We start from the raw sequence: 70,839 nt of genomic DNA, 5'->3' as shown, positions 1-70,839 counted from the left end.
CGGTTCCGCCTCCAGCAAAGACATTAGAGAATCACAGCAGGCCCTTCTGCAGAAGATCAGCAAGAACGTCCAGCCAAGACCAATGGGCAGAGGACATGAACAGACATTTCTGCAAAGAAGACACCCAAATGGCCAACAGACACATGAAAAAAAGTGCTCAGCATCCCTTGGCATCAGGGAAATACAAATCAAAACCACAGTGAGATCCCACCTCACACCAGTCAGAATGGCTAAAATTAACAAGTCAGGAAACAACAGGTGTTGGCGAGGATGCGGAGAAAGGGGAACCCTCCTACACTGTTGGTGAGAACGCAAGCTGGGGCAGCCACTCAGCATGGAGGTTCCTCAAAAAGTTGAAAATAGAGCTACCCATGACCCAGCAATCGCACTACTGGGTATTTACCCTAAAGATACAAACGCAGTGATCCAAAGGGGCACGTGCACCCGAATGCTTATAGCAGCAACGTCCACAGTAGCCGAACTATGGAAAGAGCCTAGATGTCCATCCATAGATGAGTGGATAAAGAAGACGTGGTGTATATACACAATGGGATACTATGCAGCCATCAACAGAAATGAAATCTTGCCATTTGCAACAACCTGGATGGAACTAGAGGTTATTATGCTGAGCAAAAAAGTCAACCAGAAAAAGACAACTATCATATGATCTCCCTGATATGAGGAATTTGAGAAACAAGACAGAGGATCATAGGGGAAGGAAAAGAAAAATGAAACAAGACGAAACCAGGGAGAGAGACCATAAGAGACTCTTAATCTCAGGAAACAAACTGAGGGTTGATGGGGGATGGGAGGGATGGGGTGGCTGGGTGAGGGACATTGGGGAGGGTGTGTGCTGTTGGGAGTGCTGTGAATTGTGTAAGACTGATGATTCACAGACCTGTACCCCTGAAACGAATTAGATATTTTATGTTAATTTTTTTAAATGTCCCAAAACCTTAACAGACACTTCACTAAGAATATATTCTTCACTAAGAATATATACAGGTATATATATACATATATATACACACACACACACACACACAAGTATAGGGGCACCTGGGTGGCTCAGTCGGTTAAGCATCTGCCTTCAGCTCAGGTCATGATCCCAGGGTCCGGGATTGAGACCCGCTTTGGACTCCCTGCTCAGTGAAGAGGTGCTTCTCCCTCTGCTGTTCCCCTTGCTTGTGAGCTCGCTCGCTCTGTCAAATAAATAAAATCTTTAAAATCAATCAATCAATCAATAAAAATTCTAGAAAAAGAATATATACAGGTGCAGATAAATATATGAAAAGACACCCCATGTCATATGTCTTCAAAAAAATGCAGATTAAAATAACAAGGAGCCACCACTGCACATCTGTTAGAACAGCCAAAATCATGAGTGGCAGCTGCTGGCAGCAAGAACTTTCACACGTTGCTGCTGGGGCGTGAGATGGTACAGCCGCTCTGGAAGACAATCTGGTATTCCTCATAAGAGTGTGGACACCCTTTCATAATGCAGTAAACACTTCCCTTGGTATTTACCCAAAGGCATCAAAAACTCATATTCACACAGAAACCAGCCTCTTTGTTCATAATCACCAAAACCTGGACACAACTGAGACGTCCTTCATCAGTGAACGGATTAATAAACTGGTCCATCCAGACAATGGAACATTACTCAATGATAAAAAGAAATGAGCTATCAAGCCATGGAAAGGCACAGAGGAACCTTAAATACCACTACTAAGTAAAAGAAACCAATCTGGAAAGGCTACATATTGTATAATTGCAATTATATGACGTTCTGGAAAGGGCAAAATGACAGAGAGAGTAAAAAAACCAATGGTTTCCACGGGCTCGGGAAAAAGAAGGATAAATCCGTAGAACTCAGAAATGTTTAAGGCAGTGAAAATACTCTGTATGATATTGCGATGATGGCTACATGTCATTTTTGCTTGTCCAAACCCACAGAATGTGCCGATACCAAGGGCGAACCCTAACGCAAACTGTGGACTTGGGGCGATTATGATGTGTCGGTATGATTCCATTAGTTACCCTCAACACACTACTCTGGCGGGGACACTGATAATGGGGGAGACCGTGCACGTGTGCGGACAGGGGGTAAATGGGAAATCTCTGTTCCTTCCGCTCACGTTGACTGTGAACCTAAAACTGTCTAAAAAACTGTCTGTAAGAAAAGTCATGCTGTGGGCGGCTCAGTGGGTTGAGCGACTGCCTTCGGCTCAGGTCAAGATCCTGGAGGCCCGGCCGAGTCCCACATCGGGCTCCCTGCTGGGCAGGGTTCTGCTTCTCCCGCTGACCTCTCCCCGCCCCTCTCATGTTCTCTCTCATTCTCTCTCTCAAATAAATAATAACATCTTAAAAAAAAGTGATGCAGTAACATCAAATGTTGCCCGATTCACACGTGTAGGCAAATGAACACTTGAGCACCCCTGGTCGAGGGCCACGGGCGTCAGCAACAGCAGGAGGAAGGTGGGAACGTCCCGCCCGAGGACAGACCTGGTGCGTCGAGCCTCGCGTCCGCGTCCCCCTGCACGACTCGCTCGTTCCGGTCCCCAGAGGCAACGCGCCCCTGATCTCCCCGGACACCCGTCCTCCCTCCCTGACCTCAACCTTCCGGGGCTCCCGCCCGCGGACCTCACGGCCGCGGGACCCACACTCCCGTATCCCAACCGCGAGGAAGGGGCGATGCGGCTTCTCTCCGGACAGGCGGCCGCGTCCTTCCCGCGCTGGTGCGCACCGCGGCGCCGTCGGAGCGGGTCCGCGCGGGGCTCCGGCCGGGGCAGGCACAGCCCGGGGCGCGCTGCAGCGGACAGGCCCAGCGGCTCCGCCTCCGACGCTCCTGGAACCCGCGGCTTCGGGCCCCGTGTCCGCCCCGGCCGTCCCGGCGACCGAGGCGAGCAGGGACACGGCGGAGCGCGCTTCCTCCCGCCTTGGCCGCAGCCCAGGTCCGCCCCGGCCGCCCCCGGCCTTAGCCTCCGCCTCGCGGACAGCGTCCATCCCCCTCGCCCGCTTCCAGTCTACAGGGTTTACGGGGTGGGGGTGCGGGTAGGACCGCGGAGATTCGAAGACCTAACAGCAACTAGAAGCGTTTTACCGGCGCTCGGTGTGTCCCACGGTCTCTCCGCTCAGCTTCCAGAGTCCCGGTGTCCAAGACAGGAGGGTCCCGGGTGGCTCAGCGGCCACCATTCAACCCTTCGGCTTCATCAGGGCTTTTTTCTAGACTCTCTTCGGAAAGGAAAGGATCCCTGGGACGCCGGGGGGCTCAGTCGTTGGGCGTCTGCCTTCGGCGCGGGTCATGATCCCCAGCGGCCTGGGATCCGGTCCCACATGGGGCTCCCTGCTCAGCGGGGAGCCTGCTTCTCCCTCTGCCCACTGCTCCCCTTACTTGGGCTCTCTCTCTGCCAGATAAATGAATAAAGTCTTAAAAAAAAAAAAAAGGGCGCAGAGAAGGTCTTTTGGAGATTATCATTTCCAGTTTCCATGTAAGACACCTGATGGCGTGAAATACTGACCTTCCTCCCCAGGAGACAAAGCTGAACACAGACCTGACCCCCTCCCAGGCTGGAGCTGGCCAGTCAGACACTCCCAGATAGTCCGATGGCCTCAGCTCTCCTGCCTTCCACAGCTAGTGCGGCCCTTGGTCTTCTGCTGAAGGATCCCGGTCCCAGGGACCCTCACCTTCCTTGGGCCAGTTGCCTGAAGGGTCCTCCGCCCGTCTACCCTGCCTCAACCTGCCTCGCCCTGCCTGCCCCTCCACTCTGCAAGTTCGAAGTAACAAGCCTTCCCTGAGCACCTACTATGGGCCAGGCCCAGGGCAGTCGGACATGGCCATGTAGGACTGGATCCAAAGGTCTTCCTCCCAAATCAGGACTCTCTTTTTCGGTGACCCACCAGAATCACCTGGATCTTTGGGTCAACAGTGAAAGTAGTAACAGTAATGCCTAAAAGTCAGACAGAATCCAGGACGCGTAAGGTGCTCGTCTGAGCATTTGCCAGACTAACTGGTCCCATCCCCCTAACACCCCTACGAGGTATTGCTCGTATCTAACAAATGGCAAATGGAGGCAGAGTGGTGACCTCATCAGTAAGGCTACCGGCCAGGAAGTGGCAGAGGAGGCATACACAGGCAGCCTGGCTCCCGGGGCAGGATCGAAAGCTGTTGGGAGCAGTGGAAAGGGAAGCAACATCTAATACGTATTCACTTGACACTCACTAAGTGCTCAGACCAGGGAGCCTGAGAGAAGGAACCTCCTTCCCCCACCTCCTTGCAAAGGCAAGGCCAGCGGTGCAAACCCACCTCTAGCACAGATGGTACCCTAGCAGACGGGGCCTCCTGCCTCAAAATCCACTCACCCGTTGTGTCTACCCTCCCTTCTCCCTCTCTGCCTGCCTGACACTCATCACCCTGACCCCCGCATCCTGAATGCCAGGTCACCCGAAGCCCCCTTATTCCCGTGACCCTTCAGTTCTGTGTCTCTAACTCTACTTCTCACTCCTCTGTGACCCGATTCTGACTGTCGCCCTCGAGCCTTCTCAGTCCCTGACCCATCCCCCACCTAACCTGTACTTCTGCCCACCCTGAGCCGCCTTGAGATGCCGGCCTGGACTCGTACCGACCGACACCATGGGCGTGCTTGCGCTGGGAAAGCTTTCACTCAGTGTCACTCGCTTGCTCCCTCAGCAAATGACGGCCGCATACCATATGCCTGAAAACGTACAAAATGCTTTACTGGCATGCGTTATTCCTTGATATCCCCTGAGACCAGCATGGGCTTTTTACTACCTCCATTCTGCATAAGGGGAAGCTGAGTTCTCAGCACTTTTATCAAGTTCTTGGGAAATCATTTGCTAGGCTGGAAGCTCCTGGAAGCTCCCTTTCCCTTTGCTGCCCCAGCCCTCCAAGAGGCACTCAGCAAACCGTTGTTAAATCGCATTAAATTAACAAGCCAGCTGGGTGTTCCGGGCAGCTTGACTCCTGACGATACCCGGCATAGACCTCGCAGTCCCAAAAGCTGTCTCTCACTCACGTTCACACAATAAAAATGGACCTGAAGTCCCCCTGCTTTCCCAGCAGCCACCAGACACGACCAGAGCTTTGCAAATGAGCTGTGGTTAGGAATCTCGCTCTCACCACATCTCCCAGGGAACAGAACCCAAAGCAATCATCTGGGGGGAAGAGTGGAACCCCGCCAGCCCGGTCTCCTCCTGGGGAGGCGAGCGCTTGGTCTGGGCACCTGGAAATACGACACACACAATGTCTGCTCCTTGTTGCCCTGGGAACCTTGACAGATGTCAGCTATTCTGACAGGGGCTGAAGTAACGAGCCCACAGTTCCTCTTCAGGGTCTTGCTCAGTCATCAGATCCCCGGCGGATGCCATCTGCTGTGGGGAGCAGGCCCAGAGCTTCTGATCCCCGGGCGGCAGCCTGGGAATCATGCCAGGCACAGAGGCCTGACCCCATACTGCAGGGTTGAGAATTCAGAGCCAACGGACCAAGTGTCCCCAAGGAGAAAAGCAAACAATTTTCTGCAGACAGTGGGACCAGTTGTTGCCTCTTAGGAACCCATTAATAAAATGATAATAAAACTAAAGTGTCATTAAAAGCACATATTTAGATCAATTGTTCCCTTCAGCAGGTCATAATTCCTGTAACTCTCAGGGAACAGCTTTGAGCTCTGCAGAGCAGCTCCCACGCAAGACACAATCTGTCTGTCGCAGAGGGAATGAGTCAGCCTACAGCAGGGAGGGGCAAGGGCGCCTGCCACCCTCCCCACAGCAGCTCAGCAGCTGGGTTTTCTTGCAAGATGAGCTTTCCACCTGCAAAACGGGTCACTTCTCTCTGTTTTAAAAGGAAAAGTAGCTGGGAGGCTTCTAACTTACGAGGGAGGTGGCCCACCTGGGAAGGAAGGGTCCTCCTTCAGAGCAGGCGTGGCGCCCGCCCAACTCCTCCCCAGCCAGGGTTTTCGAAATGCAAAGCTCTACAGACACCTTGAACCCCTCATCTCTGTCTGTCCCTCCCGTCTTCAATACCCCCCCACCCCCGCCATCAAACGACTTCATGCAACGTCCTGGTGGGCGCGGCCGGCATTCACTCACTCATTCACTCATTCATTCATTCATTCACTGATGCTTCCTGAGCACAATTCTATGCCACCTGCTGTATCGGGGGTCAGGGAAGTTACCGAAGCCTCCTGGTGCCCGGTGCTCGGCCCTTTCTCTTACCCTCTCTTCCCACAGCAGCAACAAGGGAGGCAGGTGAAAAGCCAAGCTCGACCCTGACCTGTCTTCCTCAGTTCCAGTGACTCCTGCCTGCTCCCAGCCCACTGCCTGCCGCTGCCCTCCCGAGAGTCGCGGCCCCAGAAGCCAGGCCGAGCGAGGAGCCAGGCCCCGAGCTGTGTGCAGCCGGAGTGCAGAGCTGAGCTGGGCAGAGCAGGCCTGCTCCCCCCACCACACCGCTGCACCCACAGCCTGGGCTCCCGGCTGCCCTGGCCACGGTGGGATCCTGCTGTCCGACTGGGAACTGTGCCTCCGACCCCCTCCCCTGCAGTCCGCAGTTTGTCCGGGGAGGGTGTGCGGACAGTCGGCCCGCCTTCCTTCTCTGCACCCCCACCCTGCTTTCTACCCACCGGGCTCCTTCCCACACTTTCCACAGAAGCCTTCAGACACCTGACCCTGACTTTCACCGTCCTATCTCTGCTTTCGCCTCTGTCACCTCTGTCACTAAACAGTGAGCGGCAGCAGAGGACGGCACCCCACGGTGTGCCACTGTGACAAGTGGGTATTCGGAGCTGAAGGCGATCAGGACCCCACAGACTCCGGAAAGGTTCTTTTCGTTTGTCTACCTCTCCCCTCACCGCCCGCAAGAGCTGGATGGGGGCTTGCACCGGGAAGAGCGCTAACACCCAAGATAACGTTTATATCAGAAAGACTTACGTGGTGACGTGACAGGCATCTGCTCTCCCATCTTCCTGTGACTTGTCTCCCCCACCAACGGCCCAGGCCCCGCCCCCCTCCTTACCTCAGTTGCCTGAATGGCTCAGAGCCTCTCATGTCTGTGGGGCTCCCGTATGTCTGAGATTAAATTCGTTTTTATCTTGTTAATCTGTCTGATGTCCATTTAATTATCAGACCAACCGGAGAACCTCCAAGGGAAGGGAACAGTGGACCAGCCCCACCAGCCCCACACACGGGCATCGACTCCAGCACCTGAAAAGGTCACCATGGGGAGCACTGTTCAGGGAGCTTCTGTGACCTCCGGATTCGGTCGGGGCTGGCCCCTTCCGGCTGCGGATGACAAACACCCTCCTCCCCTCCAGCCATTCACAAACACAGCTCCTAGCAGCACACGCCATTCCCCGCCCCGCACGTCCCTCACTGCGGCCAGAGCAGCCTTTCAGAAACTTCTATCTGGCCATGCCACTTCTCTGCCTAAAACGCTTACAGGAGGCCACACAGCACCATGGCTGAGACCACGAATGCTAGAGCTGGACTGTCTGGTTTCAAACCCTGACTATCCCATTATGACCTAGGTGACCTTGAGCAAGTGACTTAACTTCCCTGGGCCTTTGTTTCCTCATCTGCAAAGCGGGGATCCTAATAGTGTCTGTCTTTTAAGAGGTGCTTGAATGACTGAAGTCAGTGTTGGACTTAAAACAGTATCTGGCACAGAGCGAGTGATCTCTCCATCCTTAATGAATAAAGAATGACTCCCTACTGCCTCACAGTTAAAGTCCAGGCCCTAAATGGTCTACAAGTGTGGTCGCCATCTGTTCCACCCAATTTTCCGGTCTCACCCGGCACCCCAGCATCAGCAGGCAGCCCTCCAGACCCAGAGCCAAGTGCAGATCCTACCTGTACCTCTACCCCCATCTCCATCTCTCTCCCCGCCCCCCACCTTCCCTTGGACTTTCTTCTGTCTGGAAGGTTCTTTCCCACTAGTTCCCAGTGTCCCTGGCCATCCTTCTGCTCAGCCGCTGGCCGCACTGGGTTCAGTAGCCTCTCCCTGTTTTCCAGCTCCCTCAAGGCACCTCCTAAACTATGTTCTCATCACTTGCTTCCCGCTAGCCTAAAAAACCCAGCCATCTTCTCAGCATGTCACACCACGCTTATTGCCTAGTAGGGCTCAATAAATATTTGATGAAAGAACAAATGTCCGAGCTGAATGATAAATTAGTCATCAGCCATATTTCCAACTCCCCAGTCATTCCAGATACAATCACTGTTTGGACTCTGCTGTCAGTGCCAGGAAGAAGGTTCTCTTCCAAGGTTATCCAAATCCCAGACAGACAAGGGGGGAGGGCCTCCGGCAGGGAAGGGGTACAAGCTGAGCCTCATTCCCCCAAAAGTGGTAACTGTAATGTTCCAGAGAGCATGGGACCCTGAAGCATTGAGAAGGGTTCCTGGACACGGGGTCTGATCAGAGACCTGACTGCCCCCCTGACTCAGCAAATAGCCTTCTCACCTCTCTGGGCCTCAGTTCCCCACCTTGAAAATAAGGAGCTTAACTTTGTGCTGGGGATTCCTCCAACTCTAAAAATAGTTGAGTCTATCCAAATAGCGAATACGACTTGACTCAAGCCAGGTCATGTCCTCCATACCAAACACCTTCAGTGGCTCCCCGGAGCCCTTAGAATCAAGACCCAGTGTGGTCTATGTGGTCTGTGTGGTCTCAGTCTGGCTTGCTCCTGTCCCACTCCCCACTTTCCTTCAGGTGAAACTCCTCCTTGGCCTATGAAACAGGTCCCTTCCCTGTCCCTCCTGAATCTCTCTTCTCTCCTCTCTGCCAATCTGACATCCCCCTTTTCTAGAACCAAGTCAGACCACATCTCTTCATGCAGCTGTCCCCAGCCGCCCAACCCACGGGGCCTTGACCTTCCTTGTCTACAGGTCGGGTCTGCATAAACGTGTCAGGTTGCATGATCTGCTGCCTCAGGTCTCACCTTCATTGATTCCTACACACACGCATTTTCTCCTCATTACGAGTGGGGGCTTCTCAAGGAAGAGGCCTTGTCTTCTTTCTTGTCACCCTTGCTGCCCTCCGGCCTCAACCATCTGTGAGCCAGAGCAGAGTAAGCGACCTGCCGGCCGGATCCTCCATCTCCCGCGATCCACAGGTGCTCAGAGGAAAGGGCTGGGTGCCAGCGACGACACAAGGGACCCCTGGTTTATCCACCACAAAGACAATTTCCAAAAACAAGCTGCCCCCATGTACGACAACGTCTCGTCGGTAACCAGCCAGTCTCCTCCCTCGTGTACCTGAGGCTCCTTCCATGAAGAGACGCGCACATCCCTACCGTAGGCTTCCTAGGGTCTCATCGGGCCGCCCTACACCCTTGGCCCCATCCCCGCTGGTCCCAGGAAGAGCAGAGGTGAAAGGTGCTCCTCCTCCCCATGGGCCTCCTGCCCAACGTCAGTCTGTCAGTCCGTTCCAGCCTCGTGGACCCAGTCTCCTTTTCGCGACTCATTTTTACCTAAAATGGACTCTCCTGACTGCTTATGTCCTTTTCTCCACCAAGAATACCAGGAGCCCTCGCCCAGCGCCATCTGTTCTGAAGGATCCGGGCTGCTGCTCCTTTCGGAGTCTCCCAAACATAGAAGAATCTGGCGCTCACCTTCTCGCTCCCCTCCCTTCTGTGCTCGCGCCCCGTGCTGTGCCCCAAATCCTCCCCAGCGGGCTCACCAGGGTCGGCAAAGCCCCTCACAGCCCCCATCGCCCTCCGGCGGCAAAGTGGGCTTGCCAGGAGCCCTGCCCCTGAGCGCTCCACAGCTCCCCATTCCCAGACCTCCACCTGCTGTCCAGGGACGGAGGGCCCCGCCGTGGGAAGGGACAGTGTCCAGACAGAGCAGCAGGAAAGGGGCCAGGGGAGAGCCGTGACAGAGGACAGGTGCAGGAAGATCAAAGTGAACCAGCCAGCGGGGATAAGAAGACCCACTTAGAAACCTCTGTCTGCTTCTCCGGGTTTCATTTCCAGCTCAGGGTTTTCTCGGTGTCACGATAAGGTGGAGTTGGGGAATGAACACTGAAGGTGGCACTTCCTTCCCGTCATCAGACGGTGCCAGATGCAGATTTCTCACGGCCCCAGCAGTCTGCCGATTTAGAGCTGGGCTGGAGCGCTGGGGGGGGGTCACCCCCACCCCCCCACCATGCAAAGGGACTGTGCTCTATTTGTGCCTAAATCAGCTTTACCAAAAAGACATTTCCCTAGAGAATTATTCTTATAAAGCGTGGCTAGGTTCCAAAACCACCTGCCAAAAAAAAAAAAAAACTATTTCCACTCAAAATGCAGCTGAAATAGTACACGCTTACAAAAAGAAAAACCATTCCATGGAGGAGGTGGTGGATGAGTGTGAACTACGGAGAGAACAGGAAGAAATGATTTTCAATAATGAGTAAAATTGGGTTGAGAATTCCTTGAGGGCATGAGCTTTTCTTAGTGAATCATCCGTCTGTCTCCCAGGTCATGGCTCACAACCCATCCCTGGGTGTCGTCACTCCCTGAATTCCAGTGCCCCAGAGTGAAGCCCGTTTCGGGAGAGGTGGACCCGGAGAGACCTGAAAGCTTGAGTGGATCTTCCGGAACGACTCCCGGGACTTCAGACCTGACTGCCCCAGTCATCTCTTATCCCCTCAGATCTAGAATTTTCCCTTCCTCTACACAGATACATTGGTAGCAATATCCACGTATTTACTAATAATACCAAGAATTTGGGGGGCGGTTTCCAAAAATGAGCTACATAAATTAAAAGGGAAAACAGGAAGTAAGTGAAGGAGGGAGTGTTTCCCAAGGTATCTGGGGAACAGTGTGGAAAGAAAAGAAACACTTGTAAGCTAGAAGCAGCCTCAAAAAGAGAAGAGGATGGAGGACGAGGGAAACGGAGGGAAACGGAGGCGAGCGAGGAAAGGGAGCCAGGAAGGTGCCAAACATTTACTGGCCTCAGGTAACCCACTCACAGACGGAAATCTGCCTTCCTCCGGGATGTGAGGTGAAAAGAACGAGTCTAGCAGACGGTCAGGCGCGGGGCTGGGCACCCGGTGTGTCGTCAAACACGGCAGCCGCCATTTTTGTTGCTACTCCGGGACTCTCAAGAGTGTTCCAAGACCAATAAGGTTGCAATGAGGACCGTGTCACCTCGTGCCAGCCCTCAAGTGTGGCCCACGGAGAGAAAGTGCACATCACCCACCGGGACGACAGGGAGAGGAAGAAACAGCAAAGGCAGAGGCTGCTGGCTGGGGACAGAGCGCAAACTCACGGCGTGAGCCAGGCCTGCAGGACGAGGCTGTTCTCTTGGCGCCTGGAGCTCCCTGGGAGGAGGTCGTTCAGCAGTGAGGGGCCACGGACTTCTGCCACATGGTGCAGTTCCCCAGCACCCAGCCTGCTCCCTGTTCGAGGGCGTTTCCTGTTTTGTGAGTCTCTATAGGAGAAAGGCCCTATATATATAGTGAGAAATGTCCCTTTCACACTAGAAGGACAGTGAACCCTCTCGGCCCCAACGATAACTAAGGCACCTTGGGCTTCTGGCCTCATGACCCCCAGAGCCCACCTGGTGCCCACCTGCTTGCCAAGTCGGCTTCTCCAGCTCCCAGAGCTGCTTCTTCATGGGTACCCAAGGGCATCCCACCTGGCACCCAACTCAGGGGATCTGCGCCTCCTGCCCAGTGATGGCCTTTGTCACCTCATCAGGTCACTTCCTGACTCAGGAGTGGCAAAGCACCTTGAAGACCCACCATTCTAGCCTAAGCAGAGACGCTCTGCACCCCACACCCTAACCAGGGGCCAGCAGCCCCTCTTCCAGCATCTCCAGGGCCCCGAGCTCCTACCTCCCCAACCCCACAATGGCCCTTCCATTCTTGAAGAGCTCTGATCTGGGGCAAGTTCCCACATAACATTTAATGCTCACAACCTCCCCGTGAGGAGGTACAATTATCACACATACACACACACACACATGCACAACATATACACACATACACACAGAGAGACACACATATACACACACATACATACACATATACACACTAATACACAAACACATACACACGCGTGCACACACACATGTGCACACAAGCATACACACATGCATATCCACACGCACACACACAGACACACACATACACCATGTTATACATGAGGGGATGGAGTCCAGAGAGGTTGCCGAACATGCCTGAGGTTACACACCGGGAAAGAAACAGGCCCAGAGGGTGAACCTGCAGGCCAAGGCCACAGCCCAGCCCCCTCTGCGGAGTCCCACTGAGACACAGAGACAGCGCAGAGACAGGGACGTCGCTGTTCGGCCGCTGACCCGTGCTCTGAGGAGAAGAGCAGCACAGTGTGGGGAGGGGAACGAAGGGACAAGGGTGGTGGCTGCCGTTCACGGGCTCAGGGGAGGCCTGCTGGAGCAGAGGGTGCAGGCCGGGGAGGCGAGGGGGCGGGGAACCCTTCTGGTCCCTGGTGCCACCTGCTGCTCGTCAGTCCTGCCTCTGTATGAACAACTCCCTTGTCCCCCTGGCCCTTCTCTGCCCCTCCTTTCTGTGTTTTGTTTGCTCTGGAGCCCGCTGACCTCCTGGAGGGCTGCTCTGCCCACCCTGTGGCTCACCACGCCCTCCCCCACGGTAGGGGTGCAGGCAGGCGGCGAGGTCCTCTGCCTTCATTTCCCCACGTCCCCTCGCTCTGCCCAGGCCCCCTGCTCATCTCTGAATTCTCTGATCTCTTCAGCCGCTGTATCGGTTACTCCCAGATCTTTTCCCAGAAACAGTTCACGTTCTATATCTGAATCATTGCTTTTCTTAAATCTGTGAAGTTCTAACTTCATCCTGCTGGTTTCAGGCCTGCTATTCCAGGCCACGGAAACTATTCTCCAGCCTCTGTCCTGCCATCACTGCCACGAGGATCCACGGAGCTTTGTCTCATCTGCTGGATTATAAAATGTCTCCTTCTTCAACTGAGGCATAACTAAGATTTTTGAACAGGACAAAGCCAAGGTCAAGGACAAAGTCTTCTGCGTCAACCAGAGACCATCCCTGGGCTCAGAAAGGGCGTGTTTCTTCCAGCAAGGCTAGAAGTCCTGACAACAGCATCCACTCAGAGATGACACACTCTTCTGCCTTGAGAGAACACAGAACACACTTTCCTAACTCCAGCAGAAATGGCAACACTGTATCCCAGCTCTCCTTAAACTCGCAAATTAATTGCCCTGCTTCTAAAACTAGCCTGATGTTCATTTCTTATATTTTTGTCCCATAGGAACTTACCTCTGTGTCCATTTCAAAATACTCAACATCCTTTAAGAAATGGATTTTGAGGGGCATCTGGGTGGCTCACTCAGTTAAGCATCTGATTCTCGGTTTGGGCTCAGGTCACGGTCTCGGGGTTGCGAGACCAAGCCCCATGCAGGGCTCTGCACTTAGCACAGGGTCTCCTTGGGGTTCCCTCCCCACCATCATTCTCTCTCAAACGAGTAAATAAAACCTACTTTTAAGAAATGGATTTTGAACGTGGCCGGTGTCAAGAGCTTGCCTCCCTGCCTGCAGCTCTCTGATTTCTCAGTGTTAGCTAGTGAGAGCTCCGCAGCCCTGTCTACACGCTTCTTCGGGAAAGCTCACCGCCACCTTGTCCCAGGGGAGAGGGGCCTGGCTCTTTGTAATTGTCCATTCTCTCTTCTGGAGAAAAGCCAACTTGCACCAGACCCTTTTGAAACACATAGAGAGATAAACAAGCACGAGTAAATGCAGTAAGACAATCAGAGGAGACGGTTAATTTTTTAATATTGAATCAACTCCTCCATAGGGTGAGAATTTCTGGATCCAAGCAAGATTTCAGAAGCCTTTTCTCTTCTTTTCTTTTCTTTTAATTATTTTTATTAACATACAATATATTAGTTGCCCCCAGGGTACAGGTCTGTGAATCGTCAGGCTTACACATTTCAAATGCAACTACAGCAACTTGTAGAAGTCCGCCCTGCTTAGGCCCCTTCCTACGGGCTTTTCCCTCGGTTGTGTGTGTAAGACTCTCCCCCTTTCTTTCACGCTTCCTCCTGCAGGCAGCACCATGAGTGGGAGAGCCGGCGCAGAAGCCCGCACCCCACGGTACTAGACCTGGTTCCTCCCTGGCACGGTGCTGGTCTGCTTTGAGTCACGGCCCAAGTTCACACCATCACCCCAAACCCACCACCCCTCCCTCTGTACGGTTGTCTTCAAGGAAATAGTTGGAGGTGTCAAAGCAGAGGGATGATATGAATCTAAGCCAATGGCTGAACACGTCCCTCGACTCAAGGTGGGAAAAAAAAAAGAGGACACAGCACAGTGAAGAAAACAAAAACAGACACCTGATTGAGATCTCAGTGCCACCCAGGACCTGAGCCCCGCCGACTTCAAGACAGCACACCCTGCTTTCTTCCAGCCATTCTAGACCTGTGTAGGAAGTGAAATGATGCTTTGGGGGGGAAAAAAAAAAAAAAACAGTAAAAAAATGATCATTGTTAATGCCAATGGGCATATCAAAAGCAGTGTCCTTATTTACTGCCTGTCCAAGCTAACCTGGCTCAGTCATTCTGCATTGTTAATGCAAAGCATGGATCAATAGGAAATTCACACTCCAAGGAAGTCACCCTGAAGAAACAAAGAGAAGACAAGGATATTCAGGTCCAACGCGGTGTGAGGTAGCACAAGTACGTCAGCCGCATAGTCCCAGTTAGATACTAGGTACTCAGAGATATTTTTTGAAAAGCTAAATAAGTAAACCTTTCAAGAAAAAAAAAGAGAACTGTTTTTTGCAGAAAGAAAAACGCACCGCCTGTGACAGCAAGAGACTGTATCTTGTATCTCTAGAATCTTTGGGATTCTACTGAAACGGTCACTTTAAAAGTCATTTTGTCTGACACTTGGAGGGTTGGAGTGCCTGTGCAAGGGGGGGAGACCGTGAGCCTCCCTTAGACGGATTCCCTGTTCTTGGAACTTAGTTACTCAGTTTACTCTCAATAAAATGGAGGTTGAACATCTACGTTGCCCCTGGACTTTCACACCCTTTCTGAAAATGTGATCGCTCTCTTTTCCTAACCTTCCGGGGCTAGTTTTGAAAGTGTCTCTCAGGACTCTTCCTTTCCAAAAGGTCCAGAAAAGGAGTGGCCCGAATTCAGCACACCACCAAGACAAGCCGTTTGCAGGGCAGGGGCGCTGAGAGCAGCCATCCCTTGGGATTGGGCAGCTCCGTGAAGCCCCTGAGGCTCTCCGGTGCTGCTGCTTCTCCCCAGAACACAGAAATTTTTTTTTTAATTTTTATTTCTTTTCAGCATAACAGTATTCATTGTTTTTGCACCACACTCAGGGCTCCATGCAATCTGTGCCCTCTCCAATACTCACCACCTGGCTCCCCCAACCTCCCACCCCCCGCCCCTCCAAAAGACCATATTCTAAACAGGCAACAACCAGGCTTTGTTAAACATGGAGGTGCCCGTGTCCAGAGGGAAAAATAAGTACGCATCTTGCAGCCCAGGAAGAGTGTGCAAGAGAGAAGGGAATTCTTCCCAGCTCAGCCTTCGTGCTGCTAAGAGGGCAGGTGATGAGTTGACTGCGCAGAGGTGACCAGCGGGTGGAGGACACGCACCTCCCGCCCAAACACAAGGAGCTCACAGGAGGGCGGGAATTCTTCCGCTAGGTCACAGGGCCGGGCCGCCGTATAGCATCTAGCAACTCTGATCAGTTGGGACATCGGGTCCTTCCTATGGAGCTTCTCTACCTGCAAAGTGCCAGGTGTTGGACAGTTGTCACCTCCCTTGGATCTTGCAACAGCCCCACAAATTAGGTATTACCATCCCCCGCTCTACAGAGACAGAAGCACAGACCCAGAAAGCTTTAAGAAGGACGTCAACTCACTCATCCCAGCAACAGAGAGCCAGACTTTCAAGCCAGGTCTGCCGAGCCCCCAGCATGGGGGCGGCTTTCACACTCCCCAACCCCATTTTACCACACGACCGAGGAGGAGAACCTGGAGTGGAAGGAGAATCTGGTCCATATCAGTGTCCCGCAGTTTGCTCAGAGCCGGAGAAACGAAAGACCTGCTCCCCCTCCAGTCTCCCCATCACTGTCACTGGGTCCCTTGAATTTGGAGAGCGTTCGTATGGCTTTTCATAAATAAGATTCCTCTTGTTCTACAATAAGCTTGCTAAGTTTGATATTCAGGGAAAAAAGATCAGTAAAACCACATTTAAAATTCAGAAAACAGAGGAGACAGTGGAGGAAACATTATGACGAAGTAACCAAGATACAATTTTCCGCTTGGTTCTAACCTGTCTTGACACAGTTCACATCTCCACCCGCAGTCATTACGAACGGGAACCCAGGACCTAATGATGCCACATCTGGAACGGTTCACGCCGCCCAAGCAAGGCTCGGACGTCATGGACCAAGGAATTGGACTGAAGCAGACGCTCTGATCCCGCCGAGAGCGCACACCTGCGACCTCACCTTTGCGGACCAGGCACCTGCCCTGGTCTGGGTTTCTCCCTCCTGAGCGGGCGCAACGCATGCGCACAACGGTGCCCCACCCCCGCCACCCTGGGAACTCCAGGGACCCTCCAGACCGATGCAGCTCCTGCTCGTACACAACCACCTCCTGAGCCTTGTGCGCCCAGCACCCCGCGCCCAAAGTCATTGCGAGGCCGCAGCTTTAAACGGGGTGACAGTCACCGTTTGCCCTGGCTGCGTGCTGCGTGCGACCCGCAGCTTACAGTCATCAGGGCTCGGGAGTCCCCTTGCAAAAGGTGCCCGCGCAGCCTGCCGGGCAGCGCAGACTCCTCCAGCTCTCCATGCGGGGCGAGCGCACGCGCTGGGGCCAGAGCGCAGAGCGAGGTGGATGCGGGGGGACCTCGGCGGCCGGCCTCCCCGGAGAGCCGCTCTCTTCTGCGTCCGCCGGTCCCCGGACCTGCGCCCCGGCTCGCACCTGCGCAGCACGCACCCCCTTGACTGCCCAGAACTGCCGGGGCGCCCCAGGTCCGTGCGCGCGGGCTGGCCCCGCACCACCTGCAGAGGCTCCTGAGTGGGAGGAGGCCCTCGGTCCTCCACACGCATCTCTGAGGCGACGGCTGCCCTTTCGCACTTGATGCATGGTGGGACCTGGAGCTTCTGCAGCCGCTAGAGCTGCCCTGAGCCACAGGAAGATTCTCAGCCCCTCCCTCCCAGCAGTAGAGTCCCTCCAGCTCTGCCATCAGGGTGAACGTGCGTCACTCGCCGGGTTGAGGCTTGGAATTATGCGGTGCCTTGTTCACCGAGAGGCCCGTCCTGCAAGCCGTCTCTCCTCGCCGGCCCGCGTCCCAGTCGCTGTCTTCCCGGAGCTGCCGCACACATGCCCGCGCCCGCCCGCTTCAGCAGGTTATGCCTTGCGGCTCAGGGTAGACCTCGACCTTGGACAGATGAGTGTCCTGTACCAATGCCCTACTCTGTCTTTCCAAGCCTCAGTTTCCCAGTTAAAACATGTGGTCTCTGCAAAGGTCAAGTTCGATAGAAGGACCTGGCATCACTGTGTAAGTCATAAAGCACAGAGGCCGTGTTTTTGCTATATTTTATACGTGGATTTCCATGACGTTCTTCTTGTCAGCCTCCTTGCTCGCACGCTGAGATGCAGCAGAGTGATTCTGGGGACACTGGAAAAATGCAAATTATGAGCAAACCCAGCATCCATCCTCAAATTTATCAGGAAATGCTTTACATTGTAAGCAAAGAATTGATTCTGGGGAGGTAATATGTGAAAATAGAAAAGTAGAACTTGCATGTGTGGGATTCCAGCTCTCATTCATTAAGCCAAGAAGGCTTTCTGGAGAAGGAGGGATTTCAGGCTACTTACAACTATCAGAAGGTGAACCTAAATGCACTTCTGTGGGTGAAGCGGTCCACTGACCCCCAACAGTGCACGGATTTATCTCAGCAATCAGCCGGCTCTTAGGAGAACACATGGAGTACACGGGCCATGTTCTCCGTCTCACTGAAGTCACAGGGAGACCTTGCCAGATGAGAAAGTCAACATGGCCACAGAGATGGCAACATCAGGCTTCTCCGCCTCTGTAAACCTACAGCTCTCCACTGCCTTTGGAACGGATGTGCACTTAGATGATGAAGACTCAGGAGGAGAGGCTCTCCCGCTCGCTCCCGTTCTGGCTTCCTCTCCGCTGCCTTTTGTAGCCTCCCACCATCTCTGAGGGACATAAATAGCTTTCAAGTGAGCTGAAAAACCCGTCCTCAGCAAGAAAATCATTTTTACAAGTGCGACAAGCTCAGCTGAGACATGCTGGCTCGTTGGGGCGCGGCGCGGCTCAGTCGGATGGCAGTGGACGCCTGGTTTCAGCTTGGGTCATGGGGTGGCGGGATCGAGCCCCACATCTGGCTGCAGGCTCGGCACAGAGTCTGCTCGGGTTTCCTTCCCTCTCCCTCCCCTCTGCACTCTTGCACCCTCTGTCTCTCTCCCTCTCTCAAATAAATAAAACCTTTTAAAAAGAAAAAAAAAAAGGAAATAGAACGGCTCCTGACAGCCCTCTAAAAAAAATCCTGCTGAAGTAGTAGCACGTGTGGGAGTGGGGAGCAGGGGTGAGGGGTGGGCTCGTTAAATTCTAAGAACCGTATGGCCTTCGGGAGACAGGACTTGGGAGCTCTGGGCCCCAGCAGAGCACGTGTTTGCACACATGCCGCCGCCTGCCCCCAGGCATCCTTTTCCTTCCTCCGGGATGCAGCCTGACGCAATGGGGTCGGCCATCGGCTCTCTGAAGGCTCTGCCTCAGAAGTAGACGGAGTCTTTCTCCCGGGCCAACCCTTGTCGGTCAGGAAGCCCATCCTGACACCCGTCTGGGGCCACATACTACCTCCAGGGTGCTCGCGAGTACTGCAGGGCCCGCGGGCGTGGGTCAGAAGCGACCTCACTCAGGCGCGTGGAACGACCTCCTCCACGGCCAACAAATTTTCATGAAATGTTCACGTTTAACGGCCAGGCTGCCGGGAGAAGGGGCGTCAGAGAAGCACTAGCTCTGCGTGCTCGCACACCGCCAGCATCCGGTGTCAGCTCCGGACACCAGGGCCACACTGTGTGGACCGTCCCCAGGCGTGTTTCATGACGAAACATCACGAAAGGCAGCTTTCGTCCCGGCGACGGCTCAGCTACCCCGACTGCTGTCTTTACAGCTGCTCATCTGGCCCTATCGGTCCCTCTGAACGGAAAATCTGCCACGACACCTTTCCTGACCCGCTGGCGGGCGCTGGTGAGCCGGGGCTTTGCTGCCACCTGGTGTCCAGCGTCGAGGTTGCGGAGGGAGAGAGGCAGGGGCGGCGGGAGAGAGGCAGGGGCGGCGGGAGGCGGGCCCTGCAGGCTCTCCCAGTCCCTGCTGGTGGTTCCAGGTGGAGACTGGCCCCCGGCCCAGTGCTGCGTGGAGACGGGTGCAAGGGACGGTGCAGAGTTCTGGGTCACGGCTGACTTCAGGAGGTCGACCGCACAGACCCAGAGACAGAAAACCCAAACTGGCCCCTAAGTCCTCACCAGGGCGAAGTCGGGGTGGCCCCCACTCGCCCACTCCCCGCAGACCTTTCCCCTTTTTTTCATTACTGTGATTTTTTTTAAGATTGTATTTTATGTATTTGTCAGAGTGCACACAAGCAGGGAGGCAGCAGCAGAGGGAGAGGGGGAAGCAGGCTCCCCGCTGAGCAGCAAGCCCGACGCTGGGCTCGATCCAGACCCCTGGCATCACGACCCGAGCCCAAGGCAGACGCTCAAGTGACGGAGCCACCCAGGCGCCCACAGAACTTTCCAAATGGCCTCGGTGATTTTTTTCCACCTGAATCCCACACCCCCCAGCCAAAGGCTCCCCTAGTGAATGGATGAAGGGCGGAGGAGGGAAACCAAGTGTGTGATCCCCTCGGGGCTCCTCAAGCCCCTACACAGAGTTCTGAGTGGGATCGTAGTTCAATCCGTGCCCAGAAATCTCCAGGAGACACGGGCCATCCCGGGGATGCGCATGGTTCCTTAGGACGGGCTGGACAGGACCCGCAACCCAGCCACACACAAACACACAAGGGAAAACACTAAAGCTCATTTAACCAAACATATGTCTGACAGTTGTTTGCAGTCCATCCGCCTGCGAGTCCAAAGCCCCAGGAGCACCTGGTGTGTATTCCGTATGGAAACAAAATGGGGAACGCTCGCACCAGACTTCCTCGAACCTTTAGTAATAATGCTCTGAACTTGACTTCACCAGAAGGATCGGGGTCAGGAAGGTGTAATTCCATTCTCTAGTCAACTGAGAGTTAAGACAGAAATTGTCTCTTATCCTGGAAGATGGTTTCTGGTGGTTACAAAGCTCACAGTCTGTGTCCTGTGAATATTTCTGTTAACACCTGGGAAGAAGGCTGAGACGTGCTGACCAAATTTCACACAGCAGAGGCTGGGGAAGATGGATCATGCGTTTGGTGGCAGGACTGCATTCAAAAATCATCCAACAGGGAAAATTCAGACTTCTCAGAGATGAGACGAGAGCCCGCTAGCAGTTTTTAAGTTGGTTGCACAAAGAAAGGGTGTGCAAACGTGGCTCAAAGCAGCAGATGTGGGCTGCTGCGCACAGCTGACCTGGCACCGCTGGCAAAAATGCCAGAACAGTCTTGGTGGCACCCACAGAGACAAGTGGCAAAGGTGAACAGAAGCAGACACTACCTGACATGGCCAGAATGGACTGAACTAGGAGGGAAGAGTCCGGCACGAGCTGAACTGTCCTTTGACTTGTGCAGAAGTTACTGGGTGTCTGAGGGAATGGCGGGGAGGGTGAGCAGGGCCCAGGAGAGTCGGGAAGTGAAAAGTGATGGACGGCTGGGGTGGTGTTGGTCCATGGGACGCCCACCTAGGTTTGCTAACTGGCACCACCTGAAGTCGGGCTCCCACCTCTCGGAGGCCGGGAGACGGGGTATTGCTGGAGAAACAGGAAATTCTTTGGATGCCTTGGGTTTCCCAGCACTCCTTCTCCTACCTCATCTTCTCTCCGTCCCTCTGCTCCTCTCCCAGCTGCCTGGATTTCTCTGCCTCCCTGTACGCGTGGGGGAGAGAGTGACACGGAGGACCCCAGGGCAGATGGCCACCCTCCTCGGCCACAGGGTCACCGCTCTTCAGGTGAAAGACCTGAAGTTGAACCGGACCCTGAAGACTGAATTCCAGACGCGTGGGAAAGAGGACACAGGGCCCAGCTTGTGTCCCGAGGGTCCGTGGGGGTGGGGAGGCAAGGGGGACCATACGACGTTTCTGCCGAGGTTCTCAGCTCCACCAGGAGCGATGGAGTCCCGCGCGGTGTGATTCACCCACACGGAGTGAAGGGCGTGAGTTCAGCGATTTTCCCAGCAAGGGGTGGGGGGTGGCAGCTGCCAGGCCCTTTGCCAGCCTCCTGCCAGGAGGTCAGGACCGAGGACCCCTTTGGACACCATCTGAGGGAGAAGAGTTCACTGGCTCACATGCTAGTGGGGTTCAAATTTCCCAGAACTTATGTGGGGGGTGTAAACTCCTCCTCAGAGTTTCAGGGCGGGGTGAGGGCCAGTGGGCAGTTCTGGGGAACCTCAGAGACCCCCGCCACGCCTCTCTTCTCCCCACACATTTATTCCACCTGAGAACACGAGTCTGCTCTGATCCTGCGTCCTCACCGGCCTTTCCTGTCCACAGCTTGTTCTACGGTCTTCCAGGTCAAATACCGTTTTCTCTCAAAAACACGAACTACTACAAGTTATGGATCAGCAAAGCCGATGCGTGTGAGCGTGTGGGACAGGGCGCGGTGATGCGTACCGACGGGGAAGGTTCGGGGAGCGAGTTCAGGGCTTGTGGAGACTCTGGTTTGTTCTGCTTCATGCTGGACATCATCCAGAGATAAGGGGCCGTGGCCTGTATACCGAGGGCCCTTTCCTCAGAGACCAGAGATACAGGAATCCCAAAGACTTCTTTAAAGGGGGAGTGGGCCGCAGAGGGGAAGAAAATAGGCGGCATGACCATAGCCAACTTCCGGTGCTCCCAGAGGGCACGGCAGAACACGACGCGATTCGACACTGGGGCTGCGGGGACGGTGACTCTGCCCCCTCTCACAGGCTCAGAACGAAAGGTGCGAAATACAGGTGGGCCCAATGTCAACTCATGTCACCCCGGAGTCACAGTCTTTTCCTCTCATTACCCAACCACCTGCTCCGGTTACGCTCCCCCCACGATCTTTGCCCGTCCCGTCTCTGGACCCGTGTGTAGACCCCTGCCTGGCTTCGGACTTGAATTTGCCTATGGAGACCCCACTTGGGAGCGGCGACCAGGCGGTTTTTCCTCTGGGACACTGGGGAGCCACCTACTGGGTTGCCCCTTCGCCCTGTGCTAAGAGGCATCTGTCCTGGACCATGGAAAAGCCTCCGCCAAATGTCGCCCACGCCTGGCCGCTGAGGAGCGCTGGGACCACGACACCCCAGAGCCCCATGGCGCTGGGGCTCAAGCTGCTGCGCATGGAGCGGGGCTCACAGGCCAGCAGCAAAGCTGGGGAGCACGTGCGGCCCTGCAGCAGAGCGTCCTCCGACAGGGAGAGCCCTCCCGGCGGGCCTGGAGGCCCCACGTGCTGAATCTGTATAGAGACATGATCCCGATCCACCAGGAGATTCAGTCCCAGGGACAGGTGTGCTCGCTGGGAGATGACAGCAAGCCAGGGTCGTACATAGAACGACGGGAGAAGCGTCTGCCGGCTGCGGATCACTTTGCGGAGACCCCCCGACCGCCCTCTTGCTGCAGGAGGCCTTGAGGGATCACTCGGGGACAGCGCTGGCCCCAATCCCAATCCCTTTCTAACTGCTTGACTCCTGCCAGTGGGAGCACTGGTCACTTCTCGGGGATTCCTGGGAAAGTCCAGTCCGGCCTCGGCTTTGCTCTGGGGGACGCACTCCATCTCCTCCGGGTTTCACAGCGTGTGGCTGACGTGAGGGTTGACAGCCAGGCTACGACGTCCATCCGGTGGCTGGAGAACTAGGGACAGATCTCACCGTCACACAGAGTCAGCCCCGCCTGGTGAAGGCTTCCGGCTCTGCCCCCGAAGTCCACGCCGTGGCCTCAGCGCCCACCGCATCGTGCAGGCACCGCCGCAGCGTCAGCCCCGCCTGTCTCCCTCCGGTGAGCGGACTCGCTGTCCCCTCTGGTGAGTGGACTCGCTGTCCCCACACCGAACCTGGCAGGGCCTGTGCCCGTGAGCGTCCAGCGCACACGTTCATGAGTGTCACCGGCCTTTCCTTCTAGTTTGCATCTACTCTGGAATCCAGGGCGGCTTCCCTGAAGAGGGGTCTCTGTTGACCAGATCCACTGCTCTGTCCCCGTGCCCTCAGGCGCCCCCGACTTGGCCTGGAGCCCACATCCCATGTCCCCTGGCAGACTGGCCCGCCTGCCCCGCATTGGGAGAGGACCAAGACCTACGACTGTCCACACTCCGTGACTCTGGGATGTTCCTGCCCAAGAGGATGAAGTTACATCCCCGCTTGCTCCAGACGCGCCCTCGGGCGCCTGCGGGACGCGCGGCTCAGATGCGGGGCGTCTGCCTTCGGCTCAGGTCATGGTGCTGGGGTCGAGGGATCGAGCCCCGCGTCGGGCGCCCTGCTCGGCGGGGAGCCTGCTTCTGCCTCTCTCTGCCGCCCCCCTGCCGGCGCTCTCTCCCCCTCTCCCCCTCTCGCTCTCTCGCTCTCTCGCTCTGTGTCAAATGAATAAATAAAATCTTTTGTTAAGAAACAGAAATGGCCTAAAAACCCAAGCACCTGAGGAATAGGCCCGCGAGTCCGCGTCTGGGGCAACGGCGCCGCAGCTGCTCCCTAAACAGCTTCCTCGGAAGACGCGGTCCCGCCGCTCTGACCCGGTCTCCTCGCGGGCCTCGTCCGCTCCCGGGCAGACGCCGTCGCGCACCGGCCGCTCCTCCGCGCACCCCGAGTCCCGCGCACGGGCCGCTCCTCCGCGCACCCCGAGTCCCGCGCACCCCGAGTCCCGCGCACCCCGAGTCCCGCGCACGGGCCGCTCCTCCGCGCACCCCGAGTCCCGCGCACCCCGAGTCCCGCGCACCCCGAGTCCCGCGCACCGGCCGCTCCTCCGCGCACCCCGAGTCCCGCGCACGGGCCGCTCCTCCGCGCACCCCGAGTCCCGCGCACCCCGAGTCCCGCGCACGGGCCGCTCCTCCGCGCACCCCGAGTCCCGCGCACCCCGCGCTTGGGGAGGCCGCGCTCGCGGCTCGTGTCCGCCCCGTCCGCGGGTCCCCGGGTTTCGTCCAGCGGAGCCCGGCCCGGCCCGACGCCCCCGCGGTTCACGGTCGCACACCAGGTCGTCCGCCGGGGTCGCGGGTGGAGGCCGCGCGGAGGGAACGGGCTTCCTGCGGCGCCGCAGCCGGGAGCGCCCCGGGGTCCGGTGACCGCGGCTGGGCCGTCCGTGGGTCCCGGTCGCTGCGAGGGCGAGGCCGGCGCTGCCCGGAGCCCGTCGCGGCCGTCACTTGGGCGCGAGGGTGTCGCGGCCCGCTCAGCCCGAGGACGCAGACGGGGCCGCGCGGCTTCGGCGGTCGCAGGGCCTCGGAGCCCCGGAACCGCCGCCGCGGGAGTCCCGCCCCTCGTCGTCCCGGGACGTCACCCGTCGTCAGCCCCGTCGTCAGCCCCGAGCCCGCGGCGGGGACGCGAGTGTCCAGCGCACGCCGCTGCCGTCGGGGTCCGCTCTGGAGGCGACGGGCCCGGGAGGGACCGCGACGGTCTCGGGCAGCGCCGGACACTCGGGCTGAACCGGCGTCGGGTCCGCTGCCCCGCGGGGTCCCCGCGTTCGCGCCGGGACAGGGACGGCGCCGGCGCGGACGCTCAGGCGGGAAAGGCTGCGCGTCGCCGGAGACCCGAGGACGGAGGTCGCGGCGGCGGCTCCGGCGGGAGGACAGGGACCGAGAGCGTCCCCGGCGAGGACAGCGGGGTGACGGCGAGCACGGCGGGACGTCCGGCCGGCGGGAGCCCCGGGGCGGCGGGCGCATCCGCGATCCTAGACCGACGGTGCTTACTCTTTCCACTTTCCTACGGAGGCTCCGCGCCCGTCATGGGGCCCAACCCGGGGCTTGAACTCGCGGCCCTGAGACCTGGGCCTGAGCTGAGATCAGGAGTCGGAGGCTCCACCGACGGAGCCACCGCGGCGCCCCTGAAACCTTATTTTCAATCCACTCTGCCCGCGGCCCGCTCCTCCTCACTGCCTTTATCCCCTCTTCACGGGTTAGAGGCACAAACTGCATCAGAAAGACACGACCCCACAGCTTCGCGGACAGACAACACGCAGTGCCCAGCCAGGACGGAGGGGAACAGCCCCAGAGCCCCAAGCCCAGCACACCGCCGGAGGCCACAGCTTTTCAAAGGGTTCTCAATGCCCACACGGGGAGCACTGGAGGGAGGAGATATGGGTAGAGCAGGACAGGAAGTGTCGCCCCAAAGGGTCACAGAACCAGGGACATGCTTCTCTACCTGCTACCTTGTGCCTTGCACTGAAATACTGGTGTTTGCTGCTTTGCAAATACACAGAATCATATAAATGCTAAACTCATTACTAATTTATTGGATAGCTACAGGCCTTTCTCGCAGGGAATGTCAGGGAGTCTTTAAACAACAAATAACTTTTAAAAAAAAAATCCAAGATAAAATAATGCCGTCAGCAAGAATGAATGGATACTTAATAAAGGACAAAAGCATGAGGTCAAAATGGAAGAAAGGAGTTCACTTCCTTTTAAAAACCCTCAGTGAGCCTCTACCTTGAACGGTGTCCGTGTTTGTTGTTAGAAATACAAGGATGGATTCAGCCGCTGTTCTGGGGGAATCTTCTTTCAGTGCGGCAGAAAGATGCCTAAAAAGATAAAACAGGCAGTTATAGGAACCCTGACCTTCAAAACATGACATTGGCCATGAAAGACGGAACTTGGGAAAGCCCGCCAGTGGACACAGGAAGAATTACATGGAAGATGATCCACCTTTTCTAGTCTCCAATTGGGAGAAAAGTTCTCCCTTCATAGTTTAAACCTTTGAACTGAGATGTTGGATTTAGGGTCAGTCAGTCTAAAACCTTGCACCTGAGACTCTGGACTTAGCACTGGTTCAACACTTGGGAACAAGCAAACCCCAAGGGGCAAAAGTGACGTTCAATCAAGACTGGAGGGGACACGGGGGCCCAGTCATGGGGCGTCTGCCTTCGGCTCGGGTCATGATCTCAGGGTCCTGGGATCGAGCCCCGCATGGGGTTCTGCTTGGCGGGGAGCCTGCTTCCCCCTCTCCCACTCTCCCTGCTTGTGTTCCCTCTCTCTGTCAAATAAATAAATAAAATCTTTTAAAAATAAATAATAAAACAATAAAATAAAAACAAGACTGGGCTACTGTGGCAGGTGGGTCTTCTTCAATAATGGCCACGTGTCACGTTCTCTTCTCCAGCATGGCTTTGGCACGCCTACTCTCCAAAGGGAGTGGCCACATTCCCTCCCCCTTAAATCTGGATTGGCCGGAACTAGAACTAGGACAGAAGGGACGCTATGACTTCCAAGGTCAGCTCATGAAAGGCAAGATGGCAATTTTTTAGACTTTTTATTTTTGAGAGAGAGAGAGAGAGAAAATGCTCACACAACCAGGGGAGGTGGGTGAAGAGTGGGAAGGGGGCAGGGGCCCGGCCTCCCCCAGCGCCTGGAGGGCCTCCCGTCTGGCCCGCCATGGTTGCTCATGGTCAGCCGCTGCCCTGAGCTGAAGCAGCGACTCGCAGAGGCCGTGGGCAGGCATCCCGGCCACCGGGTCCAGCCGGGGTCCCACCTGATGGCCAGAGGAACCACAGACACGATTCCCCAGCCTCCAGATGACCCCGCACCAGCCCTCGGTTCTGTCCACTGAGGGCCCAGAGATGGGGATGCAGAGACTCCAGCCGTCCTGCTCACGCACTGGAACCCCGTGTGACAGAAGCCATAAGCACTACAGATGGTGTTTCAGGCCACGAGGCTTGGGTGGTTACGAGCAGTAGTGGCCAGAACCGCTGGGCAACAGCAGATGCTGAGAACAGGAGCAAACATAAACCTTTCCGGAAAGACACTCTCACACCGCAAACCAATCAAAAGTACACATAAAGGGGCACCCGGGTGGCTCAGTCGGTTAAGCCGCTGCCTTGGGCTCGGGTCAATGGATCTCAGGGTCCTGGGATCGAGTCCTGCATCAGGCTCCCTGCTCCGCGGCGAGCCTGCTTCTCCCTCTGCCTGCTGCTCTGCCTACTTGTGATCTCTCTCGATCTCTGTCAAATAAACAAATAAAATCTTAAAAAAAAAAAAAAACAGTACAAACACACAGTAAGAATTTTATCATAAACACAAGTCAGCAGACCTGATAAGCTGGAGAATCCGTCCCCAGGAACCCAAGCTAACAATACAACAATCAGGAAGGCCACATAAAGTATCTTTAACATGATTTAAAAATTTTTCCAGGGGTACCCAAGTGGCTCAGTGGGTTAAGCCGCTGCCTTCGGCTCAGGTCATGATCCCAGGCTCCTGGGATCGAGCCCCTCGTCAGACTCTCTCCTCTGCAGGGAGCCTGTTTCCTCCTCTCTCTCTGCCTGCCTCTGCCTACTTGTGATCTCCGTCTGTCAAATAAATAAATAAATAAATTTTTTAAGAAATCACTTAAAAGAGTTGTTTAAAAATTTTTTTTTCCAGTAACAAGTCATTGTAAAAATTAGGAACAGATTTTGCGGCTGCAAATAACACAAAACCAAAAATACTGACTTAAACAAGATAGGAGATTTATTATTTTTCTTCTGTAGACAAAGCGCAGAAGAAAGAGGTTCCGGGGCTGATGTGAGGGTTCGAAGAGGTCGGCGGACTCAGGCGCCTTCATGTCGTTCCTGCGTCACTCTCAGACCGTGGCTTCCTCCTCGTGGTTCAAGATCCCTGCTCCAGCTCTGTGACCGCATTCCAGCCAGCGGCGGGGAGTACTGCGTTCTCAGCCTCCCCTTTAAGAACACTTCCTAGAGGGGCGCCTGGGGCCTCAGGCGCTGGGTGTCTGCCCTCAGCTCAGCTCGTGGTCCCAGGGTCCCGGGATCAAGCCCCGCATCGGGCTCCCTGCTCAGCGGGAAGCCTGCTTCCCTCTCTCTCTCTCTCGCTGCTTGTGTTCCCTCTCTCGCTGTCTCTGTCAAATAAATAAATAAAATCTTTAAAAAAAGTGAGGAGTGGGACTCCTCACTCTGTGCTTACTGTCTCTCGGCTGCCAGCCGTCAGCCAGGTTTCATGCAGTCGTCCGTAACCTCTTCGCCTCAAGCTGACGTCCTTCTCTCAGGAACTCCTTTAACTGCTGGCCGACCAACACTATAATTCCTGTTGCCTGCAGCCCCGTAAGCAATAGAAAATTGACTTATTCACCACAGGTAATAGTTACGTAATAAAAAGGGTTTTTGTCCTAACCCAAAAGAAACACAAATTGGGGGAAAAAAACTGGAGTCCGCCAGGCTGCAGACATCCATACTTCCGGGGGTCCTTCTTCATGGGCTTTCAGACCACCTACCGCGACCGACTCCACGCAGGGGTGACGCCAAACCAATGTCTTCTCATCTGGAAAGAGAACCGGCCCCTATAAGTGCCTCCCAAGACTTGCAACAGTCCCACAAGAAGCAGAAGGGTGCAGGGTGGGTTCACCGTGAGTCTTTGCCACGCCGTCGTCATTCGGCGGGAGGGAGAGAAAGGCTCAGCGAGGAGGTGGACAGTCTGTCTGCTCGTGGTCCAGGGAGAAGGTGGGAAACCAAGGAAGAAAAGTGCCTGCTTTCTCCCGGGCATCAGTCTTGGGTTGGACATCAAAGAACTGAATTATCTACTGAGGGTATTTTAACTAACGAGTGAAAGGACGATCTTGCAGAACGGAGGGCTGGGCGGGAGCTGGACGGGGCACCACAGACACAGCGCTCAGACACGGTCAAGTCTCCGCCTCCGCCTCCCACTCATGAAGGTCAAGAGCCCAATTGACGCACACCGGACTGACCAGCGAGTGTCTGTCTCGGGCTGAGCCTTCGGGATGTGGAAACGCTCTGTCTTGATCTCGCTGGGGGTTTTACAAGCAGATGTACGTGCAAACCTTCACCAAGATGTACGCTTGAGATCTGTGAACTCACGGAGTCTGACAGCTCCACACAAGTAGTTTCCCAGCAGACGCCCATGATCGGAAGCTGAGTTCCAGCGAGTGCTCCGGACGGAGGGGCTTGCCATGCTCAGCCTCCCTCTGTGGGCACGAAGCCGTTAGGAAAAAAGGCACCACGGCTTGGTTTGAGGATCCCTGCGCAGCGGTCACGCGTCCCCCCAAGCCAGTCCCAGGGCCCAGTGCAGCGGAGACTGTGGTGGTTTGAAAGAGGCGTCAGGAACCCAGAAGCTGCAAGATCTAAATGCCGCTCCTCACAGAACGTTCTCCCTCCACTGCCAGCCGACGAGGATCTGTGTGCGACTCTGCTGATGGAAGCGGGGGTTTCCCTCACAGCCCCTTCTGCACACTGTGATACTCGAGATCCAAGACCCTAACCGCAGCCTAAGAACCAAGATGCATGAGGCATTATCAGGCAGACAAGCCGAGCAGTGGGGCAGTGAACGCGTCCCCAGTAGGACCCTGCGCATCTGCACAGCACGGAGACAGTCTCCACGAGTCGGGCAGAGATGTCTGTCCAGCTGGAGCGGGACTTGGGCTTCGCACAGGATCTAGCCAGTATGTTGGATCCTCCAATGGGAAAGTCTTTACCTCATGGGATGATCTCAGTCCCTTTTCTAGGCTAGACCAGTCATGTGTGCTAACAAACCTGGGTGGCCCACTGAGTGACAGGAAGCACCTGGAAGCACCTGGCCTGGGTATGCTGGGCTGAGGTGTTTGGTGACAAGGCTGACTCACCTAGAAAGGGGAGGGCTGGTGGAGCCACACAGACCAAACAAAGGTCCCACAAGGGAAGACACCTTCACAGACCAGGGGGGACACCTTCACAGACCAGGGGGACACCTTCACAGACCGGGGGGACACCTTCACAGACCAGGGGGGACACCTTCACAGAACAGGCTTTGCTCAAAGAATTGTATTAGCTCTTTATTTCATTTTTATTTTTTTAAAGATTTATTTAGAGAGAGAGACAGAGTGCAGGGGGAAGGGGTAGAGGGAAAAGGGGAGAACCCCCAGCAAACCCCATGCTGAACAGTGTCACAACCCTGAGATCACGACCTGAGCCAAAACCAGGAGCCAGACGCTCAACCGACTGAGCCGCCCACGTGCCTCATTCCGGTGGGATTTAAGTTTCTCTACAATTCAGCCTGACAGGCCTAGATCTCTGCTGTGGCATCCGCGTTGTTCATGAGCTGGGGAAAGAGGCCGGCTGAGCAAGGAGCTGGTACAAAGGCTCCAAGGTTTGTGTAGGACGTCAGCGACTCCATCATTCATGAATGACTTCAGCAACCAAGGGCTGCTCTCCCAGGCAGAAATGAGCCTGCACTATCTGGAGAAACCACCAGAAAGCACATGGCTCTGGCTGCACTGGGGACACCATGCAAGGAGAGGCCCTCGGTGCAGAATCAGCTGTCATGTCCCGTGTTTCACAACCATCGCGGGTTCCCGGCTGGTGACACATAATCACCGCAAACTCGGCTGAGGCTTATGCTGTTGCTGTGCAGAGGACCCAATCCCCTGAGCAAGATGAATGGAAAAAGCAGAAAGTGATCAGCTTCTCTCTGCTCTGACCTGGGCCACGTTTCCCGTCCAGTCCTGGCTGTGGGGAGCGGGGCAGAGAGGGCAAGACGAGACACCGGTCCGTGGACCTCTCTGAGCTTGCTAAGCTGCGGACGCATGAACAACGGCTTCAGTGACCAGGGCAGGACCCTTGCCAGGCCTCCTGGGTAGCTGGAGGCTACCATTGCCTGAACTCCTAACAGACAAGAAACAGCCGCTTTTGCAAACTTACCAAAATAGCATCTTACAGAGATGCTAATATATTAATATCTTAATGGCCTCTTATGCCGTCACAGGGGAACCAGGGAACCGAAAATACTCCTGCCACAGGGGCCTGTGGAAGAGGCCGCTTTTCCGAGAGCAGCGGTGTCGGTACTCTGGGCCCGGTCACTCGTCCGTCAGTTAGGGACCTGGAGCACTGGGCAGGCAGCCCCGAGAGCATAAAGCGGCTTCCCGGGGCCCCACGCGGCTAGAGGGGCATGGTTTCCAGAGCTCCGGGTCCAAGAACGGGCTGGCACCGGACGACCAGGTGGTGCTAGCCACAGCCTAGCGAGGGTCCCTCACGTGGGGAAAAGAGCCAAGGACTTGGTGGCATGCTGTGTGGACACCCAGACTACGGCTGGGCATGCGGTGGGTGTGCGTGGGCTCCCTGCAGGCTCTGAGCAGAACCCTCTCCCACGCCTTCAGGGACACCCATAGGACCACTCCGTCCACAGGCTGGTAACAATCTGGGAGAGCCAGGCATCACGCAGGTCTGGAAACTTCACTCCGGGAGTTACCAGCGCAGCCCACAGCGGTACAGAAGAGACAAGGCAAACGGAGGAAGCACTGACTTTGCGCACTGGCTCCAGGACTGGGGTAGCACCAGCCTTCACTGAGGCAGAGGCTGGAACTCCTGCCTAGAATGAGGCTCCTGCAACACTTACCGCTCCGTTTCTCTATTCCAGGCAAGTCGGCTCCAAACCTGGCTCTGCGGCTGACCTCCGGGGCACTTGCTGGCACGTGGATTCCGGGACTCAGACCCTAAAGATTCTAATCCAGGAGGGACGGAGCGTGCCCAGAACTGTGTGCTCTAACAGGTGCTCCTGGTCACCGTGGCACAGGGGATCCATGGAGTGGTATTTGGAAGGAACAGCTCGAGCCCACACTGTCTCCACGGCATCCATCGCTGAGACGGGCTGTGGCTCCAACAGGGAGCCTGGGGGAACACCCAGCATGTTCTGGGCTCCCCACACTGACCTACTAGCGTGTGCCTGACACGCATCTCCGAGCTCTGCCTCCCCACGGGCCCCACAGCTGTCATTCTAGCACACAGGCACGGCATACCAACTGCACTCAGTTTATTGGGCACCTACTAGGGACAAGGCACAGTTCCAGGTGCTGCGGGGTACAAAGACAGAAGGCTAGCCCTCACCCTCAAGGGCTCACAGTCTAGTGGGAGAGAGACACACTCACAGGCAAACAAAAACACCGCCGGATGGGGCAAGCTCCAGAACAGAGGCAGGACCCATGGGAAGGCAGGCAGCTGGGCAAGGTCACGTGTGCCGAGGCACATTGGGGGTTTGACGGGGCCTCCGGTCAGTCCTGGGGGATGGGCAGGATTCACAAGGACGGGGCTGACCAGAGAAGGACGTCTCAGGCACGGGGAAGGCAGAGAGGTGGGAGGGTCCGCTGACATGTCGGCCGCTCCTGGGGTGATGAAGGGAACTGAAGCTGGGAGCGCGGGCTGAGGCCAGGAGGTCGGGGGTGGGGGTCCTCCTAGTCAGGGTAGGACTTCGTTCTGTGGGCAATGGTGAGCCACGGAAGGTTTCTGAGCAAGGGAAGGACATGACCTCACTTCCTAAACTCCAGGCGCACTGCTGTAACACACGATGGCCTCTCTTCTCGGGAACTTCGCTCCAGGGCCTGCACCCTCTCTTGGTCTCCGAGCAGCAACCCCGGGGCCGCAGAGACTTCCCAGGGCTGCCCGAGGCCAGGAAGGCGCAGTGCAGGGAGAGGTGGAGCTCACCGAAGAGCTTCGCACCACCTCCACGTAACAGCAAGCAGGAAGTGAGGCCTTCTAGAATCATCTGAAAGTAAGCAGCAGGACCAAAGGAGGTGCCCTGAGAACCCCAGTTACGTGAGCATGTCACTGACGGGCTGCTGAGAAGACGGCTGTAGGACAAGAAACAGGGAGCATCACCAAGCTAAACCACCTCCCGGAACCCCTGCACCCTGCACTCACTGGGTGGGGAGACGCGGCTGTCTAACTCACTGGACACAGAGGTGGGGCTTCTAAATGCTCTATACAGACAAGGCTCTCCGCTGACCCCTCCAGGATCCGGCCTACCCATCCAGCGAGGAGGGAGAATGGCGCCCCCCACCCCCCGGGCCACCCCAGCCTGAGAAGGGATGTGAGGCCACAGCTGTCCAGGTGGACACGGCGATGCTGGTCAGCGAGGGCTCCCCCAGAGCCTCGGCACCCGCTGAACTGGGTGCCTGGGCGGAGAGGGGCGAAGTCACAGCTGGGCTCCCCAGAAGAAATGTCCCCGGGGAGCTGGCGTGCACATCTGGGCCAGGCCCGCCAGGACCCCCACTGCCGTTGCTGATGGTCCACAGGCACGGGTAGGGGCTGCAGAGACAGACACAGAATGCTGAGGATGCGGCCAGCAGACCCAGCCAGCTGCCCAGCATGCACACTGCGCCAGGAGGCCCAGGCCTAGGAAGACGGCGCCTCACCACGGCTTTCTGGCTCTGACACAGCACGGCCCTGTTTCTGCGGAGCAGCTGAAGTGAGCGGCAACACGCCGCGGAAGGAGCATGGAATTAGGTGCCCTGACCTGAATTTCCCCGGCCCTGCCACGGCACATTTGATTTTGAACACGCGTTTCACTCGGGGAGCCCCGCCCTGCAGCCTGCGTGGACGGCCGGGAGAGCCAAAGGGGGGCGGATGTGGAAGGCCAGGCCTGCGAGGGGGACCTCAGACGGGCAAGAGGGCTGACGGGGCGTAGCCGGGACACACAGGCGTCAGAAGACCCAGGTCGGCCTCCCACCCTGCGCCTTACGGCCTCCACGGCCTCACCTTCAAGACTCGGGGTTGCCCTCAGGCACAGGGATCAGAGGCTGCTGCGACTGGACGAAGAGGGGAGCGGGTGATGCCCGGCCCAAGACACCCAGGAAGGGCGGTGCCTGTAATAAACTCTCGCACTCCCGGGCTGCACCCAACGGCTCTGCTCCCGGGCAGAGAGGCTGGAGCTAGACCACCGCCTCGGACCTCTCCCATTTGCAAGTCCTGGTCACAAACCTGGCTGCGCCGGGAAATCACCAGGCAAGTTCCGAAATAACACCGATGCCCGGGGCCTGCCGCCACACACCTGACTCGACCCATCTGGCCTGTGCCTGGGGATCAGGGCTCTGTAAAGCTTTCCAGCGGATCGTAATTTTTGCTCCCGAACACAGACGAGCATGCCTGCTGCTGCAGCGGATGGGATAAACGCCAACGCTCTCAGCCTTCCGGCGTCCCTACGTCCTGACATTAGAATCCTACCTCTTCTGATACAGCCCTGCCTGAGAAGAGGCTCGGCACACGCCGACAGTCCTGGGCACGTTTGCTATCCTCTAGCAAAATCCTTACGGAGCCGGTCGTCAGTTAAACACACCACTGAGGGAACAAGAGGGAGAAATGCACCCTGTGCTCTGCGCCCCAGTCCAGAGACTACAGACCTCCCGGGGCCAGAGGAAACCCACAGAAGGCCAGGCTCTGGGGCTATCTGTATGTCTGGGTGTTCGCCAGCTCGGCTGGCTGGGATTTGAGGCCTGATCTCCAGAAGAGACGTTTCCACAACATTGCTCAGGGCGGGCCCCTTCCTGATGCCTCCCGCCCGGTGGGAAAGCCGTGCGCTCATTACACACTCAGTGCGTGACCTTTGGGACATTTTTAATGCCTCCGAGCTGTAGTTTCTCCAGTGGTAAAACAGGAATTTGAATGCCAGCCTCGCGGATGTCTTGGATACTGTAAATGACTTCCATGAAGTATTGAGGACAGAACTTGCCATGGGGTTACTTAATATCTTTAAGGGCTCACTGTCTCCCCTCCTACCACAACCCAAATCCACGCTTTTTCCTTAGATAACCCACTCGAGCACTGTCCAATAGATACAAAACGTGACCACAACTGCAAGACTAAATTGCCTAGTAGCTACATATTTCACAAAAATAAAAAAAGAAGGAAGAAAAGGAGGGAGGGAGAGAGGGAGGGAGGAAGGAAGGAAAGAAAAAGAAAAATGAGGCTTATAGTTAGATTTTACGGAACCAAACATATTTAAAATATTGTCATTTCAACATGGTATTGAGGTAAAAAGAGAAAAAAAAGAGTTGAGCTTTTTATGCTCTGTTTTCTGCTACATCTTCAAGCTAGTGTGTGTGTGTTTCCAGCACACACACCCCCCCGCCCGGGACCGGCTCTGTCTCCAGGGCTCAGTGGCCACCAGCGGCCGGGGCAGCTGCGTGGGACAGCACAGCGCTGGACCCCAAGCACCAAGGCAGCATCAGTATCAAAACCACCAAGGCCAAGCGTACGACACCCACAGCTTGTCAAAGGGCAGAATCGCAGGCTCCAACCCAGACCTGTCATCAGATCCTGCATTTTAACAACATCCCAGGTGGTTCTAACTCTCCTTCGAGGGTGAGCAGCCGTGCTGTAGACCCAAACGCTACGATCTCCTAACGTCTGCTAGACCGGCAAACCACACACATCCTCGGACATCTTCCGAGACCCACCTTTCCATGTGGAATCCCTTTGTGGACCTCCTCACCATCGCGCACCTATGTTGAAAGTACAGCTGGCGCTTCTGTAGCGCGTTACTGCTCACGAAGTATTTTAGAGCCTTTTCTCCTCCTGGGCTCCTCATGACCCAGAGCAGCCCCTATTGTTTCCGATTTAGCAACCAGAATGCTGGAGCTCAGTGAGGCCAAGAAAACTGCCTGAAGACACAAAGTCAGTATGTGACAGAACCAGGACTAACGCCCACGTCCACCAAACTCCAAGGTCCCTTTCTGTCCTCTCTCCCCTCATCTCCAGAAGCCCGAACAAAACGCAGGTCTCTGGTGTGCAGGTTACACGGCGGCTCCTACGTGCTACACTCTGCTCTGTCACCTGGGCTGCAGGCCAGACACCCACAGCCTGTTCCCCTGGGAAGACGGGTGGTTTATGACAACACGGACAGCCCAGTATCTTGAATTCTCAGTATCTACTGACACTTTCTCCTTCCGTCCTCCCACAGTCGGTGTCTATCTGCCACCACCACAGTTCACACCATTTCTGGCTGGTTCAGGACAAACGACTCCAGGCCATAAAGTCTTTTCCCTTTTCAAAGACCGAACACCGAAGCACACGGCGGAGCAAGTGCTTTCCCCTCCCTCGTCTCTGGGAGAGGAAAGTCCTTCCTCTTGCTCCCTGCACTTGCCAGTGGTTTAAGAGTCAGGACAAGGACTCCGCAGCGAAGCCACCGTCGGAAGGAGAACGGACTTGGGTCTCCAGCACCCGCATCACCCCCAGGACCACCGAGGAGCAAAGCTGCCAGTGCTGGTCTTACCTAGGCCCTGGGTTGAGCGGGCCGCTGGTGTGCGGGACGGACAGGATGCTGGTGTGCGGCGTGGAGGACAAGGAGGTCCAGCTGTCCGCTCCGGAGAACACCGGCAGGTTGCTGCTCGAGCTTTCCATCAAGTTCACTTTGGGGAAAGGACAACAGTTGAGCTGACAGAGTGTGGAGAACAGACAAAGACGGCGGCCGAGGACCCACCTCATGGCGACACACCCGCGGTCTATGCTACTGGTGCGGGAGTTTGTGGGTACTTGCAGAGGGAAACCGAAGAGACACGGTCTCCCAGACACACCGAGTGTCCACCGTAGGCCACCCGGCGCTCACGTTTTAATCGTCACCGCAGCGACCTGTCCTCTCCACTGTATAGAGGCCGGGAGGGGAGGGACGGTCCACCGCCGGTGACCAGACCCGCCGGACGCGCACCACCATGCGCTCTCCCCTTGAAGAAGGGGCACGTCAGTGTCTCCTCAACACAAGCCGAAGGGCCCGCCGGAGCCCCAGACGGCATTTCTGAGGACCGGCCCCTTCCTCTTCTCAGCAACCCCAAGTAACGTGAAACCCCACAAGAACGGTGTCTGCAAGCCTCCGTCTGCATGAACAGTGCAGACATGAGGGAGGGGATGGAGGGGAAGAGGTGAGCGAGGAGGAAGTTTCTGGAGCCTACGCCCGGCTGGCCCGGTCACGCCTCCTCAGGACCGGGCCCTTGGAACCGCTTCAGCCTCAGTCCCGGGCCCTCCCCCTCCCCTGCCACCTCTGGTCCAGACCCGCCCCCAGCCATCCCGGGCCTCTCCCCGCTGTGCCTCTGCCCGCACCACTCTTCCCTGGAGTGCCCCGGGCCTCTCGTGGGTCCCCTGCCGTCCACCCTCACTCCCACCCACTGCCACCACTTTCCCCTTCTGCGCATCCCGCAAATCTCAGCTCCAGCCGGAGCCCCTGTGGGCGGCTCATGCGCCCGCTCTGTCATTTCCGCGTCGTGTAGCCCCGAGCTTCCTCATGCAAGAGACTGTCCCCCCATCCCCGTCCGCACCCCCGACCGGCGCCAGCTAGAAGAGGGCCTGGCCCAGCGGTGCTCGGAAGCTGTGTTCTGTGCTGACCGAGGAGGGACGCGGTGAGAACACGGCCCACCTTCTGATGCCACGGAGCTCCACGTTATGTCTTCCCGGCAGAGGCTTTCACGGTTGCTGGGAGCAGCATGCGAAGGGACGCAGACAGCAGGTGACCGGGAAGGCCCTCTGCAGACAGCTCGGGGCGTCCCGAAGGATGGAACCTTAACGTTTCTCCTCCACGCCCCCTGCCACCAATCTTACCCCTCTCTGTCGTCTAGTGTCGCTCTCCCCACAGGAGACCAGAGTCTCTGTCAGGCTGGGTGTTTGTCTAATCCGCTCGCACACAGAACCCAGCACACAGTCAGCCCTCAGGAAATCTCTGTCGCACCCATCACTGAACGAGAAATCAGCCCTTGGCTGCCCTTCTCCCTTCCTCCCTCCCCACATACCTAACAAGCAGGCAAGGGTCTGGGCTTCTGCAAGGCCAAGGCCGGCTCGGTGGGGGTCAGTGAGGAAGGAAGCGCACCCCGGCCAGCGGCAGCTCCGCAAGTAAGCAAGTGAGCAGATACACTGCCGGCGTGCCCGAGGCCGGCCCTGCGCGCCCCCAGCCGAACCACGCGGAAGTCTGGCCGCAGAGTCGCCCAGCTCCCAGAGACCCTCCTCCGAGCCCTCCAGTACCGGGCCCACTCCGCCCTGGGCAGAGCTGCGCATACGAGTGCAGAAAGGAGCCACCGGGAGGCGGTGAGCTGAGGACCCCGGGCCCCTCCAGCTTGGCTTTTGGAGACGCAGCTTGAAATGCTGAGTCCACCAGCGGCCTGGGAGGAGGCCCATCACACCTGTCAGGGACCAGGAGATGGTCTTATGAAAAAATCATAAAACACGGATAATGTCATGATTCTATGCTCAACTACTGGTGAGTAAAATAAGACATTAAAATAACAATACACAAAACTGTTGCGCATAATTGATGAAAGCGACGCCACCTTCGGATACATAGTGTTACTACCAGCCCCACCCCCCACCCCCAGGGGCTTCATCAGCAAAACCACGCACCTGAGGGAGAATGGTTTCTATGCACGTAGGCCGAAGGGTAGGGAGCCTGCCGGTGCCCCCGGAGGCCAGGGTAGTGCTCACAGCCGTGGTGCGCGTGCGGCGCAGACAGAGGCAAGGGGGCAGCATACTGGTAATTGGCAGTTCCTGCTGCGCACACTCCATCCGGGTTGGAAAAGATCCAGCCTCCCACTGGAAGACAAAAGGAAGGCTCGGACCGACCCTGAACTTGCACATCAGAAGTCAGGTCTCCAGTCCCTTCGCATACTGCGCCTCTGTGTGAGCGACACTAAAGGTCTGCCCCAGGGAGACGGAGGCCACCCCGCTGTCCCTCCCCTTCCACTTCCACGGCAGCAGCGTGGCTGGCTGCTTAGGACAAGGCCGGCAGCTGCTCTCAAGGCTCGGAGAGCCGCGCGGGGAATGCGGGCACAGAGCTGTGCAAAAGACCCTTCGAGTGAGGAAGTTACGGGAATGAGAAAGTTAGGTTGCTTCTGACTCACTTGAGTTAAATCAAAAGTCAGTCTGAGACGGGGATGTCCGATGTCTGTGTCATCCCCAGCCACTAGGGAACCTTTAGTGTGCTTCACGGGAACAAGGGTCTCTTTCTGCCCAGGGGGAAGGTGTCTGCAGTTCTCACTCCCAGCCAGGGCCACGATGGCTCCCCTCACCACCCCCCACCAGAGGTTTCTGGAAGCAAAACGTGGGGAACCGGCTAGCACAGCCTGATACAAGGATCTTGCAGAACATCCTGGAAGGTCATACAACAGTTCACAGAAATTTGTTTTTGAATGGAAAAGACAAGAAACAGAAAGAAAAGGCACCCAAATTGGAAAGAAAGAAAGAAAGATGTTCTCGATGCAGGTGTCCAGTGGCAAAGCCAGGCAGGGGTCTCCCAGAACCAGGCTCCTGCGCCCTTGGCACGCTGGAGACATTCGCTGAGAAGACGGCAACACAAGAGCTTAGCACAGGTGGGGCTCAGCACACGGGGCCGGTACTAGTACAAAAGGCTCGTTTTCCAGCTCACTTGAAAAAGTGCTTTTCTTTCTTCCTTCCCTTTTTTTTTTAAGTGCTTTTCTGTAAGCTGTTCCCTTTCCACTCTGCAGTGGAACACGCGCCAAGGCTTACGGGAAGGAGCCAGAAGAGAACCCCAGAACCCCAGAGCAGGACGACAGCAGGTGCCCGAGTGAGCGAACCACTACGATTCTCGTTCAAGTTTCTCCGATGCCAGGGTTAACCTTCCACCCTGACCTCACTAGCCTGGGCCTCCGCTGCAGCTTCAGGGCCTTCCTCCCTCAAGGGGTCTCCCCCGCCATCCAGACACGGGGAGGCCGGTGCCCGGTGAGGGACCCCCAGTATCTGAGGGTCCCCAGCCGTGTATCACTCACCCCACCCTGTGGCCGTCCAGTCAGCCACCCAGAGTCCTCCCCACAGGCAAGGCCGGAGCCTGCCTGAAGCATTGTGGTGGGAACCAACTTGAAAACGGGCAAACACTAAGAACAGGGCCGACCCAGGCCAGACCGCCAAGAGTGGAGAGTGGAGAGGCAGGAGAGACTCCCAGAATGCACTTGGGACAGTCCTTAGCCTCTGAGACATGAAAAGTCCAGTCTGAGAACTCTATCTCCCGCCCCAGCTTCGGTCCAGCCCCTCAGGAACATTGGTTCTCTCTGGGAATCCTGGAAGGGCACACACTGGTCTTGAGTGGAAGAAACAACCTACTGAGTCTTGAGAGAAGCTGTGGAACAGTCCCCGAGCATCTGCGACAGGAAGGGTCTGAGTGTGGTGGGAGGTGGCTCCCAGGGTCCCCAGGTAACCCCCCCGCCGGCGTTCACCCGACTCACAGTGAGAGCAGGCCACGCGCTGGCTCTCGGACACAGCTTCGGGAGCATCTCTGAGGTGACTCCTGGAACACAGGGAAGTGCGCCCGGGCTGTCCAGCGGAACACAAGTCCAGCGGGACATCTACCCCACGCTCCCTTTGGAAAGCAATCCCTTTCTTGGAATAAGAAAACCAGACACCTTTGGTCTCAGATGTCTCCCCGCTTCACCCAGGGTGCTTTATCTAGCGTGCGATCCCCCTCAGAACACGACCTATGGTCACGCCGATTTGCCCTGTTTCCCGCTGTCCCACTTAGTTGGATCTCTCTCACTTGTGGTCACTGCTTCTGCCTGACGGAACTCCGGCACCAACAGCAGCTGGGGTTTGCGCAGGACTTCGGGGCACGGGTGAATCTGGGATAGGCTAGACCCACCAATAACCCTGCCAGGAAAATACTGCTAGACCCACTTAGCAGATGGAAAAAGTGGGTCTCAGAGAGGCAGCATGACCAACAGCCAGGGAACGGCAGAGCCAGGACCCAAGTCAGGATGACCTGCTTGTCCTGTTCATCTCACACCTGAGGTTTCCCTTTGGCTTTAGTTATCCGAAATTAAGTTAAATTAAATACTAACAGGACAAAGTCCACCAATCGAAGTCAATTAGGTAATATCGTTCTTCTATTTTTTTTCTAGAATGGAAAAGGAAAACACGAAGCTGGGGAGTCTCTAGCCTAAGTGGTAGCGTCACCATTGCCCATCCCAGAAGTCTCGGAACTGGCAAGAGCAGAAACTACACTTGATCTTAGCCAAAAGGCCCAGAAGAGATCCCTAGCAGTCTCTGAATGGTATTGCCTCAGACCTGAAAGATAGGAGCTCTCACCTTTATGACCTACTTATACGAATCACTCCCCTCTCCTGGGCTACATGTAGTTAAAAAAAAATTATTGAAACTGTACCACTCAGAGAGAATTGGAGGAAGGGCAGAGTGATCATTAAAACTAAATCACGGGGAGCCTGGGGGGCTCAGTGGGTTAAGCCTCTGCCTTCGGCTCAGGTCATGGTCTCAGGATCCTGGGATGGAGTCCCACATCGGACTCTCTGCTCAGCAGGGACCCTGCTCCCTCCTCTCTCTCTGCCTGCCTCTCTGCCTACTTGTGATCTCTCTGTCAAATAAATAAATAAAATCTTAAAAAAAAAAAACACGCAAAATCACTTAATTATTTTTTTTTTACATCTGCCTATGTTACTTTCAAGAATCAGTAATAAAAGAGAGCTGAGCAAACATTGCCAGTTAGAGGTTCCCCTGGAGCCCTGCTCCCAGGCACAGATGATTAGGAGTTTGTTGAATATGGAATTAAATGTCACAAACCTATTTCTATCAAAGGTAATGCAAGTTCCTTCCAAGACGAGCATAAATCTCACATTTGCAGACATCAGCTCATACGATTTTACTGAAATTTCTCTACTCACCTTTCCTTGGCATCCAAGAAGGCTTTGGCAAAAGGGTTGTACTTGATTTTGAGAGCTGTTATCTTCCGTTTACAAAGACAAGAAGCATTAGTGAAAGTGGAACATACATGAACAAACGGAACCCTTTACCTTCACCTGGGAACTTCTGTAACATTGGAATAACCCCTCTCTCTCTTGCTCTCCCTCTCCACATTTCTTTGCTCAGTTCTGCACGAAATTACTCATGCACGGTCTCTGACAGTGCTGTGCTGTAGCCCGTGGTGAAAATGGGAAACACAGCGGGATATGAGCAAAGACAGGGCAAAGCATTAGAAATGTGCAAAGCCTGAAGTGCTAACCCTAGCATTCCTTCTTTTGTTTATTCATTCTTTTTTTTTTTTAAACATATTGAACACGCCCCTCACATCAGCTACGCTTCTAAGAAGTCACCAGGAACACAGTCAGTCATGCAGGTTTGAGTCCATGTCTCCCGGAGAGCACGGTCCAGCCTCATTCCCTGAGTCTCAGTGATCACTTCCTCGGTGATTCGGGTCATAGAAACACAGTGTATCGCTCCCAGCCACTGGCACTCCATCCCACGGCCTTTGCCGGCTTCCCTCTTCGGAGCCAGCGGCCACCATATACAACGTCTATTAGCTAATGGCCTCTCCCCGTGGGCTATACGGACTTGAGGACAGCACCCACACCTGTGATGCCCACCGCGGTGTTCCCAGCAGGCAGTCCTAGTCAACAAATCTTTGCTCAATAAAAAAGCATTGAAAAGAATGTTGATTTCAGCAAGGGCCTGGTAGAAAGAAGAAAAGTTAAATAAAAGCACCACTCTTTGCGACCCAGGAACAGGGAAGAAATGAGAAGAGGGCGGGTCTGATGCACCTGTCCGGGTCTTTCTCCTGGTCTAAACCTGGAGAGGTCAAGGTGCACAGTGAGACCAGCACTGACCCACAGGCCTGCCCCCTCTTGGGTGCATCAGCGCCGACTCAGCAGGAAAGTGCTGGCACCAGAGAGAGGCTCTAAGGTTGGGTTTTCTTAGGCTTGATTCCCACAGGGAATAATCAAGGCTGAGACAGGCCATCGGGCAGCTAGGACAGGGTCTCCAGCACCCCGACACACACAAACATGCACTCTCCAGAGTTGCAAAACCACACCCCCTCAAAGACCCAGACTCCCTCCAAGGGAGAGAAGCAGGAGAGGGTGGGCCATCTTGAACACAGCATGTTTTCGCCTACAAAGACAGCACCTGTTGAAATGATCAAATATTTAACCTCTGTTCCCACCGGCTGCTAGAGGGGCTCAGCCAAGAGGCCAGACTACATAAAGGAAAGAAATTACATTTTCTCTGTCCATCTGTGATCCGAGTGCAATCAACAGCTCAGTTTAACCTGTAGGCTTCCCTAAGTAGTTTCCAAGCCCGGGTGCTCATCAGAATCCTTTGGGGAGAATTTAGAGACTCTAGACCCCGGGTACCAGCCCTGGGGATTCAGACTTGGTAAGCTGGGAAGGAGCTCAAATTCTTTAAAAGCCTCTAAAAAAGAAATGCAGATGAAGGCAGCAACAAGACACCTTCTGGGTATATTTTGGTATGGGGGTGTGTGTTTTGTTTTCTTCACCAACAGGTTATCAAAGCTGCTGGGAACGGTGCGGGCACTGAGAGGAGTACACTCTCCGACGCGCGATGTGGGGGTACCTAAACCCATGCTCTCCCTGGAGCAATGCCATTGCTAGGAGTTCACCCACGCAAGCCAGCGGCAGTGGATGTGGACGTCCGGGGGCACACCCTGCAGCCTTATCTCCAACAGCCCATGAGACGACTGTGAACGGCCTAACGCCCAGCAGTGGGCAGCTGATGGCCTGAAACACGGATGTCCTCTGTGGACACGTCAGAAAAAGAGACACGCCTGGAAAAAAAGAGAAATCTGCAGACTAACATGTACGACATGAGCCGATGCATGCGAGGAAGTCCACATTCTCACGTCTGTTTACAGACGCGAACACTGTGCGGAAAAGCACACTCGAAGCTCTTATGTCTTGTCCTCGGGGAGCGGGTCGAGACGCAGGAGAGGAAGGTCAGTTCTACTTCTTTTTCTTTCTCGCTGAACATACTTCTGTGCTATTTATTTATTCCGCGGGCGTTTCTTTAATAAACATGCATTATTCTAAAAAGAATTTTTTTAAAGTTGAGTCGGAGAGAATCCGACCCGCCCCAGCGCTTCTGCGGACGCGCAGGCCCAGGACGCTCTCGAGTGAGCCGGCGGGCCGGGTCGTGGCGCCCCGGCGAACGGCAGAGGCCGGGGCTGGCTCCTCGCCTCGAAGGGCAGGAGCTCCCGCGCGGGGCGGCCCAGGGCACACGGCGCCCGGACGACGGAGACCCCGGGCGTCTGGGGCTTCGGCGCGGCGCACGACCGCACCTTCCTGGGCCCGCAGGGGAAGCACCGGCCGCTGGCAGACCCGCAAGAGCGGGTGGGAAGGGTGACCCCGCCGTTTACCCGCGTCTCTGGGGGCCTCGGAGACCCGCAAGCCCGCCGCCCGCCCCGCCCACGCGCGGTGCCCCCTCCCCGCCCGCGCCCGCGCACCTCCTCGTTCTGATAGGCCGTCACGGCGATGAACTGGGTCTCGGGGAAGGAGCAGTTCGCCACCATCCGATGCGCGCCCCCGACCCGCACGATGTGCACCTGCGGCTCGTACTTGTGCAGAGAATTCAGCATGATCTGTGGGGGCGGGAGAGGCAGAGGACAGAGGCCGCGGCCGCTGCAGCCCGGGGGCCGCCAGGCGTGGCCCGCGGTGACCACGCGGCGAAGGCTGCCGTGGAGAGTCGCTCTCCGCCGGCCCCGGCCGCCCTTTCCTTCACCCGTCCGCGTTTTCACGGCGGGAGGACCGGTCGGCGCAGACCTCCTGGCCTTCACAGGGGACCTGACATCTCCCCGTCACCGCCTGCAGACAGAGGGCACCGGACACCGCCCCCACCCGCACCCGCTCTCGGCGACCAGCGGAGCCCGGCTGCAGGTCACGCCCGAGGCGGCGGCGGAGGAACTGTGTACGGTCAAGGTCGCGTCCCGTAAAGCCCGGAGCCTTCCGCGCTGGGGCGGCGACGGCGCGTCTCGTCCGCCCAGGCCTGAGCTCGGGCCGCCGGCTAAGCTCGCGAGCCAGAGGAGGCGCGAGGAGCCGGACCGAGGCGCCCAGGCCAACCGCGGGGCCTGCCGGCCTCCCCCAGCCACGGGCGGCCCACCCGTCGACCGTCCGCGTTTTCTCATGAATCACAGCCTGGCCCGGTACATTCGCAGTCTTCCCAGAGAAAACAAAAGAGGGACAAAAGCCCCGAATTCTTGTTCACTCTAATTGGAGACCTTAAATACAACCTTCCTTATTTAAGGTTTGTTTGCTTTTCTGAAAACCCAAAGCCGCTCGGATATTCTGACAATTATCATAATGCCCCGCTGGAAGCCGCAATTATTTCATTTACGAGCAGCTTTTATTAAGGTTTTTGTCTACTGCCAACATGCCACTTACACCAAAAAGAGGAGAGAACAACAGAGCCGGGACCCACAGACATCTCCTCGCGCGGCTGGGCAAAAAGGCAGCACACAGGACAGCGCTGCGGCAGGGCCGATGATTAAGGAAACCGCCACACTCCCGCGCTCTTACCATCAGGAAGTCCATTAAAACTGAGAGCGCCAATTAAGACCTGTTTATTCCCGATCACATTTGGGCTCCAGGGAGTAATTGGCTTCCGTGGGAGAAGAGGCCGGTGAGGACCCCTCTAATTGCCTAAATGCACCCTTGATATTTCTTGATTGGTGCTGTGGGGCGGCCGTGTGGCCGGGCAACCCGGTCGTACCTGCCCGCCTCCGTTGAGCCTGTTGGTGAGCTTGACTTTGCTGAAGGAGATGGGAGCTTTCATCCAGTGGGCCCCGAAGTTGGGGGAGTCTGGGTGGATGTAGACGCAGCTGTGGCTGGAGACCTCCGGCTTGCCCGCGGGCACCCACTCCCCGTTGACATACTTCCAGCGGTGACTGTCCGTGGGGACAAAGTCCAGCAGGAGGGAGTACATGGCATTGGGGTCCAGCCCCGTGACACTGATCTTGAGGACAGGGAACATCCGTCTAAAAGGAAAGGCAGAAACTGAGTCACAGGAGGGATGTCAATGTGTGTGGGACACCTTGCACCTCACCCAGCTGTCCCTCCACTCTCCGGAGACCTGCCCTGGAGTGCCCCGGGGCACAGAGAATGCCCCAGGCCTGCAGCCCCAATTCCAACAGGGGCCTCTTCTTACAAATGCATGTCATGTTGGGGTTTTTACTTTAAACCATTGTGTTCTGTTTTAACGTCCGAAAACCACTGATCTCATCATTTGACAGAGGAGGCTGAAGCCCAAAGTATGTCTTCAGACGCCACATTCTCACAGAGACCTTTTTTAAGATTTTATTTATTTATTTATTTGAGAGACAGATCACAAGTAGGCAGAGAAGCAGGCAGAGAGAGAGGAAGGGAAGCAGGCTCCCTGCTGAGCAGAGAGCCCAATGCGGGACTCGATCCCAGGACCCTGGGATCATGACCTGAGCCGAAGGCAGAGGCTTAACCCACTGCGCCACCCAGGCACCCCTCACAGAGACCTTTCTTCAAAGACGTCCTCCTGGTGCACATCAGTCTCCACACTAACGCCACAAACCAGTCCTTCCCCCACAAGGAACACCCGTGTGGAACGACAGGAATAGCACCAATAGGGAGCAGGTGGTTTCACGGTTAAGGAGGTGAGGGAGCACTGGGCTTTACGGTTAGACCAATTCCTTCCCTGCATGACTTCTCAGAGCCTTTAATGTACTAATGCGCTCTACAAACCTCTGCAAAGGTAGGGTCTGTGCACACACTGAACTGATATGACTGTGGAACCATCCTTTCACTGAGCGTTTTGTGGGAATTTGAGCTCAAGATGCACCGACCTGGACTCCTTGGTCCTTCTGCCGCCCTCTAGAACAGCACCAGCAAGTTTGGTCTCACGCATTTGCAGAGGCCCCTCACTGGGCGTCTCATTCCCTCTGGTTTGTTTTTCCTTCGCCAAATGTACTAAGTTGCTCCAAATTATCCTTAAAAGACCTGGTTACTAGACATGCCCCCCCACCCGATTGCCTGAGACACTGGCTTATTTGTCAATACTTTTTTTTTTTAAGATTTTATTTATTCATTTGACAGACAGAGATCACAAGTAGGCAGAGAGGCAGGCAGAGAGAGAGAAGGAAGCAGGCTCCCCGCCGAGCAGAGAGCCTGACGCGGGGCTCGATCCCAGGACCCCGGGATCATGACCTGAGCCGAAAGCAGAGGCCTTAACCCACAGAGCCACCCAGGCGCCCCTTGTCAATACTTCTTTTTTTTTTTTTTTTTAAAGATTTTATTTATTTATTTCACAGAGAGAGATCACAAGTAGGCAGAGAGGCAGGCAGAGAGAGAGATAGAGGAGGAAGCAGGTTCTCCGCTGAGCAGAGAGCCCGATGCGGGACTCGATCCCAGGACCCTGAGATCATGACCTGAGCTGAAGGCAGAGGTTTAACCCACTGAGCCACCCAGGTGCCCCGTCAATACTTCTTAAAATCTGAATCCCCGAACTGAGAAGCTAACAGTACCGAGTCTAGACACTTGCTGCTAAAGCGGCCCCTGAGCCAGCAGCGCTGGTCCCTAACCAGCTGGAAGGTCATTCAAAATGCAGAACCTCAGACCTCACGCTACACCTGCTTGATCAGAAGCTGTGCTTTTCCAAAGTCCCCAGGCGAGTCACAGGAACGTTAACGCGTAAGATGTGCAGGTGTACAGCATCTTTAGCTTTGAGAAAAAAACTCAGGAGATGTGCGAGGGAGTGAGGGTGGGGCTGGCTCGTGGTCATTTGCAAGGAGACCCTGGCCTTGGGGCGCCTGGGTGGCTCACTCTGTTGGGTGTCTGCCTTCGGCTTGGGTCATGATCCCAAGGTCCCGGGATCATGTCCCGCATTGGACTCCCTCTGCCCCTCCCCCTGGTTCTTTACTTCTCTTGCTCTCTCTCAAAAATGAATCAATAACATCTTAAAAAAAAAAAAAAAGGAGCCCCTGGCCTTGGGATTATGATGGGAATGCTGACGGCTTGCTCCTTCCCTCCCTCGGCTCCCCAGAGTTGTCTCTCCCCTCCCCCAGTCTTGGCTCAAGGAGAGAAAATCTAAATAGGAGATTGGATGAGTGCGAGTGCGTGAACTACAAGCGACTCCCACGGGAAACCTGCATCTCGAGTCCAGGTCCTGCCTGATGCTGCGCGACTCACCTCCTCCCTCCTGTCCCTTCACGACATGATAGTGACTTTCCTGTAGAGGAAAATGATGGTCCTCCCCGCGGGAGCTACATGTGGCATCGGAATTCGTCCCCTTGCATATTCTTTTGTTTTTTCTTCAACAGAAGGAGTTCATCTATTCCTTTCTCGTCGTATTCGACGAAACTACTCCCTTCCACAACATATTTTAACATTTTCAATTATTTTAATAATATTGGCCAAGTATAGAAAAGAAGAAGCCCCCTGAAAGGCACAGATGCCGTTTGCCAAGAATCACCAAAGCAGATATCAGACATGACCCCACGGGCCACACTGGGTCACTGTCACTGACGGGAGCCTGGCTCATTCCTGTGAGGCACATGGAGAGACAGTCTGATTTCCGGTCTATGGCTTTTTCTGAAATGGTGAAGTTGTTTGGTCCAGTGTGGTTTGGTTTAAAGAAAACACAGGAGTGAAATGTGTAATCGTAATTTGAAGTTAAATTATGAAGTTAAAACGTACTGTAAGTTTTCTTGATAAGGATATGCAGTTCATGTAAAAGTAAAAAAAAAAAAAAAAGCTCATATAACGTATCTTCGTCATACACTTAACTGGCAGAGTAAGGACACAGCCCCTCAAGCATGTGGCATGGCTGTTATCTTCAGGGCATGAAATGTTAAGAAGTTTCCTATAATTCTGCCTTAAGACTGAAGAGATGAATTGGAGCACCTGAGCGGCTCAGTTGGTTAAACATCTGCCTTCAGCTCTGGTCATGATCCCAGGCTCCTGGGATCGAGTCCTGTGTCCAGCTCCTTGCTCGGCGGGGAGCCTGCTTCCCTTCCTCTCTCTCTGCCTGCCTCTCTGCCTACTTGTGATCTGTCAAATAAATAAATAAAATCTTTTTTTTAAAGAATTAAAAAAAAGTAATAATAAAAAATAAATAAATGTAGAAGATAATTTTAAATTGCAAGAGTGTTATGAAGGAACAACAGTGGGTGATGTCACAGAGGGGAATTAAGAGTGAGAAACTGCTCTAGATGGATCTTAGCAGGTCCAGGGGGACAGTAAGCTAAGACCAAGTAAGGAGAAGAAATGAACCCTACAGACACCGGAAATGATTCTATAAAAGCAACTACACACAAAAAGAACAGCAAGTACATGGTCCTGGGGTCCAGATAAGCCTGGACCATTGAGGACTACCGAGGAAAGAGAAGATTAGGGTGACTAAGGCAAAATGAGGGGGGAAACCTGATTTTCATTTTGTGCTCTCCTAGCTGTATCATGCTAGGTCTCACAAAGAATGTAGCATGACCTTTAATTCCAGAATAAGGGAATGTGTCGTGGCTTTTCTCCTTTCATGCTATGTTCAGGAGCCACACCTGATGTTCTCAAGAACCTGTGACCACACGAAAAGATTCTCAACATCGTCAGCCATCAGAGAAATGCAAACCAAAAAGTGCAGTGAGGAATCACTTCCCATTCATGAGGACGTCTGTGGTTAAAAAGTGGACAGTAGCAAATGTTGCTGAGGCTGCAGAGAAACTAGGAGCCTCGAACACAACTGGTGGGGATGCGGAACGGTGGGACCACTCTGGAGAACAGTCCGGTAGCTCCTCAGCCGGTTACAGACAGAGCTGCCATATGACCCCGCAATTCCACACCTGCACACGCATGCGAGAGACATGAAAACACACAAAATCTTGTACACAAATGTTCACAACAGCGTTATTCGTAAGAGCAAAGAAAGTGGACACAGCCCACGTGCCCATCCACTGATGAATGGGTAAACAAAACAGGACCCATGTACACAAGCAAGTATGATTTGGCAATAAAAATGCTACAGCACGGCTGAACCGTGAAGACACGACGCTCAGGGAAAGGGTCACAAGGGACCACCTATTGCATGATTCCACTCATACAAACTGTCCAAGTCGGCAAATCCAGAGACTGAAAAAGATTAGTGTGTGCCAGGGCCAAGCAGGATGGGGGGACTTGGGGGATGATGGCTAGAGATGCAGGATTTCTTTTGTGGATAATGAAAATGTTTAAAAAATGATTTGTGAGCATATATGTGTAACTCTGTGAATATAGCAAAAATCACCGAATTGTACGCGCTTTCAGTGGGTGAGTTGTACAGCACATGAATGATCCCAGTAAAACTCTTTTTAAAAGAAAAGAAAAAAAGATAAAACAAAGAAACCATAGTCTCTGGATTTTAGAAGGACACATCTGAAAAGTTACAGAATGGAGCCGGCTGGGTAGCTCAGTTGGTTAAGTGTCTGACTCTTGATCTCAGCTCAGGTCTTGATCTCAGGGTTGTGAGTTCAAACCCCACATTGGGCTCCATGCTGGGTGTGGAATCTACTTAAAGGGGGGAAAAACTTTGTGAAAAGTTACATAATGGTTTATTGCTTTATTCTCTTTAGTACTTGTCTACCAAGAATTTTATGATTATTTCTATTTTGTTACACACCGACACCTGTGGTGAGCATAGCATAATGTATAAACTTGTCAAACCACTATGTTATACACTTAAAAATCAGATAACACCATATCTATCTACTCAAATAAAAAAACTTATTTTAAAAATACTTTTGTTCTTTTATTACCACACGAATGAACTAAGAGATGCTATGAATTTTTTAACCTCCATTATCCCAGCAAGGAACAAGGAGGTCTGTCACCTTGCCACGAGTCCGGTAACCGGGGCAGGAGCTCAGCCCAAGTCTAGGCCAAGTCCAGACCCTGAGCCTCATGTCCACGTCATCCTCCACGTCACAAGGAGCAGGAGCACTGTCCAGGGGAGTCCGTGCCCTCACACGTGGGCAGCACGTGCCCGGCTTTGTCCTCCAGGGTGAACTGCACATCTAACCCAGCCAGCTTTTCCTCTTTCCTTTCCAAGGGACGGCTAACCACAGAGAAGCCACAGCGCCTCTGGGGAGCTGAGAAACATGTACATTGGCCCCTAATTCGGGAGTGGGGGGGAAGGAGAGAGAAGGCGGGAGGAGAGCGAGCTAGCACAAGGGCCAGGAAAGCAGACATGGATGGAGGAGGAACAGGCACTCCCTGAAAGCCCGAAAGCCTGAGGAGCTCCAGGAGGCTGGTCTCTGGCTTCTGCTTTCCTCACAGGCGATCTCAAGAGCCAGGGCTGCTGACGGAGGCTATGAGGAGTGAGGTCTGCAGGAAGGAGGCAGCTTTTGCAGGTGGGGGGAGCAGAGACGTTTGAAGGTAAAACTCACTCGCTCCCGTAAGCACCTTCCTCTGTCCCCTCCCAGAATTGCAAGAGGCCGAAACAGCGGGTCAGAGGCAGGTTACGCAGACACAGAGGACCCTCAGGAATCGTGCCCCTAAACCTGGGGGGAGTGTCTGGGGCTACAGGGCATGGAAATGTGTTTGCCTGATGCACAAGCTCCATCTCCCCTCTCACCTCCCTGTCCCCGCATCAGCTCGCTGCCCTGAATCGCCCAGCAAATCCGACTTAGGATTCCCAGCGCATATTTTTGGATAACAAACGGACGTCTCAGTTACATTCGAGATGCTTCCAACTTCTGAAAACCTGCTGGAGGCAAATCCGATCAGAATTGAGTCGAAATTATTCAAGTGCATGGAAATACCTGTGAAACAGAGCATCTTCCGCTAACGTGGAGATGTTTTAGTAAAGAAAACAAGAGGTGCAAGAGATTTCACAGATTTGCCTCAGAGCCTCAAATTAGTTTCTTTCCTTCAACCTACAATCGAAGTTCAGGTTCGCTGCTCAAAGGACGGGAAGGAAAGGGAGGATTCACCAGCCAGACACACTACAGAGGGTGCGAAGGGAGGTTGTCACAACTGCTGCTGTGTGGAAAACAAATTCACATTTAAAAAGAGGGAAGGGTTGGGGCGCCTGGGTGGCTCAGTGGGTTAAGCCGCTGCCTTCGGCTCAGGTCATGATCCCAGGTCCTGGGTTCGAGCCCCACATCGGGCTCTCTGCTCAGCAGGGAGCCTGCTTCCTCCTCTCTCTCTGCCTGCCTCTCTGCTTACTTGTGATTTCTCTCTGTCAAATAAATAAATAAAATCTTAAAAAAAATAAAATAAAAAGAGGGAAGGGAAAAAGCAGGGAAAGAAAAGGAAGGAGAGGGGGAGGCAGGAGAGATGGAGGGAAGAACGAAGGTGGTCAGGATCCCAGCTTCTGGGGATAATGCGCAGGAGAACCCTCTCTTTCCCACCTCTGACCTGTCAGAGGCAAGCCTCCTACTGGCACGCACCGACGGTCTCCTTCTGAAACCCAAACTGAACTCTTCCATCAGTCCATCCTATGTTATTTCAAAACTTTCTCTTCTTTTAATTTTATTTAAAATCAGTTAATTCACATATCGTGCATTCCTAGTTCTGGAGGCGGAATCCGGGGACTCATCAGTTGCGTGGAACCCCCAGTGCTCCTCATTTCCCATGTCCTCCTTAATGCCCCTCACACAGTTACCCGTCCCCCACCCCTTCCCTCCAGCAGCCCTCAGTTTGTTTCCCAGAGTTCAAGCTCTTATAGTGGACAGGAACTATCTGATGACCCCCGCTGATGCTTCTAGAAATCCAGAGTCTGCCCACAGGGGCGGCAGGCTATGTGAATGAAAGGGGCCGGAGCCGGGTGTTAAGCTTCTCCGCAGAGAAGGGCTGCGGGGGCAGGTGTCCCGGGCTCAGGAGTTGGTGTGAAAGGCAGGGATGAAGCAACTGGAGGAGACGGTTTGGGTCTGCAAGCGGAGGACAGTGGGTACAAAGGAGACCTACAAGAATAGACCCGTAAGAGAAGAGGGACCGGAAACAAGAGCTTTCTGTATCGAGAACAGGAGAAGTTGCTAACAATTTAAATCTGTGAAAACAAGAGACTGAGAGTAATTTCAGGCCAACCTCATTCATTATCAACACATCCATTTCTTAGACGTGCGTCTCCCTTCTTTTATCTGAAGTGTAAAGGGACCTGTCTGTTTCCTGGCAAAACCTTGACCCTAAGGGGTTCAGAGACCATAATGGAAACTAAGAGAAGATTCAGTTCACTGGAGAAGGGAAACGGCAGCAGAGCCTCCGTGCACAGCAACTACCAACCTGACTGTAATGAGACGCTTCTACAGAATATTATTCACATGTTTAATATCGAAGGACATTAAACGGGAAGAATTTTACATTTTAAATAAGCAGAAAAAACGATATAGATGAACACAGGCAAGAGAAAGCTCTTCCTAAATTGTGATAGAACATCCCAGTGTGTCCTATCATTAACCTGGATCTTAAATGGCTTCAGAAACTGTATTTCTTCCTCATTGGACTAGATGGACTGTATTTTTACTTGGTGATTGTGCTTATTATACTCTCACAGATGGCGCCTGGACAGCCAAACGGAGAGTGTGAGGCTGGACGTTGGCACAAACACTATCCACTAAACACAAAGGATGAACCACAGTCGCTCCCGGACAGAACTTCTCCAACCGCAGCATCATTCAGCTGCAAAAGGAAAGGAAGTAAATCCAACTAGAAATGTGGGGTTGATTCTTTGATATTAAAAACATATTTTCGGGGCGCCTGGGTGGCTCAGTGGGTTAAAGACTCTGCCTTCAGCTCAGGTCCTGGTCTCAGGGTCCTGGGATCGAGCCCCACATCGGCCTCTTGCTCAGCAGGGAGCCTGCTTCCTCCTCTCTCTCTGCCTGCCTCTCTGCCTGCTTGTGATCTCTGTCTGTCAAATAAATAAAGTCTTTAAAAAAAAAAACATATTTTCGGGGCACCTGAGTGGCTCAGATGGTTAAGCCTCTGCCTTTGGCTCAGGTCATGATCTCGGGGTCCTGGGATCGAGCCCCGCATCGGGCTCCCTGCTCTGCGGGGAGCCTGCTTCCCCCCCTCTCTCTACTGTTCCCCCTGCTTGTGCTCTCTCGCTCTGTCAAATAAATAAATAAAATCTTTTTAAGAAAGTATTTTCTATTTCTTTCTACCCAAAATAATGTATAAATACAGATCAAGAGTAGGCACTGATCGTTACAACTGCAAATATTAAAAGTAACAAATCCGATAAATGAAACAAGTAGGGGACCCATTTAGAGTCAGAAAACAGAAATATCAAGCTCGTTTGGTTGGTATTCCGAGCAGGTTTGATATTCTTTCTACTAGGAGTGATCACAATGTACTGAAATGCCCTTATTTCTGGCACACCTTCCCCTCACAGAGCACTTCCATGCCAGGCAAAAGCGCTGGAGTTCACAATTCTCCCAGAGAGACAAGGGATGGTTCATTTCTACAGTGTGGATTTTATCTGAAAATAGGAAACCAAGGCATCGGGAAAGGAAGCATTTTGCACAAGGACAAAAGCTCGCCAGAAACCCCGCCGGCCTCAACTTTTCTCTCGTAGCAGAATTTCTCCCGAAGGCCGCAGCCGGAGCCCTGCGGAAACGCGCCACGCGGAGGCGCCTTCTGACCTTTGTACTTCTTGACCTTGCGAGCCAAAGGGTCTGTGAGCAGCAGCTGAATGCCGGGAGCCAGTCTGGCCAAGCTGCAGGCAGAGAGACTGCCGAGCATGTGCGTTTCCTCTGGGGTGAGAGCGCCCACCGTGACCTTGACAGCCACTGCGCAGGTCTGGACCTCACAGAACCCAAGCAAGGCCCGCAGAGATGGGTTGCTGCTCATGTCTAGTTTACCGCACTGAGAAGAAAGAAAGCACCACGGCCTCAGGCAGTGTCCTTGCCATGGCTCTCACATCATCACACACACACACAAGGTCCCACGAGCACACACCACACACACACCAGGAAGCCGAGGGAGCGATGGTCAGCGAGATGACGTTTGCCCTTTGGTTCCCCTTCTTCAGCTGGTCCCAGATTTCTGGCAAGTTTGCTGTGCTTAAGAGGAAACACTCAGCTTCCAAATAAAGTTGACTTTCACCTCATCTGCACCGAGCTGGAGCTCAGGTCTGCTCCAGGACAGGCAGCGAGTCAGAAAATAATAGTAATTTCGGGCTAACCTCCCTAACCCGTGGGGCGTGGCCCACGTGGGCTGCCTTCCCGCAATCTCTCCGGTGAACACGCATGCAAGCTGGCTTCACCCTCCGCCTCCATTGATCTCGGGAAATTAATTAAGTTCGCTGGGGAAAGCCGAGTGAGACTGTCCTTCTGAGCATTGTCATCAGCCCTTGCAGCCTCTGAGTGAAGACGGGCAGCCTCTTGGATAGTCGGGGGGCTCGCCGTCCTAGCCGAGCCCTCCCAGCCCAAGCAGGCCGGCAGAGAAACTCACCTGCCATTCTTGGTCACGATCATCTCGTTAGTGACTTCCTTGAATCTCTGCCAGAGAGGGGCGTCCTCCAGGACGACCTGAAGCTGCTTCTCCGTAGGGTCACCTTTCTCCCTCCCGGCCTGTAGCTCACTTTCCACCACGTTGAGGAGGCGAGACACGGTGCCATCGCTGCTCTTCTGGCTGCCCAGCTCGCTCATGGCCACAGGCCCCTCTCAAACTTGGCTGGGAAGCGTCACCTCTCTCGCCTGCTACCACCTCCTTCCTCCCCTCACTTGCCTGCTTTTCAAACCCAGCTGCGCAGTGTCTGGGGAGCTGGAGAGAAGATGCCGGGCCCTTGCCTAAGCCCCTAGCATGACACCCCTTAAAGTCTCCAAATTATACCACCAACCTGTTAAGCTCCAGTGGGGAGGGGAGGGCGGGGAGAGGTAGGAAGAAAAAGCCCTCTCTTAATTACTCCTCGGATCAGGTGGGGGAAAGCCTGGCTCTCCCATTGGCTGCCAGGCACAGAATAGACATTTAAGAAGAGTACTCCATCCAAATTATCAGGCTTTTATCTTGTTGTACCTGAAGAGGTCTAATCACTGTTTTGAGGACCATTTTCCCATTAATTAAAATTGTTCCAGGCCCAGACAGCAACAATCAGACAAATCATGTTTGTGTATAGATCGTGGCACGCGGCACCTATAGGAGAAGTCCTGGTGGGGACCGGCAAGCTTGATGCCAAAGCGGCTTTCCGGACACAGTCGAGAACCCAAACCCTGCCGCTCTCTAGCAGCCCCAGAGAGAAGAGGGTGCGCTGTGCCAGGAACAGGACAGCTGCGCCCGAGAGTGAAGGAAGGGGCTCTGTGCACACCCCCCGAGGATCAAGATCCAGAGAAAACAAAAGTGGACCTAAGGTCTCCTTCTCCCCGGGCACCCCGCACTGCTCCTCTCCCCACTGAGGGATCCTATCCTGTGCACATGCACGCCTGCTCATCCCAAAGGCCCTCAGCGTCTCCGGCACATGGGACTCCGAACCTTGTCCTTCCTCCCTAGAATCCAAAGCCCCAATTTGCTTTTCTCTAGCCCTCGCCAGAGAGAGGAAAAAAACTCATTTAGCATCAAATTACTCTCTCTACGGCGGCACTCTTCCCTCAGCGACTGAAAATAAGCTGTTGACATTACGAGGCTGAGCAACTGTGATCCAGAAGGATCAGGAGGATCCAGAAGGGCCCTCTGGCTTTCCTGGTAGACAGTCCATGACCTACCTGGCATTCCAGGATGCATTCCCACATTCCCAGGTAATACACGACCAGTAGAAAATGCTTCTCTTACCCGTAACACAGAGTAAACCTGGGGAGGTGCAGGAAAGGACAGGGGTCGCTTGGTCTACCTTCCCAACCCAGAGTAGACCCTGGGGGTTACGAGCTTTTCCCTCACTACAACCACAACAGCATCAAAATGAGAAGGAAAAACAAAAGCAAAAATGATAACACAAAGTGCACTCAAAACAGTACATTCAGTACTTAAAAAGTATTCGGGGCAGAGACCCTGGGAGGCTCGGTGGGTTAAGCTTCTGGCTCTTAGTTTTGGCTCAGGTTCTGGTCTCAGCATGTGGGATCCAGCCCCGTGTTGACCTGAGGCTCAGCACTCAGCAGGGAGCCTGCTTGAGAGTCTCCCTCTGCCCCTCCTCCCAGGCTCGTGCTCTAAATAAACAAATAAATCTTTAAAAAAAACAAAAGCACCTAAATATACTCTAACCGTATGACCCAGCAATCACTTTCCTTGGTATTCATCCAAAGTTGCTGAAAATTTATGTTCAAACAAAAACCTGCACAAAGAGGGTTTTGTTTTTTTTTTAGATTTTATTTATTTATTTATTTATTTGTCAGAGAGAGAGAGAGAGAGCGCATGCCCACACGTGCACAAGCAGGCAGAGGCAGAGGGAGAAGCAGGCTCCCCGCCGAGCAAGGACCCCGATGCGGGACTCGAACCCAGGACCCTGGGACCATGACCTGAGCCGAAGGCAGCGGCTTAACCGACTGGGCCACCCAGGCGTCCCATGGAGAGGTTTTTAGTAGCTTTATTCACACTTGCCAAAAGTTGGGAGCAACCAAGATGGTTTCTAACAGGTGAACGGGTAAGTAAACTGTGGTCCATCCATACAAAAGAATGTTATTCACCACTAAAAAGGAAGGAGCTATCAAATATGAAAAGACATGGAAAACCTTACATTCATACTATTCAGTGAAAGAAACCCATCTGAAAAGGCCACGTTCCAGAGCCTGCGGCATTTTAGAAAAGGCTCGACTAAGGAGCCGGTGAAAACTGGAGGTTGCCAGGGGCTGGGGAGAGAAAGGGGAGGATAGGTAGAGCACAGGGGATTTTTAAGGTGGAGAAGATACTCCGTAAGATACCATAATGATGGATACACGTCATTATACGTTCGCCCAAACCCACAGAATGTACAACACCAAGAAGGAACCTAATGAAAATCCTGGGGGCCACCTGGGGGCTCAGTCGGTTAAGCGTCTGCCTCCAGCTCAGGTCATGCTCTCAGGGTCCTGGGATCGAGCCCCAAATCAGACTCCCTGCTCGGTGGGGAGCCTGCTTCTCCCTCTCCCTCTACCCCTCCCCGTACTTGAGCTGCCAAATGAATAAAATTTTAAAAAAAATTTTTGAAATTAATAAAAAAAAATAAACTTTGCTTTGGAAAGAAAGAAAGAAAGAAAGAAAGAAAGAAAGAAAGAAAGAAAGAAAGAAAGAAAGAAAGAAAGAAAGAAAGAAACCCTGGATGTGGAGTAATGATGACATGTCAATGTAGTTCATCAATTATAATAAATTTACCATTCTGCTGCAGGATGTTGATTGATAGCAGAGGAGGCTGTGCGGGGTGGGGCGGGGGCAGAAGGGATATGGGAAATCTGTATCCTCTCAGCTCAATTTTGCTATAAAATTAAAACCACTCTATAAACTAAAATCTACTCAGGGCAGGCAGTGAGAGGGCATCTGCGTATGTGACTACCCAGAATTACCAGGTAGGGCCAATGTAATCACAGAAGTCTTTATACGAAGGAGCAAAAGGGTCAGAGCCAAACAGAGAAGGTGCAAGGAGTGGAAGTAGGCGTCAGAGAAGAGAGAAGCCGCGCTGCTGGTTTGGAGATGGAGGAAGGAGTTGCAAGCCGAGAAATGTCAGAAGCCTCCAAAAGATGGACAGACAAGGAAATGGATTCTCCCCTAGAGCTTCTGGAAGGAACACTTGCCGATACCTGGATTTTAGCTTCATGGAACGGACTTAAGACTTTGGACCTCCAGAACTAGAAGATAAATTTATGTTGTATTAAGACAGTAAGTCTATGGTACTTTGTTAGAGCAGCAATAAGAAACTAATATGGAAAGAGTGAATGAATGGAAGGAAGGAAGGAAGAGAGGGAGGGGGAGGGAGGGAGGGAGGGAAAGAAAGAAACTAATACAAAGACGACAACACATCCAGCCAAGAAGAGATTTCAGGACGGCGCGGCTTAGAACCATGGCGTGAGCATGGCTGGGAGCTTCCTCTTCCAAGAGCGGGAGTAAAATCTGGCATAACTACACTGTGTTCCTAAAATAAAAAACAAGCCATTTCCCTGGGAGAAACTTTTCCCACGAATCTTTATAGAGAAAACACTGAGTGATGCAGTGAACAGTGTTTCCCCAGACAGTCCACGGTATCACCAACAGGAGGGTCCCTGCCTTCAAAGAATTAAACAACCTAAGACGGAGAAAAAGGCGTCTGCCCAGAGAACTTTAATACCGAGTGTGCCAAGTGTTTCGGAAGTACCGAAAACGGAGAAAAGTAGGAAATAATAGTTTGGTTTCTTGTCTGTTTCATCCCAAATCATGAGCTCCTGAAAACCAGGTTAGCAGGTCAGCTTGCGAGTCTCTTCAACCTGGGGGCCCGGAGAGGACGACTGTCAGGGAACAGCACATGCAATGGCCCAGTGGCCACCCCAAGAGAGGGCCCCTCCTGGCACGGCCGGTGCGCCCTCTCCCGGCCTTCAGCCTGGCCTCTCTGGACAGCCGCTGCCCTCTCTCCAGGCTAGGCCTCCTCGGACCTGTCTTGTGTTAGATACTTCAGAGGGAACCACGTAAAACTGCAGATACTCACCCTCTGTTTTACCTGAAAAAAACTAAACATCAATTTCCTATGGGTCAACCTAATTCTTGGGTTTGAAACTAATATAAAATGCCTTGACTGATACGTCTATATAATGCCATTTTACTTCAATTGTTCTCTAGTTTTTATCTTATTATAAATGACTCTGAGAAACATAAGCAAGAAAATAAGAACTACCCACAATCTCAACACCCAGAGACGACCTCTGTTGACAAGTCTGGCACAGACATCTTTCACCTACAAATACACACATACTTTCTGCTTTATAAAAAAATGGGATTTAGGGGCGCCTGGGTGGCTCAGTGGGTTAAGCCTCTGCCTTCAGCCCAGGTCATGATCTCAGGGTCCTGGGATTGAGCCCCGCATCGGGCTCTCTGCTCTGCGGGGAGCCTGCTTCCTTCTCTCTCTGCCTGCCTCTCTGCCTGCTTGTGATCTCTCTCTCTCTCTGTCAAATAAATAAAATATTTTTTTAAAAATGGGATTTAAAAACAGCATGGCAGATGGAACACATGCTTTTATATCTTCTCCCCACGAAGCCCCTCTAAAATGGCTCCAAGGAAATAAAAAATGTAAGCCCACCAAGTCGAGACATGCAGAAGAGGAAATGGGGGCAGGTAAGAGATGTCAACCAATGCTGGAAACTGACGAGACAGACGGCTGGGTGGTGACGGATGGGGCAGATCTGAGAAAGCTGAATCTTGGCTCTGCAGGCAAACGCCAGTGAGAAGCAAGCCGATGTGAGCCACGGGACTCGGAAATGTCTCGGGCACTGGGTACATCACATACGTCTAAAATAGAGGGTGGGTGCTTCTGGCTAGGACCAATCAGGAAAGGATCTTGAAAGTTTAGAGAAGAAGCAGTTAACTTTTTTGAGATCCCCAGCCCTCCACCAGGCAACTGTCTCTCCCCTGTTGCAGCAGAAAACAAGAGACTGACTTTCAGAAGAGAGAGCGTCTGAGGGGATTTGTACTCAGAGACAACAGCCACTGACCGGGACAGTGGTGAGGACCATACTGAAATCAGAGGGTGAAGACACACTCCTTAGGTAACAGATCCGAGGAGTCCTCAGGGGAACGACCCATCCCCAGTCACTACTGATGCCAATCAGATGGGGGAAGCCGAGGTGGGTGAAGCCCCGCCCATGCACACAGGCATCCTGTCAGCATTTCTGTACCTCACCCTTAAATACAACCACACACACCATCAAATTTCAGACGTGCCAGTCAGACCAAAGGAAAAAAATAAATTAAGGAAGGAATCTGAGGAAACAGAGACCGTTCTGTAATCTCACCTAAGACTTGGAGTCCTTTTCCAACCTCATTCAGGTTGTTGGCAGAATTCTGTTCCTTCTGGTTGAAGGACTAAGGCTCCTAGAAGCCACCCCCTCCATTACCATTTCAGAAAATTGTCTGTTTGCTTTTTTCCTACAGGCCAGCAGGAGAACATCTGCTGCTGCTTCGTTTTGCTTTTAAGAGCTGAAGTAATTCAGTCAGACCTACCCAAGATGATCTCCCTTATATTAAGCCACAGTCAACTAATTAGGAATCTTAATTACATCTGCAAAGTTCTTTTTGCGATATAAGGTAACGTCATAACAGAGATACCTCATCATCTTCAGAGGTCCTGCCGACACTCAAAGGGAGGGGATTACATGGGGCATGTCCACCAGGGACAGAAATTTTGGCAGCCACCTTCAAATTCTGCCTCAGAGTACATTAAAAATAAACAAGCAAGAAAACAGTGGAAAATCTGAAGCAACTACAAACTACCAGGGAAAAAACAAGTTGTCCAAGGAAAAAGTGTAATCACAGCATACTGTGGCTTAACTGGAAACACAAGTAAAATAAATATTAAATATTGATTTAAACAAAAATCATATTAAGATGACGAGCAAAGGAGAAATTTATATTGTAAGGAGAAGGGGATGCTAAATTCTCATCTCCTACAGTGTGAAGATAGTAAATAATGTCTAAAGTTGAAAAAGCAAGAAATAGCAGTATAGGTATGTCTAGAAATCCAGAAAAAAATGACAGAAATAACAGGAAAAAGAGAGGAAAGTGATCGCCTCCAGAAAAAGAGACGAAAGCGTTTTCTTTCTTGTAGTAAGTTTTTAACCTTATCAGTAAATAAAACACTACTAAAATTTATTTTATAATCCAATTTTTAACAGTTTATAAGAATATTTTCCAATGTTATCAAATAATAGTTTACATTATTATTTAAAGTTTATCAATCATTCCATCCTAGGAATGAATCATGTTTTTTTTTGTTTTTTTTTTTTTAATGGCTAACTCTTTTTTTTTTTTAAAGATTTTATTTATTTATTTGTCAGAGAGAGAGAGGGAGAGAGAGCGAGCACAGGCAGGCAGAGCGGCAGGTAGTGGCAGAGGGAGAAGCAGGCTTCCTCCCGAGCAAGAGGCCGGATGTGGGACTCGAACCCAGGACCCTGGGATCATGCCTGAGCCGAAGGCAGTCACTTAACCAAGTAAGTCATCCAGGCGTCCCCCTATCTTCTATTTTTTTTTTTAAAGATTTTATTTATTTATTTGACAGAGAGACATCACAAGTAGGCAGAGAGGCAGGCAGAGAGAGAGGAGGAAGCAGGCTCCCTGCCGAGCAAGAGGCCGGATGTGGGACTCGAACCCAGGACCTGGGATCATGACCTGAGCCGAAGGCAGCGGCTTAACCCACTGAGCCACCCAGGCGCCCCCTTATCTTCTACTCTTAAATATTTACTGGTTCTGTGGGTTTCTTTTTTATAATTTTAAACAATTTGACAAAAATTTTAGACAATAAGTATTTGGGAATATCCATGATTATTTTCTTACTCTGTATTCTCAGAAATAATGCTAGTTGATGAGAACAAAATACGCTAAGCACTTCATATGCACTATCTCATTTAATCCTTGCAACAATTCTATAAGGTCAGTGCTATGATTATATCCATTTTTGGGTGAGAAAAATGAATCTCAGAGTGGTTTTAAGTAATTTGCCCACAGGCATCTAACCCGTGAATAGTAAAGCCCGTATTGGAGCCTAATGAGTAGTTTATTCTTTTAACCATTATGTTGTACTAAGTACTAAGTACCTGGCACTGCACGATATGCTTGTATGTATGACCTCATGTAATATTCATAACCTGGTAAAGAATCCTTGCCACCACCACCTTTTTTTTTTTTTTTAACCCACTGAGCCACCCAGGTGCCCCTACCTTTTTTTTTTTTTTTAAACGGGGAGGGCACTCAGGCTCTGAGGCATTACATATCCTGCTTATGACACATACAAGGTAAACGGTAAAGCCATTTCAGTCTGAGTTATCACTCCAAAGGCTATTGTTATTTTTATCTACTAGCAAGGGATCAATCATTATATACTTAAAAAAAGGCTCAGAAACCTTCATGGAATGCTTGTCTTGCTCCAAGATAACATGCTACTCTGGCTTTCCATTAGAGCGTATTGCTGAAAATTATCCTCTAAGAGCCTCTCTTTTGCAACCCTGGCATATTTTATAAGTAGGGGTTCTGGTCAAACATCTTAGAAAACAAGTCACTCATCTGTTCTCTCTTCAAGTGTCTCTGCAGCACAATGCTTTCCTAAAATGCAGAATTCAATCTTAGATAATACATGTTTTAATGTCGTATCTTCATCATTTAAAAATACAACTTCATACCTGCATCTTGGGGCAAAATCACTGAACTGTTTTCCTCCAGTATCATTTGCCGTATTACTTTTTACCTAAAACCAACAACTAGCTAGAAGACCCTCTATAATTATTGTGTATTATTTAATATACCAAGATGCAATGAGATAGAAACTGCTATTTAAGGAAAATCATTGTTTTTGCTTAACTCTATGCTTTGAGAGGCATTATGATTTTTATTGAGCCCTTTTTAAGAGAAAACTAATATTTTGTAAGTATTTTTTTCAAGCATATTTTTGTTTTTAAAACATACTGCTATCTTTGAGATGACCTAAAGGTATTTTGATGGAAAACACTGAAAAATAATATTCCACTAAGAAAGTTAAAAATAGTTTCACAGGAAAATAATGAAAAGTAAAACTAGTAGCTTTTAAATCATTATTACATGGTTCTTCCTGGGTTGGGGAAGGCTGTACTTTCAACAAAGTATGAAAAAAAAAATAAAAAACAAAGACACACACACACAACCAAAAAACTCAACACAATTCAAAATATATATACTACTGATCAGTGAAGAAGTGATTTAATATCAGAATGGAGATGACGGGGAGTCTGGGTGGCTCAGTGGGTTAAGCATCTAACTTCACTTCAGGTCATGACCCCAGGGTCCTGGGATCGAGCCCCATGTCTGCCTCTCCCTCCACCCATGTGCACACGTGCAGTAAAATAAAAGGAGATGATGAACTGAGACATCACACAAAACCCTCAGCACCTAAAATCCTGATCCCTGGGGCGTCTGAGTGGCTCAGTAGGTTAAGCCTCTGCCTTCGGCTCAGGTCATGATCTCAGGGTCCTGGGATCGAGTCCCACATCGGGCTCTCTGCTCAGCGGGGAGCCTGCTTCTCTCTCTCTCTGCCTGCCTCTGCCTGCTTGTGATCTCTGTCAAATAAATAAAATAAAATCTTTTAAAAAATCAAATCAAATCAAATCCTGGTCCCCTGCTAGCTGTGGAGACAAGCACCTGTCCGGAGTGCTCAGCCACATGTGTCACGGCCACAATCCACCGGTGGAACCGCTGCTCCAGTTCTCACCAACGCGTCCCAGCAGGTGCTGCCCCACACTCCTCATGAGGAAACAGATACACAACTACACAGCCCGCATGCCAAAAACCCCTTAGAGAGCCTTTGAGGTGTTAACAGGAAACTTGCTGTGTAAGTAATTCTTTTGCGAGTTCTATAAAAAAGCAAAGACCTCTTTCTGCAACCATCCACCCGCCCAAGAGTTTCGTGTCAATCTGGATTTTCACTTATGGGCCTACCTGGAAGAGGGCTTGGTGTGGGCTGTGTGCCCGGCACCACGTCTGACCTCCAGAGGCTCGGACCGCAGGAGACGGACAAGTTACCTGCAGGGCTGGTCTGGCAGGGGTCTGGCAGGGAGTCCCCCCAGGAGGAGGAGGAGGAGGAGGAGGAGGGGCGGGGGGAGGAGGAAAGGGAGAGCCAGGGACTCCCTCACAGAACAGGGGCCACTTCGGCTGGGTTTTGAAAGAAGAGCTGCTTGTCTTGGGCACAGATGGACGATACTCCAGGAGCAGACTATCCGACGAGGTCAGAGGAATAAAAACACGGAGCGTTTCAATAACATCACGGTTCAGCCCATGGAACATCGGACCACTCGGGAAATGACAGCGGGCTCGGATGTGCGGTTTCCGTGAGTGAACGATTGTGGGTGTGGACTCACCCTGGTTATTATGACAGAGAAATGTGACCAGCATGGGAAACCCACGCCTATGAGGATATTTCTTAGGACAAGTAAAAAGTAAAACCAGAAAAGAGATGTAGCTTAAATTAAAATGTTAATAAGGCAATAGTGAAGGTAAAACTTGAACCTCCCCAAGGAGGTGAGATGACCCGGAGTCAGCAAAGCCCGCCACGCCCCGTGAGGAGTCGCAGGGTGATTTCAGGCGGGTAGACACGCGGACAGCAGCATTTTGGGGCGAGTGCTTTAGGCGGTGTAGCAGCTGGGTGGGAAAGCAGGCAGGCAGGGGAGCCCTGGAGGAGGTGGGCGAGGGTAGAAGGGGCAACAGGGAAAAGGACTCTGCAGGGGTGAGCCCTCCTGAGAAAGCAGGGTCCATGGAAGCTGCTGCCCTTAGTATGGCGGTCAAAGGAGAAGGCACGTGCATGGGTCACGCTCAAGCGGCCGGCTGGGGCCAGGCAGGGGGCAGGACCGTCCTCCAGGACAGATCGCAGAGGAGAGCTGGGAGGAGCGGGCTCCATGTTCCCTACGAATGCGGCTTTCACTTCCAAGAAGGGTCAGCACAGCCTGGCTCTGAACACAGCCTTGGACACCACCTGAATGTTCGGAACTGGGAGCTGGGCAAAGCAGATGCCTGGTTCCGGGACCTCTGGCCTTGAACGCTGCTGAAGGGCTCAAAAGGGCAAGATGTTCCTCTCCTGCCTGATGACTCAATAAAGTCCTATCTCCCGGGCCCAGCAGCTGCCCGCCTGCCAGGCAAGGGGGGGCCTTATTAATGACCGTGTTTGGTCTAAATGACACCTGATAGCACTTCTGCGTCCCCAGGCACACAGCGGCCCAGGTCCTGGACTTAAAGGGCAGGAACTGAAAGCCGGACAAACCGCGCCGGAGCCCCGAGCGCAGCCGCAGAATCCAGGTCTGCACACCCGGCGCCCGCAGCCGCAGAAACCTAACACCTGCCTCCACCCGCCTCCGGGGGCCCCGGGAAATTAACACGCACCCAGGTATCGGTCATAATTAAACTGAACAAAGAGACAGCTGCTCTACCTTTCTGTTTTAATCATCAGCATGCAGCCCTGGGGATTACTAGCTTTGGGGGGATTTAGGGAGGATTACTCTTTCATTAGTGTCTGGGGTCAGTTCCAATACGATGACACCAGAGCCTGTTAAGATACCCTCCAAGGCCACAGTCCATCCCTTCCTGTCTCAAAGGCTGGATCTCACAAAGCCGCTGGTAACACACTATTTCTCAGGTCCCCCAACAGCTGCACTTTTTCATCACAACGGTCCCCCAAAATGAATTCTGCTCTGAGTTTCTAGGGGTCTATGAGAATATTGTTCCAAATCCTCACTTCAGTCTCTGACGATGGTAAGAAGGAACAGCACAGGGACAGGAACGGGAGTGTCCTCCGTGTGGACACAGCTGACAGATCTTTCCCTCCAGACACAGCTACCCACCACACATCCACCACCTCTCCCGCAGCTAAATCGGGGGCACGGACACACAGACGGACGAGTGAAGGCTGGGCACGCCAGAGACAGGGGAAGTGGAAAGACTCGTGTCCAGCCAAAGGTGTCAGAAGACATTCGGAATGTCCTGCGGTGGATAAACAGAATGCGTCTGACTCAGTCTGCCGGCCTGCTTGTGACCTCCTTTCCCTGTTTATGCTTCCATTCATTCAGCGGGTACTTCTCAAGGGCATGTTCTCCTCCAGGCGCTGTGCAAGGGGCCGGGGGTAGAGCGGCTGGCAGGGACAGATGCGGCCCACACCCTCGTGGAATGGAGTCGGCTAAGGACCGGGACACCAGTCAGGGAGGTGAGGGAGGGCCTCCCAGAGGAAGTGAGGCCTACAAAATCTGAAGGAACTGGGTGAAAAGGGTTAGGGTTAGATGAAATCGCATACGCAAGGCCCACCGGTCCAGAGAGCATGATGGTCTGCTGGGTCAGGGTTGGAGACGCTGCCTCATCCTAAAAGTGATGCACTTCAAAAAGCCCACTCAGGTCACAATGCAGGGACTGTACTGCACAAGTGGACAAATCAGGGGCGTTTTCTATCTCCAACGAGTGAGTGGTGGCGTGGACCTCCCCGCACGATCTCTGAGTCACAAGGCCACGTCATTGCCCCACTGAACAGCAGTAACTCGAATCTAAAATGAGTCTAAAACGGCCTCCTTTGGTTCTCGAGGAGCAGCTCCAATTCTCGGATTAAGAATCTGGGGCGCCAGCCTGTCTGCTTTCTTACAGGGCTCCCGTCCTCTCCAGGCCCAGTGTCCCCATACAGCCTGCCAGCCAGCTGCATTCCTGTCACGAAGACCGCAAACGTTTCTTTCCCGATCCTGTTCGCAAACCCTGGGGATCTGTGAACAATTTCCGGCTCTGCGCAGACTTCTCGGGGTGCGCCCGCGTAATTATTCCCAGGGTCTTGGTTCAAAACTGCCCCGCAAGGCCCTTCTGCTCCGCGGGCAACGCCTTCCCACCACACCCACAGGAAGGTCCAAAGTCCGCACCAAGCTGCCACCTGCGCACAGTTTGAGCCGCTTTTCGCTGAGTGCTTCTCCAACAGCCGCTTTTTTTTTTTTAAGATTTTATTTATTTGAGAGAGAATGAGTGAGAGAGAGCATGAGCGAGGAGAAGGTCAGAGGGAGAAGCAGACTCCCCAAGGAGCTGGGAGCCCGAGGCGGGACTCGATCCTGGAAGTCCGGGGTCATGACCTGAGCCCAAGGCAGTCGCTCAACCAACTGAGCCACCCAGGCGCCCCAACTGCCGCTTTTCTGCCCAAAAGAATTGCTTGGGTTTTCCTGCACTTTCATATCAGCTGCAGAATTTTTACTTTCGGGTGAACTTTGCACAATCTATAAATTTCCCAATTCCACCTCGTACTTCCTCTTGAGCAATGTCTATGAAAATACTGACAGAGTCCATTTCAGCTTCGGTTGTCAGGGGGCCTCACTACTTGACATGCTCCCTTCTTTCTTATTTAATCCCCTCAACTGGTAACAAATTACCAGCACAGTGTCTGGTCCCGCCCCTACCTCCCTGCCCACCTTCCTTCGCTGGTCTCCTCCCTGTCAAACTCTCTGGCCCTGTGGGCCTTGTGTATCTGGTTTCATCTTCCTGCATCTCTCCTTTTTGCCCAGTTCCTTCCTACCTGCCCTTTAGACTCCAGAGGAAGCCTCGCTTCTTCTCCTCCCTGACTGGTGCCCCTGGTCCAAAAACATTTCTATATACAAACTTGTTAGCGATTTTTTTTTTATATATATTGTCCGTTGGTTGACTGATTGTGTTATCTACCTTAAATCAAGCTCTCTGACTTTCTAAATAGAAGCTAACATTTCCTCCTTCCTCGTGAGTTAGAGGAAGGATGAACATGACTCCAGAAAACAGAAGCAAGTTCTAGCCCACAGTTCAGAAGAAAGTAAACTGAGGGGCGCCCGGGTGGCTCAGTGGGTTAAGCGTCTGCCTTCGGCTCAGGTCATGATCTCAGGGTCCTGGGATCGAGCCCCACATCGGGCTCTCTGCTCAGCGGGAAGCCGCCTTCTCCCTCTCCCTCTGCCCACCACTCCCCCTGCTTGTGCTTCCCACCCCCTCTCCCCCCACCTCTGTGTCAAATAAAGAAATAAAATCTTAAAAAAAAAAAAAAGTTGAAAGATTTTTGGGAGTTGGGGGGGGATGGGCAAAATGGGTAAAGGAGATTAAGAGGTACAAACTTCTAGTTATAGAACAAGTAAATCACAGGGATGAAGAGTACAGCACAGGCAACATAGTCCATATGTCATTAATAACTTTGTATGGTGAAAAATGGTAATTCTCTTTACCATGTAAACATTTCCTAATGTAAATGTCAAATCTATTCTATGCCTGAAAGTAACATTGTGTCAGCTACACTTCAACTGAAATTAATTAATTAATTAATTAATTTAAATAAAGTTTTACAAAAGAGACTTTGCTGAGTGGGGGGGTGGTGCACCTGGGTGGTTAAGCATCTGACTCTTGATCTCAGCTCAGGTCATGTTCTCAGGGTCATGAAATTAAGCCTCTCATGGGCTTCCGCTCAGCAGGGAATCTGCTCACCTCTCCCCCTCTGACCATCCCCCTGCTTGTGCTCTCTAATAAAAGAATCTTTATTTATCTAATAAATAAAGGGAGGAGGGGCAGGGAGAGAGAGTCTAAGACTTCACGCTAAGTACGGAGCTCAATATGAGACTTGATCTCACCACCCTGAGATCAGGACCTGAACCAAAACCAAGAGTCTGGTGCTTAACGGATTGCATCACCCAGATGCCCCAAAAAAGAGACTTTCAATTACCCACTATGTATCTATATCTAAATCTGATGAGAAATGTCTTTTATAATAAAAAAAATACATGCAGATAAATGAGGAACCAAACGAACAGGTTTTATGTACGAGTGAAGCATTCTACCTAAATTAAATGTAATGTTATCTTCTAAAACTAAATTCTGAAGCACAAAAATTCTAAGGCAGCCTAGCAAACTACTCCAGTTATGAGGAAAGTAGGAAGAATGAAATCAAATTTCACCCTGCCTGCACAAACGTATTCACAATACTTGACTATTTTTTTGTTTTCTTTTGCATCTGCTTTGATAGAACTTGAAAGAAGATAGCATATAAAGGAAAAAATATAAGATCTGAGCAAAAAAACTACACACACACACAAAACAGCCAGGAAGAGAACCAAAATGGTCATTACGCTTATTAGTCAACTAGTCAAAAGCTTAAGAATTATAAAGAAACATAAAAGGTCATTTGAGGCGATGACAGAATCTCAAAAGCTAAGAGGACAGTATTTTTGTTTCCATTAATGGCAAACTAAAGAATCTGGAACAAGTCCTCGTGCTGAGGACAAATACGTAATCTGAACAAAATATAATCATCTCCTTGAAGTCATCAGAGTGCCAACAAGATGGCAAAGAACTACAAGGTCAGGACACAGAGGAAGACAGAGGCTCGGGAAGTGATCTGGGTGTTTGCAGTGCTTTTCCTGCGAAGATTTTTGCTGATTCAAAAGGGGAGGCTAACAATCTCACAAGCATTTTGAAGGCCTCCTGAGTCTGGGGGGCAGGGAGCCTAGCGTGCAAAGAGGTCAAACAACGGATCTCTGGGTCTGGCCTTGAAGAGCCATGCCCCGGGTATAAATTCTCTCTGGAAGATTCCAGACTTCAAATTATTTCAACTAAGCATTCTGCAAATGCAACACCAATGCCTATAATAAAAAGAGGCAAATAAGGTGAAAGACAGTAGGAAAGAACACCAGAAAAACCAAAGGACACTAGAAACAGAACTATAAGGGCTTCAGATAATAGATTTGACCCATACATGCTGACCACTATCAGGGAGGTAAAAAAAATTGTAGGGATTTTTCCACAGGAAACTGAAAACTATTCTTAAAAGAACTAAATGGAAAGTCTAGAACTAAAAATACAACTGAAAATAAGAACTCAGTATGGATAGGTTCAATAAGCTACTGGTCATAGCTGCAGACCACATTGACTAGAAGAAGCGGGGTACCGACAACGAGGTGTGAGGAAACAGAAGAACTGAAGCACATGGAGAAGAGGGACGGAAAGACCAAGTCAGAGTCCCAGAAGGAGAAGCGAAACAATGAAGCAGTAGCTGAAGGCATAAAGGCTAAGACCGCTCCAAAACTAATGAAAGACATTGTGCTAAAGGTTCAAGAAGCCCATCTTAAGACCCTAAGTAGACAGTGGCACCCCAGTACATCACAGTGAAATACTGAAAACTAAGCACAGAGATGGAAAAAGGCAGACTGCCTTCAAAGACGCACCAATTTTCATAAAACAGACTTCTTAACAGAAACGATGAAAGTAAAAGGACAACAGACCACTGAGAATGATTCTGGAAAGCTGGCACACTAGGAAGAACCAGAAATCTGTCTTCCCACTTAGATAACAATCGTACTGGCAGAATCCAATTTAACTATTTTGGAATCCTGGAATCTGTTGAAGGCTTGCACCTTCCAAGGGAAGGTTTGCACAGTAAACTGCAGTTCATTTCAGCGAATTTCAGCTCTCATCACAGACCACCACCCACCTCCCACCCCTAGGCTCCTGACAGGCAGCCGTGCACGGGTTCCTGG

General features: G+C 53.1%; 1 protein-coding gene and 1 pseudogene across 1 annotated transcript; both read right to left on the bottom strand.

Moving 5' to 3' along the window:
- Positions 1 to 32,052: 32,052 nt before the first annotated feature.
- TBX19 (T-box transcription factor 19) lies at positions 32,053 to 55,923 on the bottom strand. Its single transcript, XM_047705648.1, has 8 exons — positions 55,196 to 55,923; positions 45,522 to 45,786; positions 44,260 to 44,394; positions 41,690 to 41,751; positions 40,244 to 40,305; positions 38,409 to 38,597; positions 36,301 to 36,436; positions 32,053 to 33,338 (listed from the first exon to the last, which is right to left on the bottom strand). The coding sequence occupies exons 1-8, from the start codon at positions 55,390 to 55,392 to the stop codon at positions 33,053 to 33,055; spliced, it is 1,332 nt and encodes a 443-aa protein (XP_047561604.1). The 5' UTR covers positions 55,393 to 55,923; the 3' UTR covers positions 32,053 to 33,052.
- LOC125086492 (uncharacterized) lies at positions 40,815 to 41,045 on the bottom strand (annotated as a pseudogene).
- Positions 55,924 to 70,839: the final 14,916 nt, after the last annotated feature.

The sequence above is a fragment of the Lutra lutra genome, chromosome 15, assembly GCF_902655055.1.
Source record: "Lutra lutra chromosome 15, mLutLut1.2, whole genome shotgun sequence".
Classification (NCBI taxonomy): Eukaryota; Metazoa; Chordata; class Mammalia; order Carnivora; family Mustelidae; genus Lutra; species Lutra lutra.
Note: the sequence above shows the minus strand (reverse complement) of the source record. Positions and strands in the feature narration are given on the sequence as shown.

Excerpts from the sequence above, each read along its gene's own strand:
- TBX19 (XM_047705648.1), bottom strand. The coding sequence starts at position 55,392 with ATGAGCGAGCTGGGCAGCCAGAAGAGCAGCGATGGCACCGTGTCTCGC. Across the intron at positions 38,598-40,243 it reads GCGCGTGGCCTGCTCTCACT|TGGGAGGCTGGATCTTTTCC; the intron begins GTGAGTCGGGTG and ends TTTGTCTTCCAG. Across the intron at positions 33,339-36,300 it reads CCGCTCAACCCAGGGCCTAG|CCCCTACCCGTGCCTGTGGA; the intron begins GTAAGACCAGCA and ends CTGTCTCTGCAG.